This window comes from Triticum dicoccoides, chromosome 4B, assembly GCF_002162155.2.
Source record: "Triticum dicoccoides isolate Atlit2015 ecotype Zavitan chromosome 4B, WEW_v2.0, whole genome shotgun sequence".
Lineage (NCBI taxonomy): Eukaryota > Viridiplantae > Streptophyta > Magnoliopsida > Poales > Poaceae > Triticum > Triticum dicoccoides.
The window spans coordinates 607,843,886-607,906,235 of record NC_041387.1 but is presented as its reverse complement, the minus strand read 5'-3'; the positions used below and the strand labels follow the sequence as shown (position 1 = coordinate 607,906,235).

At 46.0% G+C, this 62,350-nt stretch overlaps 3 protein-coding genes and 3 non-coding genes across 6 annotated transcripts; 3 read left to right on the top strand and 3 right to left on the bottom strand.

Moving 5' to 3' along the window:
- The first annotated feature begins 30,341 nt into the window (after positions 1-30,341).
- LOC119292879 (NDR1/HIN1-like protein 13) lies at positions 30,342-31,118 on the top strand. Its single transcript, XM_037571554.1, has one exon. It carries the CDS (start codon positions 30,342-30,344, stop codon positions 31,116-31,118), a length of 777 nt encoding a protein of 258 aa, XP_037427451.1.
- A 13,839-nt stretch (positions 31,119-44,957) lies between these two features.
- Positions 44,958-45,030, bottom strand: TRNAR-ACG. The gene has a single exon. It is a non-coding gene; the product is annotated as a tRNA-Arg (tRNA).
- Positions 45,031-45,262: 232 nt separating this feature from the next.
- Positions 45,263-45,363, bottom strand: LOC119296431. The gene has a single exon (XR_005145204.1). It is a non-coding gene; the product is annotated as a U6 spliceosomal RNA (small nuclear RNA).
- Positions 45,364-47,535: 2,172 nt separating this feature from the next.
- LOC119291735 (mitochondrial arginine transporter BAC1-like) lies at positions 47,536-52,012 on the top strand. Its single transcript, XM_037570545.1, has 8 exons — positions 47,536-47,807; positions 49,269-49,358; positions 50,405-50,506; positions 50,606-50,710; positions 50,811-50,903; positions 50,974-51,174; positions 51,250-51,348; positions 51,439-52,012. Exons 1-8 carry the CDS (start codon positions 47,712-47,714, stop codon positions 51,571-51,573), a joined length of 921 nt encoding a protein of 306 aa, XP_037426442.1. The 5' UTR covers positions 47,536-47,711; the 3' UTR covers positions 51,574-52,012.
- Positions 52,013-52,429: 417 nt separating this feature from the next.
- Positions 52,430-54,943, bottom strand: LOC119291733 (ras-related protein RABH1b-like). Its single transcript, XM_037570544.1, has 6 exons — positions 54,559-54,943; positions 54,382-54,452; positions 53,730-53,818; positions 53,331-53,442; positions 53,125-53,215; positions 52,430-52,992 (listed from the first exon to the last, which is right to left on the bottom strand). Exons 1-6 carry the CDS (start codon positions 54,676-54,678, stop codon positions 52,831-52,833), a joined length of 645 nt encoding a protein of 214 aa, XP_037426441.1. The 5' UTR covers positions 54,679-54,943; the 3' UTR covers positions 52,430-52,830.
- TRNAD-GUC lies at positions 52,607-52,678 on the top strand. The gene has a single exon. It is a non-coding gene; the product is annotated as a tRNA-Asp (tRNA).
- Positions 54,944-62,350: the final 7,407 nt, after the last annotated feature.

Sequence of the window (62,350 nt, the reverse complement as noted above, 5' to 3'; positions counted from 1 at the left end):
GCCGCAGCCGCCGCCACCCCTCCCCACCCCGCCACCCGAACCGCAGCAGCAGCAGCAACCGCAGCCGCCGCCGTCGCCAAGCCACCGCTGCCTCCCGCCGCCACCGCCGCAGCCCTGCCACCTCGCGTCGTCCCGCCGTCCCGCCGGAGCCGAGACGAAGGTATTAACAGCCGCCGCCGCCGTGGTCTGTTTTTTTAAACCCGATCCGGTTTTTCGTTAGAAACCCTAGATTCGTTTTTTTTAAAATAGATCGAGTTTTTTTCCGGTTTATTTATTTAGCGAGCGTTCGCCCGTTCGTTCATTTTAACGAACAAATTCGCCTTTTAGTTTCAGTTAACGAATGTTTGTTCGTTAATCTGTTCATCAGTTTTTTTTTCTTTTTTATCGGACTTTTCCGCGATTATTTGTGATCGCGATTTCTGATCCGATTTTCGTTCTAGTATAACTTTTCGCTCGCTTATCGGAATCAGGCGATTCAAGTGCCTAGAGTTTTGTATCGAAACCCTCTTTCCGTTTCATCAACTCAAACAAGTTTTTGCTTCTGTAAAATTTGACGTAGGTTCAGATTAGTAAACAAAGCTTGTTTCTTTCGCCATTTGACTTCCGTTGCTTCGTTTGATTTGATTCTTTTTGCAAACCGGAGTTCTTAAGTTGAGCTTTCTGGTTAGATCTTTTATTTGAGTTTGACCTGTGCATTAGATGAGTACTTATTGTATGCTTATTTGTTTGCAATAGAGTACCCGGAGTGCGCCGCTTGCTACTTTGAATCTCTAGGTTTCGCGGATCATCAGCAAGGCAAGTAACACTTTGATCATACCTCTTTACTACCCAGTTTAATTGCATTAGATCAATCCTCAAACAATTGCATAATTAGGATCTGATCTTAACATGTGGATTTTGGGAAGTAGATGAGGTAGAACCTATTACCTATTTTATTATCAAACCCCTGGGAGTTACTTCGACGTTTGCTTATTATGCCATGCTATGCTAGTAGACGTGGATTGGGTGAGTGTATCCATGACAGATGTGAGAGTGTTAATTAATGGTTTATTTAAGGTGGCAACTTAAACACACATCTGGGTGGATTGAGGCACCTGGATATTCCAGCGATTGCCTGTTTTTCTTTATGGACCGCCACCCAGAATCAAAGGGATCATGAGATTATTCATGCTAGAAACTTCCGTGTGCAGCCACAAACTACTATGGGCTCTAGCATAGTTGACTAAGTCGTGCGAACTCTTACAGTGGTAGACTAGCAGATGTAGGGGATGTAGGTTGGTACTGTCTACCTGATCGTAAGGTGCTAGCGCTTCTGAAAGACTATGTCTCGGTCTTCCGTTTCTCAAACATCTTGTAGTGCGAGAATCCCAACAGAGGAGATCGAGTCTTGTGGGGAAAAGTGCGCAAACCTCTGCAGAGTGTATAAACTAATCATGGTTAGCCGCGTCCCCGGTTATGGACATCTTGAGTATCTAGTACTTGGATTATCATGTGAATCTCATCATGTTACTTTAATTAATATTGTTGGGTTTTAATGATGATGCTTAATTGGGATTGAGAATGTTGTCAACCATTCTCAATGTTTAACAACCACCATGATAGTTAAATAAAATTTATTCCTTTGTAGTAGGGAAAAATTGGCTTTATGCAAAACTGTAATCATAGAGCTTACCACCATCCATATATGCATGTAGTATAGCTTTATTCTTTCATTACTCTCTATGTGTTACATTGCCAGCATATTCCATGTGCTGACCCGTTTTCAAGCTGCAACATTCATGTTGCAGACTTTTCAGACGACGAGTAAGGTGCCTATTAGGTCATGGTTCTATACTCAGTGATGTCGTTGGAGTTGATGGACTCATCTATCTTCCAAGCCTTCCGCTGTTATCGTTATTAGATGGCCTTAAGCCATATTTATTGTAATAAGTTCTCTTTTGAGACATTCGATGTAATAAGTGTGTGATTGCTACTCTGTTATAAATCCTTCAAGTACTGTGTGTGTCAGCATTACTGATCCAGGGATGACACTAAAGCACAGAGATCAGACTGTTTGAGGTCTGGTCGCTACAATATATCATTGTAAAGTAGAGCTAGACTGCATGATTGGATTGTATAGAAGGATAAGAAGGCATTCAAGTAGGAGTAGATCCTATTGGTCCAAAGTAGGCATTCTTGTATCAATTAAAGTAGCTATCTTCATGAAATAAGCGCTAAGATTCTAGTTCAAAGATAGGAGCATTAAGCTCTAAATCCAGTCAGTCCCTAAAAACATCGAAGCGAACAATAGATCGGGAGTTCCGCCACCGCAAGCCTCTGTAGCCACCAAAAACCTCTCGGCAGCCCGTTCCGGCACCCTGCCGGAGGGGGGATCCCTCACCTGTGGCCATCTTCATCATCTCGGTGCTCTCCATGACAAGGAGGGAGTAGTTCACCCTCGGGGCTGAGGGTATGTACCAGTAGCTATGTGTTTGATCTCTCTCTCTCTCTCGTGTTCTCTCTATGGCACGATCTTGATGTATCGGAGCTTTGCTATTATAGTTGGATCTTATGATGTTTCTCCCCCTCTACTCTCTTGTAATGGATTGAGTTTTCCCTTTGAAGTTATCTTATCGGATTGAGTCTTTAAGGATTTGAGAACACTTGATGTATGTCTTGTCGTGCTTATCTATGGTGACAATGGGATATTCATGTGATCCACTTGATGTATGTTTTGGTGATCAACTTGCGGGTTCCGCCCATGAACCTATGCATAGGGGTTGGCACACGTTTTCGTCTTGACTCTCCGGTAGAAACTTTGGGGCACTCTTTGAAGTACTTTGTGTTGGTTGAATAGATGAATCTGAGATTGTGTGATGCATATCGTATAATCATGCCCACGGATACTTGAGGTGACAATGGAGTATCTAGGTGACATTAGGGTTTTGGTTGATTTGTGTCTTAAGGTGTTATTCTAGTATGAACTCTATGATAGATTGAATGGAAAGAATAGCTTCATGTTATTTTACTACGGACTCTTGAATTGATAGAACAGAAAGGATAACTTTGAGGTGGTTTCATACCCTACCATAATCTCTTCGTTTGCTCTCCACTATTAGTGGCTTTGGAGCGACTCTTTGTTGCATGTTGAGGGATAGTTATATGATCCAGTTATGTTATTATTGCTAAGAGAACTTGCACTAGTGAAAGTATGAACCCTATGCCTTGTTTCCTACCATTGCAATACCGTTACGATCACTTTTATCATTAGTTACCTTGCTGTTTTTATATTTTCAGATTACAAATACCTATATCTACCATCCATATTACACTTGTATCACCATCTCTTCGCCGAACTAGTGCACCTATACAATTTACCATTGTATTGTGAGTGTTGGGGACACAAGAGACTCTTTGTTATTTGGTTGCAGGGTTTTTTGAGAGAGGCATCTTCATCCTATGCCTCCCATGGATTGATAAACCTTAGGTCATCCACTTGAGGGAAATTTGCTACTGTCCTACGAACCTCTGCACTTGGAGGCCCAACAACATCTACAAGGAGAAGGTTGCGTAGTATACATCAAGCTCTTTTCTGGCGTCGTTGCCGGGGAGGTGAGTACTTGAAGGTATATCTTTAGATCTTGCAATCGAATCTTTTTGTTTCTTGTTTTATCACTAGTTTAGTTTATAAAAGAAAACTATAAAAAATGGAATTAAGTTTGCCTCATACGCTTCATCTTTTTAATATCTTTCGTGAGAATGCTGGAAAGGAAAATTGTGCTCAATTGCTAGAAGAAGAATGCATTAAAATGTTTGATGAGCATGATTGCAATGTTGTTAGTATGAATTCCCTGAATATCCATGATGCTAATGATATGCAAAGCCACAAGCTTGGGGAAGCTTTGTTTGATGAAGATGATATGTTTAGTCCCCCAAGTTTTAATGAGAATATTTATGATGAAAGCATGCCTCCTATTTATGATGATTATATTTATGAAAGTGGATTTGGAGAGGTCATGACTTTATTTAGTGATGAATCCACTATTTCGGAAGAGGTTCCAATTGATTATGAGAACAAAGTTATTATCTTTGATGATTATTGTGATGACTTGTATGCTATTAAGAATAAGGATAACCATGAAACTTGTCATCATGATTTTAGTTTTCAATTGGATTATGCCTCACATGATAATTATTTCGTTGAGTTTGCTCCCACTACTATTCATGAGAAGAAATTTGCTTATGTGGAAAGTAGTAAATTTTCTATGCTTGTAGATCATGGAAAGAATGCTTTATGTGCTGGTTATATTGTTGAATTCATTCATGATGCTACTGAAAATTATTATGAGGGAGGAACATATGCTTGTAGGAATTGCAATAATATCAAGTTTCCTCTCTTTGTGCTTAAAATCTTGAAGTTATGCTTGTTTAGCCTTCCTATGCTAATTGATTATTGTTACCATAAGTTGTTTGCTCACAAAATCCATATGCATAGGAAGTGGGTTAGGCTTAAATGTGCTAGTCATATGCCTCATGATGCTCCCTTTATGTTTCAATTCTTATCTTTTATGTGAGCATCATTGTCATCATCATGCCTAGCTAAAAGGCATTAAAGAAAAGCGCTTGTTGGGAGACAACCCAATATTTACCTTTACTGTTTTTGTGTGTTCACATGTTATACTGTAGTAATCATGTCTTATAGCTTTTTTTCAATAAAGTGCCAAGTAAGACCTTTAGGACAGCTTATGGTGATAGTTGTGTTGATCCTGATGAAAATCAGAAACTTTTGCATCCAGTAAATTAGTTTTGATAATTCACATGAACGTGATTATGATCTGATTCTTTTTGCTATTGATTGGTACACAAATTTCTAAGGACTTCCTAATTTGGTAGGATTTTTGGAGTTCCATAAGTATACGTTTGATACCGATTACTACAGACTGTTCTGTTTTTGACAGATTCTGTTTTCTATGTGTTGTTTGCTTATTTTGATCAATCTATGTGTAGTATCGGAGGGTATGAACCATAGAGAAGTTGGAATACAGTAGATATTACACCAATATGAATCTACAATGAGTTCATTACAGTACCTAAGTGGTGGTTTTATTTTCTTATACTAACGGAGCTTACGAGTTTTTTGTTGAGTTTTGTGTTGTGGAGTTTTCAAGTTTTAGGTAAAGATTCGATGGACTATGGAATAAGGAGTGGCAAGAACCTAAGCTTGGGGATGCCCAAGTCACCCCAAGATATTCAAGGATAACCAAAAGCCTAAGCTTGGGGATGCCCCGGAAGGCATCCCCTCTTTCGTCTTTGTTCATCGGTAACTTTACTTGGAGCTATATTTTTATTCACCACATGATATGTGTTTTGCTTCGAGCGTCATTTTATTTTTTTAGTATTTGCTTGATGTTATTCAGAATAATGTTTTCCATCTATATTTTCAATAAAAATGTCAATGATAGCCTTTACCATGCTTATTTTGCTAGTATACATGTTGCTGTTTGAAAACAGAAAGTTTACCGCTGTTGCAAACATTCCCTAGAAAAGTCGGAGAATGATATAATGTTGAAAAATTTTGCATACTGAGCTCTGATAAATCTTCTACAGTGTAGTATTTTTCTCATAATTTTTGGAGTTAGGTAAGTATCATGAATCTTGCATTCTTTACAGACTATACTGTTTTGGCAGATTGCTGTTATGGTTGCATTGTTTGCATATGTTTGTTTGTTTAATGATTCTATTTGAAGATAGAAGTATTAAATATGCAGAGGAATTTAGTATGCAATGTTGAATAATAATTTTAGTGATTTGTTACAGTAGAAAATGATAAGGTTTTTGCATTGGTTTATACTAACTTATCTCATGAGTTCTTGTTAAGTTTGGTGTGGATGAAGCCTTCGAGATTTAGGAAACCGAAATATAAAAGGAATTAAGGAGACACAAAAGCTCAAGCTTAGGGATGCCCAAGGCACCCCAATATAATATTTCAAGAAGTCTCAAGCATCTAAGCTTGGGGATGCCCCGGTAGGCATCCCACCTTTCTTCTTCAACAATTACCGGTTAGTATCGATTGAACCTAAGTTTTTGCTTCTTCACATGAGTTGTGCTATCCTTTCAATACCATTTTACTTTGTTTTGCTTGCTGTTTGAATAAAATACCAAGATCTGAAATTCTTAAATGAGAGAGAGTCTTCACATAGTTACATAATTATTTAACTACTCATTGATCTTCACTTATATATTTTTGGAGTAGTTTGTCATTGGTTGAATGAGTTGAATGTCGTAAATCTGAAATTTTATATGTTTCATTTGCTTATCCCATGGGGAGTAATGACTTCACATCTAAGAAGTAGAGGTTGTAAATTTATTGAAGGTTAGCAAGCATTGTATTGGTCACTTGAACAATTCATGAAAGAATATTGAAGGAAGAGAGATTTCACATATAAATATACTATCCTGGACATCTTTTATAATTGTGGGCACTCATTAAAGTATGACATGCTAAAGAGTTGATGTTGGACAAGGAAGACAACGTAATGGGTTATGTTTTCTCACATCTCAGTTAAAGTATATTGTCATGGATCGTCCAACATGTTGAGCTTGCCTTTCCCCCTCATGCTAGCCAAATTCCTTGCACCAAGTAGAGATACTACTTGTGCTTCCAATTATCCTTAAACCCAGTTTTGCCATGAGAGTCCACCATACCTACCTATGGATTGAGTAAGATCCTTCAAGTAAGTTGTCATGTTGCAAGCAATAAAAATTGCTCTCTAAATATGTATGACTTATTAGTGCGGAGAAAATAAGCTTTATACGATTGTGTGATATGGAAGCAATAAAAGTGACAGACTGCATAATAAAGGTTCATATCACAAGTGGCAATATAAAGTGATGTTCTTTTGCATTAAGATTTTGTGCATCCAACCCTAAAAGCACATAACAACCTCTGCTTCCCTCTGTGAAGGGCCTATCTTGTACTTTATGTCTTTTACTTTATGCAAGAGTCAAGGTGATCTTCACCTTTCCTTTTTTTCATTTTATCCTTTGGCAAGCACCTCGTGTTGGAAAGATCCTGATATATATATCCAATTGGATGTAAGTTAGCATGAACTATTATTGTTGACATCACCCAAAGGTGAATACGTTGGGAGGCAACACTATATGCCCCTATCTTTCTCAGTGTCCGATTAAAACTCCATAACCATTAGTATTGCGTGAGTGTTAGCAATTGTAGAAGACTATATGATAGTTGAATATGTGGAGTTTGCTAAATCAAAGCTCTGACATAGACCCTTCCTGAAAATAAGATGAATTGTAATTTTTTGATGACTAAGAATGAAGTTTGCTAGTTTTCAAGAAAGTTTATGGTCTATGCTTTAACATGTGAATAGCTTGTTACTTGATCTTGAGAAGTTTTATGAGATGAACTACTGTTATGACATATAATCATGCTAGAAAAGGTGATTGAAATTATCATTGATCAAACTTGTGCACATGCTAGCATTCAAACTTCATAAATTCTTCCTTTTATCATTTACCTACTCGAGGACGAGGAGGAATTAAGCTTGGGGATGCTGATACGTCTCCAAAGTATCTATAATTTATGAAGCATTCATGTTATTATATTATCTGTTTTGGATGTTTACGGGCTTTATTATACACTTCTATATTATTTTCGCGACTAACCTATTAACCGGAGGCCCAACCCATATTGTTGTTTTCTTGCCTATTTCAGTGTTTCGAAGAAAAGGAATATCAAACGGAGTCCAAGCGGAATGAAACCTTCGGGACCATTATTTTTGGAATGGAAGCGATCCAAGAGACTTGGAGTTGAAGTCAAGGAAGCTTCGAGGTGGGAACGAGGGTGGGGGGCGCCCCCCCCCCCTACTGGGCGCGCCCCCCTGTCTCATGGGCCCCTCGAGGCTCCCCCAACCGACTTCTTTCGCCTATATATTCCCATATACCCTAAAAACATCAAAGCGAACAATAAATCGGGAGTTCCGCCACCGCAAGCCTCTGTAGCAACCAAAAACCTCTCGGGAGCCTGTTTCGGCACCCTGCCGGAGGGGGGATCCCTCACCGGTGGTCATCTTCATCATCCTGGCGCTCTCCATGACGAGGAGGGAGTAGTTCACCCTCGGGGCTGAGGGTATGTACCAGTAGCTATGTGTTTGATCTCTCTCTCTCTTGTGTTCTCTCTATGGCACGATCTTGATGTATCGCGAGCTTTGCTATTATAGTTGGATCTTATGATGTTTCTCCCCCTCTACTCTCTTGTAATGGATTGAGTTTTCCCTTTGAAGTTATCTTATCGGATTGAGTCTTTAAGGATTTGAGAACACTTGATGTATGTCTTGCCGTGCTTATCTGTGGTGACAATGGGATATTCATGTGATCCACTTGATGTATGTTTTGGTCATCAACTTGCAGGTTCTGCCCATGAACCTATGCATAGGGGTTGGCACACGTTTTTGTCTTGACTCTTCGGTAGAAACTTTGGGGCACTCTTTGAAGTACTTTGTGTTGGTTGAATAGATGAATCTAAGATTGTGTGATGCATATCGTATAATCATGCCCATGGATACTTGAGGTGACAATGGAGTATCTAGGTGACATTAGGGTTTTGGTTGATTTGTGTCTTAAGGTGTATTCTAGTTGAACTCTATGATAGATTGAACGGAAAGAATAGCTTCATGTTATTTTACTACGGACTCTTGAATAGATAGAACAGAAAGGATAACTTTGAGGTGGTTTCGTACCCTACTATAATCTCTTCATTTGTTCTCCGCTATTAGTGGCTTTGGAGTGACTCTTTGTTGCATGTTGAGGGATGGTTAAATGATCCAGTTATGTTATTATTGTTGAGAGAACTTGCACTAGTGAAGGTATGAACCCTATGCCTTGTTTCCTACCATTGCAATACCGTTACGATCACTTTTATCATTACTTACCTTGTTGTCTTTATATTTTCAAATTACAAATACCTATATCTACCGTCCATATTGCACTTGTATCACCATCTCTTCGCCGAACTAGTGCACCTATACAATTTACCATTGTATTGGGTGTGTTGGGGACACAAGAGGCTCTTTATTATTTGGTTGCAGGGTTGTTTGAGAGAGACCATCTTCATCCTACGCCTCCCATGGATTGATAAACCTTAGGTCATCCACTTGAGGGAAATTTGCTACTGTCCTACAAACCTCTGCACTTGGAGGCCCAACAACGTCTACAAGGAGAAGGTTGCGTAGTAGACATCAACCACCCACCGTAACCGGGAACACCCCGATATTTTCCTCGCCCTCGCTTCTACCACGGTTTTTTCCGTCATGGACGGCCCAAAGAATGTCATCCGGCCCGCCCAGGACAAAAAGCCCATTTTCTGTCATGATTTTTTGTTATAGAAGTAGGATCCCACCACATCTATGATGATACCGGGTTTTGTCACAACTATCGTCATAGAAGTGTCATAAGTATGACAGGAAAAAAATTCGTTCAGCCCAAAATTTCACGGATGTGTCTTTTTTTTGTAGTGCATGGTATAGTTGGTACTCCTAGATCTGCTAGTTTCTTAGGTATTCCACCCTTAAAAGTATAATTAGCAAGCATGGTGGAAATTTCAGCTTCCGGTATCTTTCTTTTATTGGTAATAGTATCTTTCATGTATTTAGCATAAGGATTTACTTTAAGCATATCAGCTAAGCGCATACGTAAAAAGATAGGTCTAATCATTTCAGCAAAGCACTCAAAATCCTCATTATCCTTTTTCTTGGATGGCTTAGGAGGAAAGGGCATGGGTTTCTGAACCCATGGTTCTCTTTCTTTACCGTGCTCCCTAGCAACAAAGTCTCTCTTATCATAACGTTGATTCTTTGATTGTGGGTTATCAAGATCAATAGCAGGTTCAATCTCTACATCATTATTATTGCTAGGTTGAGCATCAACATGAACATTATCATTAACATTATCACTAGGTTCATGTTCATCACCAGATTGTGTTTCAGCATCAGAAATAGAAATAGTATTGGGATTCTTAGGTGTGTCTACAACAGGTTCACTAGAAGCATGCAAAGTCCTATCATTTTTCTTTTTCTTCTTTTTAGAAGGACTAGGTGCATCAACATTAGTTCTCTCAGAATCTTGCTCAATTCCCTTAGGGTGGCCCTCGGGATACAAAGGTTCCTGAGTCATTTTACTCATTCTAGTTGCTACTCTAACAGCAAAGTCATGTTTATTATTATTTAATTCATTGAGCAAATCATTTTGATCCTTAAGCACTTGTTCTACTTGAGTGGTAACTATAGAAGCATGTTTACTAATGAGTTTAAGTTCACCTTTAACTCTAGACATATAATCACTCAAGTGTCCAATCATATAAGCATTACTTTTCAATTGTCTACCAACATAAGCATTGAAATTTTCTTGTCTAGCCATAAAATCATCAAATTCATCCAAGCATTGGCTAGCAAACTTAGTAGACGAGATTTCAACTTTATCATATCTATAGAGAGAATTTACCTTTACTACCTGTGTCGGGTTATCAAGACCATGTATTTTTTCCATAGGTGGTATATTAAGGCCATGTATTTCTTCAACAGGAGGTAAATTCTTAACTTCTTCAGCTTTAATACCTTTTTCTTTCATAGATTTCTTTGCCTCTTGCATATCTTCAGGACTGAGAAATAGAACACCTCTTTTCTTCGAAGTTGGCTTCCGAATTGGTTCAGGAAGTGTCCAATTATTTTCATTTGTCAACATATTATTCAATAGTAATTCATCTTGATCGATTGTTCTTTCCCTAAAAACACAACCAGCACAACTATCCGGGTGGTCTCTAGAAGCATAAGTTAGTCCATTATAAAAGATATTCTTGAGAGGATGATCAGGCAAAGCATTAAGTAATCAGAGAAGCCTCCCCCAAGCTTGTGGGAGACTCTCTTCTTAAATTTGCACACAATTATATATTTCCCTTAAACCAGCTTGTTTCTTATGAGCAGGGAAATATTTAGCAGAGAAGTACTAAATCATATCCTCGGGACTACGCACACAACCAGGATCAAGAGAATTAAACCAAGTTTCAGCATCACCCTTTAATGAGAACGGGAATATCTTAAGGATACAGTAGTAGCGAGATTTCTCATCATTAGTGAACAGGGTGGCTATATCATTTAACTTAATAAGATGTGCCACAACAGTTTCAGATTAATGGCCATAAAAAGGATCAGATTCAACCAAAGTAATTATCTCAGGATCGACAGAGAAATCATAATCCTTATCAGTAACACAGATACGTGAAGTAGCAAAAGCGGGGTCATGTTTCATTCTAGCATTCAGAGACTTTTGTTTCAGCTTAGCTAATAATTTCTTAAGATCAGATCTATCATTGCAAGCAAGAAAATCTCTAACAGTTTCTTCATCCATAACATAACCCTCAGGCACAACAGGCAATTCATATCTAGGGGGAGAATTCTCATCATCATTTTCATCAATAATATCAGGTTCAATTATTTCATTCTCTCTAGCCCTAGCAAGTTGTTCATCACGAAATTCACCTAATGGCACAGTAGTATCAGGCATAGAAGTAGTTTCATCATAAGTATCATGCATAGTAGAAGTGGCATCATCAATAACATGCGACATATCAGCATTAATAGCAGAAGCAGGTTTAGGTGTCGCAAGCTTACTCATAACAGAAGGAGAATCAAGTGCAGAGCTAGATGACAGTTCCTTACCTCCCCTCGTAGTTAAGGGATAAATCTTAGTTCTTTCGTATTTCAAGTTCCTCATAGTGATCAGCAAATATAAATCCCAAGTGACTCAAAGAATAGAGCTATGCTCCCCGGTAACGGTGCCACAAAATAGTCTTGATAACCCACAAGTATAGGGGATCGCAACAGTTTCCAACGGTAGAGTATTCAACCCAAATTTATGGATTCGACACAAGGGGAGCCAAAGAATATTCTCAAGTATTAGCAGTTAAGTTGTCAATTCAACCACACCTAGATAACTTAATATTTGCAGCAAAGTATTTAGTAGCAAAGTAGTATGGAAGTAACGGTAACAGTAGCAAACGTAAAAGTAATAGTTTTGTAGTAATTGTAACAGCAGCAACGGTAAAGTAAATAAGCAAAGAGCAATATATGAAAAGCTCGTAGGCATTGGATCCATGATGGATAATTATGTCGTATGAGACTCCTCATGTAATAGTTATAACATAGGGTGACACAGAACTAGCTCCAGTTCATCAATGTAATGTAGGCATGTATTCCGAATATAGTCATACGTGCTTATGGAAAAGAACTTGCATGACATCTTTTGTCCTACCCTCCCGTGGCAGTGGGGTCCTAATGGAAACTAAGGGATATTAAGACCTCCTTTTACTAGAGTGCCGGACCAAAGCATTAACACTTAGTGAATACATGAACTCCTCAAACTACGGTCATCACCGGTAAGTATCCCGATTGTTATCACTTCGGGGTTAATGGATCATAACACATAATAGGTGACTATAGACTTGCAAGATAGGATCAAGAACTCACATATATTCATCAAAACATAATAGGTTCAGATCTGAAATCATGCCAATCGGGCCCTAGTGACAAGCATTAAGCATAGCAAAGTCATAGCAACATCAATCTCAGAACATAGTGGATACTAGGGATCAAACCCAAACAAAACTAACTTAATTACATGGTAAATCTCATCCAACCCATCACCGTCCAGCTAGCCTACGATGGAATTACTCACGCACGGCGGTGAGCATCATGAAATTGGTGATGGAGGATGGTTGATGATGACGACGGCGTCAGATTCCCCTCTCCGGAGCCCCGAACGGACTCCAGATTAGCCCTCCCGAGAGAGATTAGGGCTTGGCAGCGGCTCTGTATCGTAAAACGCAATGAATCTTTCTCCCTGATATCTTTCTCCGTGAACGTGAATATATGGAGTTGGAGTTGAGGTCGGTGTCGGTGTCAAAGCCGGCGGATCTCGGGTAGGGGGTCCCGGTCTGTGCGTCTAAGGCTAATGGTAACAGGAGGCAAGGGACACAATGTTTACCCAGGTTCGGGCCCTCTCGATGGAGGTAAAACCCTACTTCCTGCTTGATTGATCTTGATGATATGAGTATTACAAGAGTTGATCTACCACGAGATCGTAGAGGCTAAACTCTAAGAGCTAACCTATGATGATTAATTGTTGTCATCTCCCCTATACAGACTAAACCCTCTGGTTTATATAGACACCGGAGGGGGCTAGGGTTTGCACAGAGTCGATTACAAAGAAGGAAATCTAACATCCGGATCACCAAGCTTGTCTTCCACGCAAAGGAGAGTCCCATCCGGACACGGGGCGAAGTCTTGAGTCTTTGTATCTTCATAATCCAACAGTCCGGCCAAAGTATATAGTTCGGCTATCCGGATACCCCTTAATCCAGGACTCCCTCAGTAGCCCCTGAACCAGGCTTCAATGACGATGAGTCCGGCGCGTAGTTTGTCTTCGGCATTGCAAGGCGGGTTCCATCTCCGAATACTCCAAAGCAATTATTGAACACTTAAATCGTGTCCGGATCTGCAAGATGATCTTCACATACCGCCGTAGAGAGAACAATATTCCACAAATGTAATATGCTGATAATTTTTGTACGGCGCGCTCCTGCATCGTGGCCCGACCCAATACGAATCGGTTTTTCTCGGCCTGCCTCGATACGCATTGCGAGGCAGTTTTATTGGCGCATCTTGCCAAAGCAGAGATCGTGTTCCCATTATCGCGGGATCTTCTATCAACACGAGCGCGCGCAACCCCATGGCGCCTATTAGTATGACTCCGTGTTTTTGGCAAGTCCCAAGCGGTGACGCTGAGGATGCTTGATATTCACCCCCTTTATAAAGGAGCCGAGGCCTATCCCTCTTTTCCACCACCCTTGCACCTTTTCGCATCTCGAGTTCTAACACCCGGAGCCCCAGCTCGAGTACCTCGGATCCTCAATCAAGTCCGGATCCAACCTTCAAGGCCGGCCGGTGGCCTCCTCGGTCACAGAAGAGGACATTGCGAAGCTTAGGGAGGTCGGATATCTAACTGCCGACATCAAGCACAGGCTTCCTGCTCTAGGGCAGGTCATCCAACTCCCTAACCCAGCGAGAGCATTGTATTTGTTCCTCACTTCCTCCGCGGCTTAGGCTTCTCCCTTGATCCCTTTGTGAGAGGGCTCATGTTCTACTACGAGCTAGATTTTCATGATCTAGCTCTGGACGCCATACTTCAAATCTCGTCGTTCATCATTGTGTGTGAAGCCTTTCTCCACATCACTCTGCACTTCGGCTTATGGCTCAAGACCTTTAATGTGAAGCCGAAGATGATTGAGGGGCGACACGCGGAGTGCGGAGGTGCTGTAATAAGCAGGAACGCCGACGCTCCATGGCCAGAGGGCTCCTTCCCAGAGGTGTCCGATCTATGGCAGTGGATGTGGGTTTACGTCACGGCTCCCAGAGGCACAAAGTGTGTGGCTGCCCCCGACTTCCGTTTGGGTCCTCCTCCTCAACACGCGTCATGGACCAATGTAGGACGGGATTGGGGGCCTGCTAATGATGTACCAACACTGCAGAGCCGTATCCGAGAGCTTCTTGAGAGGGACATTAGCCTTGCCATCATAATTCAGGTAATGCTAATCCGATGGATGTTGCCGTGCAAACGCCGGCCTCTCCGGATGTGGAAGTTCAATCCGGAAGGTCCGCGGACTATTCTGCACTTCTTCGGCCTGATGCTCGAAGGGATGTGTAAGTTATTCTTCGAACCACAAGCAAAGTGTCCGGACACCACCGAGGATGCGGGCCTGAGCTGCAATTGCCCAGATACCCAAGTAAGTAACCCAGAAACCGAACACTTTGTTTATATTTTGTCATAACTTTATTCAGAAAATCCTCCGTGGCCAGGAATGGCTCAGCAAGGCGGAGAGAATCAGGTGTCCGGCGCCACTTCCCGAAGGCTCGCCTAGTCCCGCTATAGCCAAGATGCTTGGCCGTGTGTTAAGTAGAGTGCCTTCAGGGAAAGGTGAAGGGAAGGACAGAGAAGCAGAGCTTCACACATTGCACATGCAAACTGGGGGAATTGCTACCTTCCCAAAGGAGGATAGTCGGGGAGGAGAATCTAAGGTTTCCTCCCCTCGCGGGAAGAAGAGGGCCGCCTCCGAAGACCCAGAGACGGAGGCACCCCGGGAAGGGAAGAGAACCTCACCAAGGGGCCCTGCCCCGAAGGGCGTCTTCACCGCGCCATGCCCGCAAATGGGCCAGCCCTCAACCGAGTTGTAAGCTAATCGTAAATACCAAGATAGCGCCTCCTCCTCCGAGAACGTGACCAGGATCCATTTTCTTTTTTTTTTTGCAGTCCGGCTAGCAGATCTTCTCGACGGAGTTTGTCATCGGGGGATCTCCTTCCGAAGATGATGGAGAGTGAAACCCCACCAACCTCTCCACCTCATGGGGCTGGCGACCCCGAGGTGTCGTCACGGAGAAGTCCGGATTTGCCGAGGCCGAAAGCTAGCACTTCGGCCACCCTGAGCCCGGAGCATTCGGCTCCCACGGGGGGGGGGCGGTAAGGGAGATCCGCCACAGTTCGGAGGCCGGCCAGATGCGCTGACGGGCCTTCTGGAACGAGTTGCTCTCTCGGAGGATCACCGTTCATTAATGAGCACGGTGCTTGCAAAGATTTCATCCGCCACAAGCGGGTTGAATGAAGCTTTTACGAGTCTACTCGGAGGCTTTGAGGTATGTGACGAAAACACGTAATTCTTGGTTATGGCGCACGCGCTAGGTGTGCTCCATATGGATAGTAGCCTCTGAGACTCTAGGTGCCAGCCCAAGGCGGCAAACGGAGGATCACATCCTTGAGTAATGATCATACTGTGTTTATGCAAAGGTGGACAAGGATCTGGCAGCCAACCAGTCCATTGAAGTCACCGAACTAAGGCGACAGATTGGTGTCATTGATGCTGATATCACACTTGTGAACGAGCGGCTCAATGAGTCACAAGGTATGTGCTCTGTTTTCCTTATTTGTTATAGGGAGAAGCAAGAGGAGCATGTTGTTAACGTTGTATGCTTGGACTGTAGATGGGGCTTCTGCCATGGAAGCCCTGAGGGCGGAACTTGCCCTGGCCAAGGAACAAGCCCGGGCTAGCGATGCGGCTGCCCTAAAGGCGTCCGAAGAGTTGAGAGCCGAACAGGCTGCTCGTCGCCGAAGCAAAGACAAAGTAGCCGAGATGGCTGTGGAGCTAAAAAATGTTGCCGAACGGTATGAGCTTCTTGAAAAAGATAAGAAGGCTATTTTGACTGACCTGAAGAAGGCACTTGATGCGGCCAAGGAGACGCGGTCCGAAATTAGGGATGCGCGGGAGGAGCTTCGATAGGCCGCGGAAATCACGGCCGGAAACCCCTACTTGTTGCGGATGAAGTTTCTAGATTCGAAGTACGCTCTTCTTGATCATCGTTGGAGTCCGGTAGACGCGTATGCGGATTTGGCGAAGAGTACGGCTGATGCGGCCAAGTTTTTCGAGGATCAAAAAGATAATGAAGTGGAAAAGTTGTTCTGGTCGCAATTCGGTGCTCCAACGCGCACATTGCCGTTGAGTGAGAAGATAGCTGCTGTGGCCGAGCTCCATAGGCTGTCCGGACTTGTAATACGGTCTGTGATAGACCATCTATGGCCAAAGGGGCCCAAGCTAGACAATTATTTTGGTTTAGTGCAACAATTCCTTGGTGCCGTATCGTGGATTGATGCCATGAAGAGGTCGGCGTGCATAGAGGGTGCACGGATGGCCCTTGCCCGCGTTAAAGCATATTGGACAGATATGGAGGCCACCATCATTGCGACCCAGAATCCGGCGGGAAGCCAAGATCCGTCCGAGCACTACTTGGATCAGGTAGTAGAAGGCGCTCGCTTAATAGAGTCTCAGTGCTCGAAGAATGTCATGTTTGAGTGACAAATCTTATCATTGTAAAAACAATGTTATTTTAATTATGGAGGCTATGTTTATACTTTTTGCCCGAAAGTGTTATTGTGCCTCCTATGCGGCCGTTTTATGTATATATGCAATTTTGAAAGTTAGCAGTCGTTGGCTTCAGTCCCCACGCATATAATGCAGGGGTGTTCGTGAAAATATGCATAATCACACTTGATCCAACGTCTTGGTCCATTAAGGAGATGATCGCACGTCGAACGAGGCAGTCGGACTATATAGCTTTAACACTTTCACTTAGCCATAGGAGTTTGACGGTGGGGCTACTATGTAGCCCCTGGTACTTTTGCATGCATCCGAATATGGGTGCGTGTGTACATGACCGAGAAATGGTCCTTCGTTAATGCGGGGGAATCCTAAAGATTCTGAAAAGTCTTCGAGTGGTTGAATAGTCTCTTGCTACATCATGACAGTCAGTTTTCGGCTTTCTCTACTGAGGTGCTCATCCGGAATAACCAGGGCACAATCGCGGTAGTTCTCCTTTGGCCGCCTTAGCTGATAAGAACGGAACGTAAGGCGGCAAACCCAGGAGCCGGGCAAACCCAACATTTGACCCAAAGCCATGATTTGGAGTGATGCATATAAGGCCAAACTCGCGACGTCGAACACTCCCTAAGGTATTCGGACTTTATAACATATACTGGGCTGAGTAACGCCCTTTATTATGAACCCTGTATTTCCAGGTACGTGCATTAGTCTGTCATGGCTAAATGCCAATAACGGCAGTGTCCTCTATGGGTGTAGTGCCCACGGGATGTGTAAGCAACAAGAGACAATAAAGAAGGTTTACACAAGGGCTTAATCTGAAGAGAAACCTTTGAGCGGGGCCCTGCTGCACGTCTGCGCCTTTGTCTCCGTTGTGCCGTGTCCTGGGAGGGTGTCGCACGGATGGTGCCTGCAAAAGAGGAAAACTCGTGTAGAAGAGTATGACATAAGCGTGCGAAGAGTTGGCTATCATCAATGGATAGTAAAGGTGTAGGACAATGGCCTGTTAATAAGGTCAACCCGAGAGTTGGGCTTTAAAATCTATAGCCCCTGGTGTCCTCTATGGGATTACATGTGAGGCGCCCGGATCAGATTTATCTGGGATGCCGGACTCGTCTAACCGTGTCCGTGGTCTTAACGACCAATCATGCTTTCTGGTATTAGAGGCCGCTTAGATTCCGGTTGCTGGAGCCGTTGCGTACTCTTCCGTGTGTGAGGAACGTTCTGTGTTTCCGTTAACGGTGATGACACCACGTGGACCGAGCGTCTTGAGTTTAAGGTAGGCGTAGTGCGGCACTGCGTTGAAGCGGGCGAAGGCCGTTCTCCCAAGTAATGCATGATAACAGCTTTGGAGGGGCGATGGTGAAGAGTAGTTCTTCGCTTCTGGAGTTGCCTGGGGAGCCGAATGTTACCTCTAGTACGAGGGAGCCCCTGCAGTGGGCTGCAACACCTGGTATCACCCCTTCAAAGGTGGTATTACTTTGGCTAATTCTGGATGGATCTATCCCCATCCTGAGGATGGTGTCTTGGTATATTAGATTAAGACTACTGCCGCCGTCCATGAGGACCCTAGTGAGATGGTATCCGTTGATTATTGGGTCGAGCACCAAGGCAGCTTATCCTCCGTGCCGCATACTAGTTGGGTAGTCCCTGTGATCGAAGGTGATCGGGCAGGCCGACCAGTGGTTAAGTTTGGGGGCCACGGGCTCTATAGCATACATGTCTCTGAGCGCGCGTTCGCGCCTTATTGTGATTATGTGAGTCACGTGGATCATGTTTACTGTTTTTACTTCTGGTGGGAATTTTTTCTGTCCCTCAGTGTTCGGCTGGCGAGGCTCATCCTCGTCTTCACTTGGTGTTTCCCTTCCCCTGTGTTCGGCATTTAATTTTCCGGCCTGCTTAAAGACCCAGCATTCTCTATGAGTGTGGTTCGCAGGTTTCTGGGGGGTGCCATGGATTTGGCACAGTCTGTCCAGGACCTTATTCAGGCCGGATGGTCCTTCTTTGCTGCCTTTAAGTGGCTTATTTTGTTGACCGGGTCGGGAGCCCCTGAATCCGGCATTGACCATTGTATTGTCCGGACTTTCTTCCTTGTTTCGACGTTTGTTTTTATTGCGTTGTGGCTTCCCGTTGCCATCCCTGATTTTGGAAGTACTTGGGTCGCTGGTGCCTCGACGGGCCAACCAGCCGTCTTCACCCGCGCAAAAGCGGGTCATAAGGCTTGTTAGGGCTGCCATTGTCCTCGGCTTTTCTTGGCCAGGGTGTCTGGCGAGCCACTCGTCCCGGATATTGTGCTTGAAGGCCGCTAGGGCTCCGGCATCCGGACAGTCGACATTTGATTCTTCTTAGTGAGGAATCTGTTCCAAAGCTTGCGGGTGGACTCTCCGAGCTGTTGAATTGTGTGACTTAAATTGTCAGCGTCCGGAGGTCGGACATAGGTCCCTTGAAAATTGGCCCTAAAAGCGTCCTCGAGTTCCTCCCAACTTCCGATTGAATTTTTGGGGAGGCTTTTCAACCAGTGTCGAGCTGGTCCTTTCAACTTGAGGGGAAGGTATTTGATGGCATGGAGGTCGTCCCCATGAGCCATGTGGATATGCAGGATAAAATCCTCAATCCAGACCCCAGGGTCTATCGTTCCGCCATATGCCTCTATGTTTACAGGTTTAAAACCCTGTGGGAATTCGTGGTCCAATACCTCTTCGGTGAAGCACAAAGGGTGAGTGTAACACCCCGGATGTAACTTTCCATAATTGTAACTCCAACTCTTGGCATTTCCGGCTATGTGATATGTTATTTCCTCCGTAGTTGGGTTTTTGTCTTTTGTTTTGCATTTTGTTCATGCCATGCATCTCATCTCCTAGCATCATGCGCATTGCATCTGCATGTTTTCATAAAGCTTGCATTCATTCGTTGTTGCCGCGTTCCCCCCTTGCATTCGTTATCCCTTTCGAGACCAACCGTTCATTTGTTGTCCGACCATTTGAGCCTCTCTTCACAGCCACCGACCACCTTCGCAACCTAGTCTGAAAACTTCTCCCGGACCCGACCCGGGCTGTCATGACCGATGGGTCCGGATCATCCCCAAATGTCTACAAAACATCTCCATTTTCTTTATTGGACGTCCTAACATATATTTTCTCAGCCGTCCGATTACGATCGGAGGGTCATTCTAGCCCCTTCCTAAAATCCATTTGCTATATATAGACCCCCTAACTAACCTAGATAAACCACCTGATTTCTAGGGATCCTACCCTAGTGCCTCCACCATCTACATCGGGATCCTCCCTGATCCAAAGTCCTCCCTCGTTCATCACCAGCCAACCCAAATCTATCCCCTCCTCGATCCACCTCCCTGCCCGAGCTCCTCACCGCGCCACCGAAGCCCGAGCCGCCACCTCGCCGCCCTTCGTCCTCGCAACGCCCACGTCGAGCAAGAGGAGCTCGCTGCTCAAGCTCGAGCACGCACCCAAGACACATGGCGCCCCTCTCGTGCGCGCCTCCTCCTCCTGCTGCTCCATGCATCCCTTCCGTGGTGTGCAATGCACGAGGAGAGCCGAGCTCCTCCCGATCCAGAGCTCCGCCGTCTTCCTCGCGACCCCCGCCGCCTCGTCTCACCGCCGACGATCACCAGCACCTCCAGGTCACGCCGCCGGGCCTCCCTCGTGCCCTCTTCCTTTCCCTCTCCTTGTCTCACCTCTCTCTGTCTCTCTTTGCCAGGGACAGGAACCAGATGAGCCCGTGCGTCAGCCTTGGCCTCGTCACCGTGCTGCTCTGGCCTCCCATCCGCATCATCCCACGCCGGACCTCGTTGGTGAGACCCCACTGTCGCGCGTCCCCGTCTCTCTCTCTCTCTTGCCCTCTCTGACCTTCCTGCTCTCCCCTTCCCTGTTGAACAGGAAGGAGCAGCATCGCCCACATCCATGGCGCCCCTTGCCTCGTCTCGGTCCGGTGGATCCGGACGCCCAAGACCTCGCCGCCCCTGCTTCGCTGGCCTCCTCTGCTTCGCCTGCAAGCCCGCTTCCCCGCCGGTCCATCGCCGTTGCCAGCCATCGGCCTTGCCTCTGCTTCGAGCGACAGGACAGCGCCTCGCCCGCGTTGACTCCGTCCTCGGCCACGTCCCATGACCCAACGAGCGTGGGCCGCATCCCGCGCCAAGCCAAGCTAGATCTGGCATGCCCGGCCTCCTCCACCGACCGGCCCATGAGGCCTGGTGAGCCACCCAGTTCCTGTAGCTCCAGATTCGGCCCGTAGGTGTTTTTTCCCGCTCTGCGAATTTGTCCAATTATCCGGAGAGTGCAGATTTACAGAAAAACCCCTAAGCATCATGCATATAATAACTCATGAACCGTGAATCGGATTAAAATGATTTAAACATGTAAAATGCTTAGAATTTTGTGTGAATTAATAATATGCCACTTTAATCCATGTTTAAAATGTTTAAAATGTTGTTTGTTTAAATTTGCTCAAATGCCATGTTAAAATGATTTATTTCATAACTAAATAACCGTAGCTCGGTTTTAAATAAACTTTATATGTAAATGGGGTGGAAAAATGCCTAGTTTAACATGGTGCATTTTATTTTGCTGTTTAACAACATTAAAATTGTGTTTAGGTCAGAACAGTACCAAATTCGAAATATGCATATGGGGATTTTCCGGAATTGTGTTTGTTGTTCCGGCCTCATTTAAACTTGCCTAGATAGGTAGCTTAATTATGCTTCACCCCTTGCCATGTTTAACAACATTTAATATTGTTGAGTACCTAAACGGGAGTGAACGAAATAATCAAATGTGGTGTTTTGTCAATATGCAACTCGTTGCATATTGAGCTCCACTTAACTTGTAGTATTGTTTGTTGCACTTTGCCATGCCATGCCTTATTAAACCGGACATGCATCAATACTTGATTGTGCATCATGCCATGATTATGCTGGTGTGTTTACCATGTTGCCTGCTTATTTCCGGTGTTGCTTCTTCTTGATAGTTCCGGTAATGTTGCGATTGTGAGGATTCGTTCGACTACGCCCGTTCGTCTTCTTCATGGACTCGTTCTTCTTCCTAGCGGGATCTCAGGCAAGATGACCGCTACCCTGGATCTCACTACTATCATTTCTATGCTAGTTGCTTCGTTCTATCGCTTTGCCGCGCTACCTATCTCTTGTTGCTCAAGCCTCCCAAATTGCCATGTCAGCCTCTAACCTTTTTCACCCTTCCTAGCAAACCATTGCTTGGCTATGTTACCGCTTTTGCTCAGCCCCTCTTATAGTGTTGTTAGTTGCAGGTGAAGATGAAGATTGCTCCATGATGGACAAGATTATGTTGGGATATCACAATATCTCTTATTTAATTAATGCATCTATATACTTGGTAAAGGGTGGAAGGCTCGGCCTTATGCCTGGTGTTTTGTTCCACTCTTGCCGCCCTAGTTTCCGTCATACCGGTGTTATGTTCCTTGATTTTGCGTTCCTTACGCGGTTGGGTGATTTATGGGACCCCCTTGACAGTTCGCTTTGAGTAAAACTCCTCCAGCAAGGCCCAACCTTGGTTTTACCATTTGCCTCACCTAAGCCTTTTTCGCTTGGGTTTCCGGAGCCCGAGGGTCATCTTTATTTACCCCCTGGGCCAGTGCTCCTCTGAGTGTTGGTCCAAACTAGAGCACCGTGCGGGACCGTCCCTTGGCAACTTGGGTTATGTTGGTACTCGTACGCTTAGCTTATCCGGTGTGCCCTGAGAATGAGATATGTGTAGCTCATATCGGGATTTGTCGGCACATCCGGGCGGTCTTGCTGGTCTTGTTTTACCAATGTCGAAATGTCTTGTAAACCGGGATTCCGAGACTGATCGGGTCTTCCTGGGAGAAGGAATATCCTTCGTTGACCGTGAGAGCTTGTGATGGGCCAAGTTGGGACACCCCTGCAGGGTATAAACTTTCGAGAGTCGTGCCCGCGGTTATGTGGCAGATGGGAATTTGTTAATGTCCGGTTGTAGATAAATTGACACTTGACTTAATTAAAACGCATCAACCGCGTGTGTAACCGTGATGGTCTCTTTTTGGGCGAGTCCGAGAAGTGAACACGGTTTTGGGTTATGTTTGACGTAAGTAGGAGTTCAGGGTCACTTCTTGATCATTGCTAGCTTCACGAACGTTCCGTTGCTTCTCTTCTCGCTCTTATTTGCGTATGTTAGCCACCATATCATGTTTAGTCGTCGTTGCAACCTCACCACTTAACCCCTTCCTTTCCCATTAAGCTTTGCTAGTCTTGATACCCATGGTAATGGGATTGCTGAGTCCTTGTGGCTCACAGATTACTACAACAACAGTTGCAGGTACAGGTTATGCGATGATCATGACGCGAGAGTGATGCTTGCTTGTTTTGGAGTTCTTCTTCTGCTTCTTCTTTGATCAGGGGATAGGTTCCAGGTCGGCAGCCTGGGCTAGCAGGGTGGATGTCGTTTGAGTTTTTGTGTGTTTCATCCGTAGTCGGATGATGCTCTTGTGTATGATGTTGTTGTATTATTGTGGCATTGTATGCCTTTTGTATGTATCCCCAACTATTATGTAATGGTACGATGTAATGATATCAACCTTGCAAAATCGTCTCCAATATGCGCTTCTATCCTTGGTGGGACCTTCGAGTTCCTTTAGGATAGGGTCGCATATTGGGCGTGACAGTGAGCAGACCCTCTGTATCTGGACGTGTTGTGGCATGTCGTCGGCAGTTGTTGTGTTCGGTGTTGATTCCGAACTGGTATCCAATCAGTCTGATCATTTTGATGACCATAGTCCTGCGCCGGGGCGTGTCCTCTAGATCCATAGACGGACCTAGTTGCACCGGCCTTTTTATCTAGGGGCTCACGTAAATCGTGTGCAGCGTCAGTAGCTGCTCTATTATGGTTACAAAATGGTTGGTTCGGCCTACTGGCCGTATTTTTTGGTGGAACGGCTTCGTCATCGAATTCTGGTAGCAGCTTGCGCTTTGGATAGCTCTTTGTTTGGCGATCGTCGTCGTACTTTTCTTCAGTGTCTAGTACTTTATTCCATCTGCGATTGAGCTTTTCCTGTGCGGCTTTAAGCCTTTGCCTCTGCTTCTTTAGACTTCTCACAATGGACATAAGCCTTCTGTGGAGGTTATATCGTTCCAAATGTGTTTCCGGGATGATGAATGCGTCGTTGTCCGGGCTGTGCTCCTGTCCCGTGGTAGTTTGATGAGTTCGTCCCTCGGGATCACTGTGATCGGGCGTCTGCTCCGGGCTATGTTCGGCGTGACCTGGCTCATCCTGCTCCATCGCTAGGTCCATATGGTAGTTGTTGCCTTCGGGGTTGACTAGGGTGTCGATCTTTCTAGCGCTATTATCGTTGTTTTTACTGTGACTTGACTTAGAGCGGCGTCTGCACCGTTGTTTTGGCTTTTTCCGGGGGTTTTATCCTCCGTTCTGTCGCAGTCATCCTCCATAGGCGTATCCACCATGTATATATCATATGATGAGGTGGCAGTCCAGCGCCCCGTAGGTGGTGGTTCTGGATCGTCTCCTGCGCCGACATCCATACCGTCGGTGTCATCAGAGTCGAAGTCAAGCATGTCTGTTACATCGTCGACAGTGGCTATGAAGTGGTTGGTGGGTGGGCAATGAATTTCTTCGTCGCTTCTTCCCCCTTGGGCCGGAAATAGTTCGGCCAAGAGTCTCCTGACAAGGAGAGAGACTTTAATGAGTTCAGCGTGTCGCCAAGGGGCGAGTGCTGGAAGATATCCGCAGCGGCAAATTCCATTACTGGAGCCCAGCCAGAATCGGCGGGCTCGAGGACGCGCGGTCCGGGACCTACAGCCGGACACAAGTCCGGGGATCCGGAAACACATGCTTCCTTGGGGATGAAGTCCGTGTTTGGCTCTACCACCGATGAGTGTGCGGCTTTCGGGGCGGGGTCCACCCACCCGTCCTCGGATGACGCAATCTGCCCCGGATTTAGGTCCGGGGCTTCTACAGGCGCGATATCCCGAGTATTGTCTGACAGCAGGTCTAAGCCGTGCTCATCGTGACTATTCGGCGCTCCTGGCGTAGCCCCGAATCCGTCGAAGATCAAGTCTCCGTGGATATCGGATGTGTAGTTCAAGTTTCCGAACCTGACCTAATGGCCAGGGGCATAGCTGTCGATCTGCTCCAGATGGCCAAGCGAATTGGCACGTGGTGCAAAGCCGCCGCACAGGAAGATCTGTCTGGGGGGAAAAGTCTCACCCTGGACCGTGTTGTTGTTGATGATTGAAGCAGCCATCGAGCCTTGCAGGGACGACACAGAGGAACTCTCAATGAAAGCACCAATGCCGGTGTCAAAACCGGTGGATCTCGGGTAGGGGGTCCCGATCTGTGCGTCTAAGGCTAATGGTAACAGGAGGCAAGGGACACAATGTTTACCCAGGTTCGGGCCCTCTCGATGGAGGTAAAACCCTACTTCCTGCTTGATTGATCTTGATGATATGAGTATTACAAGAGTTGATCTACCACGAGATCGTAGAGGCTAAACTCTAAGAGCTAACCTATGATGATTATGATTGTTGTCATCTCCCCTATACAGACCAAACCCTCCGGTTTATATAGACACCGGAGGGGGATAGGGTTTACACAGAGTCGGTTACAAAGAAGGAAATCTAACATCCGGATCGCCAAGCTTGTCTTCCACGCAAAGGAGAGTCCCATCCGGACACGGGGCGGAAGTCTTGAGTCTTTGTATCTTCATAGTCCAACAGTCCAGCCAAAGTATATAGTCCGGATGTCCGGATACCCCTTAATCCAGGACTCCCTTAGTCGGTGGAGCTCCAGGGGGCCCACGAGGCAGGGGGCACGCCCTGGGGGGCGCCCCCCACCCTCGTGGACAGGGTGTGGGCCCCTGTTGTTGATTCTTTCACCAATATTTTTTATTAAATCCAAAAAGTTGCTCCGTGGATTTTCAGGTCATTTCGAGAACTTTTATTTCTGCACAAAAATAACACCATGGCAGTTCTGCTGAAAACAGCGTCAATCCAGGTTAGTTCCATTCAAATCATGCAAGTTAGAGTCCAAAACAAGGGCAAAAGTGTTTGGAAAAGTAGATATGATGGAGACGTATCAATAAGTAACATGTATATCAAATATACCTTTGTTCACTTTGCCATTCTTCTTATCCGCCAAATGTTTGGGGCAGTTTCGCTTCTAGTGACCATTTCCTTTGCAGTAGAAGCACTCAGTTTCAGGCTTGGGTCCATCTTGGGGCTTCTTCCCGGGAGTGACAACTTGCTTGCCATTCTACTTGAAGTTCCCTTTCTTTCCCTTTGCCCTTTTCTTGAAACTAGTGCTCTTGTTAATCATCAACACTTGATACTCTTTGATTTCTACCTTCATCGATTTTAGCATCACGAAGAGCTTGGGAATCGTTTTTGTCATCCCTTGCATACTATAGTTCATCACGAAGTTCGAGTAACTTGGTGATGGTGACTAGAGAACTCTGTCAATCACTATCTTATCTGGAAGATTAACTCCCACTTGATTCAAGCGATTGTAGTACCCAGACCTTCTGAGCACATGCTCACCAGCTGAGCTATTCTCCTCCATCTTTTAAGCAAAGTACTTGTCAGAGGTCTCATACCTCTCGACACGGGCATGAGTCTGAAATACCAATTTCAGCTCTTGGAACATCTCATATGCTCTGTGGCGTTCAAAATGTTTTTGAAGTACCGGTTCTAAGCCGTAAAGCATGGTGCACTAAACTATCATGCAGTCATCATATTGAGATAGCCAAATGTTCATAACGTCTGCATCTGCTCCTGCAATAGGTCAGTCACCTAGTGGTGCATCAAAGACATAATTCTTCAGTGCAGCAATGAGGATAAACCTCAGAACACGGACCCAGTCCGCATCATTGCTACTATCATCTTTCAACTTAGTTTTCTCTAGGAACATATAAAAAACATAGGCAAGCTACAACGCGAGCTATTGATCTACAACATAATTTGCAAAATACTATCAAGACTAAGTTCATGATAAATTAAAGTTCAATTAATCATATTACGTAAGAACTCCCACTTAGATGGACATCCCTCTAGTCATCTAAATGATCACGTGATCCATATCAACTAAACCATGTTCGATCATCACGTGAGATGGAGTAGTTTTCAATGGTGAACATCTCTGTGTTGATCATATCTACTATATGATTCATGCTCGACCTTTTGGTCTCCAGTGTTCTGAGACTATATCTGCATATGCTAGGCTCGTCAAGTTTAACCCGAGTATTCTGGGTGTGCCAAACTGGCTTGCACCCGTTGTATGTGAAGTAGGGCTTATCACACCCGATCATCACGTGGTGCCTCGGCACGACGAACTGTAGCAACGGTGCATACTCATGGAGAACACTTATACCTTGAAATTTAGTGAGGGATCATCTTATAATGCTACCACCATACTAAGCAAAATAATATGCATAAAAGATAAATATCACATGCAATCAAAACATGTGACATGATATGGCCATCATCATCTTGTGCCTTTGATCTCCATCTCCAAAGCACCATCATGATCTCCATCATTGTCGTCTCGCCCACTATTGCTTCTACGACTATCGCTACCGCTTAGTGATAAACTAAAGCAATTACATGGCGATTGCATTTCATACAATAAAGCGAAAACCATATGGCTCCTGCCAGTTGCCGATAACTTTGTTACAAAACATGATCATCTCATACAACAATTTATATCACATCATGTCTTGACCATATCACATCACAACAAGCCCTGCAAAAACAAGTTAGACGTCCTCTACTTTGTTGTTGTAAGTTTTAGGTGGCTACTACGGGCTTCTAGCAAGAACTGTTCTTACCTATGCATCAAAACCACAATGATTTTTCGTCAAGTGTGCAGTTTTAACCTTCAACAAGGATCGGCCGCGTAGTCAAACTCGATTCAACTAAAGTTGGAGAAACAGACACCCGCCAACCACCTATTTGCAAAGCACGTCGGTAGAATCAGTCTCATGAACGCGGTCATGTAATGTCGGTCCGGGCCGCTTCATCCAACAATACCGCCGAATCAAAGTAAGACGTTGGTGGTAAGCAGTATGACTATTATCGCCCACAACTCTTTGTGTTCTACTCGTGCATATATCATCTACGCATAGACCTAGCTCGGATGCCACTGTTGGGGAACGTAGTAATTCAAAAAAGTTCCTACGAACACGCAAGATCTATCTAGGAGATGCATAACAACGAGACGGGAGAGTGTGTCCACGTACCCTCGTAGACCGAAAGCGGAAGCTTTATGTTAACGCGGTTGATGTAGTCGAACCTCTTCATGATCCAACCGATCTAGCACCGAACGTACAGCACCTCCGAGTTCAGCACACGTTCAGATCGATGACGTCCCTCGAAGTCTTGATCCAGCAGAGGGTTGAGGGAGAGTTTCGTCAGCATGATGACGTGATGATGGTGTTGATGATGTGATCCGCGTAGGGCTTCGCCTAAGAACTATGATGATACTATCGGAGGAGTAAACGGTGGAGGGGGGCACCGCACACGGCTAAGACAATGTTGGGCCCTTGGGGTGCCCCCCTGCCCCCGTATATAAAGGAGGGAGGAGGAGGCCGGTCACCAGGGGCGCGCCAAGGGAGGGGGGAGTCCTACTAGGACTCCACTCCTAGTAGGATTCCCCACCCCCCTTGTTTCCTTCTTATGGAGGTGGAAAGGGGGAAGGAGAGGGAGTAGGAGAAGGAAAGGGGGGTGGTGCCCCCTTTCCCTAGTCCAATTGGGCCTCCTCCCTTGTGGGGGCGCACCAGCCCCTTGTGGGCTGGTTAGCCTCCCTCCCATGGCTCATGTGGCCCATATCTTCCACCGAGGGGTTCCGGTAACCCTTCCGGTACTCCGGTTTGTACCCGATACACTCCGGAACCCTTCCGGTGTCCGAATACCACCTTCCAGTATATCAATCTTTACCTCTCGACCATTTTGAGACTCCTCGTCTTGTCTGTCATCTCATCCGGGACTCCTAACAAACTTCGGTCATCAAAACACGTAACTCATAATACAAATCGTCATTGAACGTTAAGCGTGCGGACCCTATGGGTTCGAGAACTATGTAGACATGCATGATCGAGACACATCTTTGATCAATAACCAATAGCAGAACTCGGATGCTCATATTGGCTCCTATGTATTCTACGAAGATCTTTATCGGTCAAACCGCACAACAAAATACGTTGTTCCCTTTGTCATCGGTATGTTACTTGCCCGAGATTCGATCGTCGGTATCATCATACCTAGTTCAATCTCATTACCGGCAAGTCTCTTTACTCGTTCCGTAATGCTTCATCCCGTAACTAACTCATTAGTCACATTGCTTGCAAGGCTTATAGTGATGAGCATTACCGAGAGGGCCCAAAGATACCCTCCGATGCATGGAGTGACAAATCCTAATATCGATCTATGCCAACCCAACAAACATCTTCGGAGACACCTGTAGAGCATCTTTATAATCACCCAGTTACGTTGTGACGTTTGATAGCACACAAGGTGTTCCACTGGTATCGGGAGTTGCATAATCTCATAGTCAGAGGAACATGTATAAGTCATGAAGAAAGCAATAGCAATAAAACTTATCTATCATTATGTTAAGCTAACGGATGGGTCTTGTCCGTCACATCATTCTCTAATGATGTGATCCCGTTCATCAAATGACAACACATGTCTATGGTCAGGAAACATAACTATCTTTGATTAACGAGCTAGTCAAGTAGAGGCATACTAGGGACGCTTTATTTTGTCTATGTATTCACACATGTACTAAGTTTTCGGTTAATACAATTCTAGCATGAATAATAAATATTTATGATGATATAAGGAAATATAAATAACAACTTTATTATTGACTCTAGGGCATATTTTCTTCAGTGGGGCCAAGTGTACACACCTAATATATGTTATGAAGGAGTTTTGAAGATGGAGAAGATTCTGAACATTATCACTTGCAAGGTGTTGCATGAGATGAACTCTTTATTGGATGTACCATACACCAAAGAGGAGATTAAATGCGCAGTTTTCCATATGTCTCTTTTCTAGTATATGAAATTTAGCAAATCCGAAAAAAAAAATACAACCGTGGGGCGCGTGCATCCTAGCAGCTGCATCAGCAGAAGCAAGCTGGCCGGGTGCCGCGTGGTGCGCGTTGGCGGTTGCGACGAGCCTTGACCGGTGGTGCGTGCCACCCGCCAACAATAGGCATGTCGTCAAAACCGTGGCGCGCACGGGCGCTCCTCCTGGTTTCCCTCCAAATCGGGCCCTCCGCCCGCCTCATGCGACGTCCTCCGCCAGCTCCCTCCCGCCCCCTCGCACCTCGCCGTCCTCATTCCTTCCATGGCGGAGAGGGCGCTGCCGCCGCCCGTGCCCGAGCAGGCCTCCGCCGCCCTCGCCGCGCCGCGCCAGCTCAGGGCGCCGCCGCACCAGACCTACGTCGTCAAGGTCCAGAAGGACCAGATATACCGCGTGCCGCCCCCCGAGAACGCCTACCTCGCCGAGCGGTACCGTGCGGAGCGCGCCGGCGGCGGCAAGAGCGGCGGCGGCTCGTCGTGCTCGACTACCCTCCTGCTCACGCTCGGCCTGGCGGCCGCCGCGGTGCTGCTCCTGGGCGCCAGCGTCTGGCTCTCCGTCGTGGTGATGCGGCCGGCCCCGCCGAGCTTCTCCGTGAACAGGCTCTCCGCGCGCAACGCGTCGGCGCAGCGCCACGCGGAGGTGGACTACGACTTCTTCCTCACGGCGATCAACCCCAACAAGGTGACCGCGCTGTGGTACAAGGACGGGGGCACGGCCAGGCTGCTGCACCAGGGCACGGCCCTGGCCAAGGCTGCGGACGTGGGGACGCCCGAGGACGGCGGCGTGGACGCCAAGGACTTCAACGTGCTGCTGCACGGCGGCGGCCACGCGACACCCAAGGCGGTGGAGAAGGCGCTCAGGGGGTCGAAGAAAGAGGCCGTGGCGCTGGAGCTCGCCGTGGAGTTCCCCGTGCAGGTGCACGTGGGCGCACTCGCGTTCGCGGCCAAGAGGCTGGCCGTGGCGTGCGAGATCAGAACGGCGGGGCTAGGGAAGCACGTGCACATTTCGTCGCAGAAGTGCAGGAGCAGCTTCGGGAAGTGACCGACGCCGACCGCCGCGCGCCGCGGTGGCGCGCCGGCGCTTTGTGCATAGTGGGATCGAGGGCCGAACGGGCAGGGCACGGCGACGTGTCAAGTGTGGATGGTGGGATCGTACGTGTACGTCGCGTGTAAATGTGTCTTTTAGCTCGTGCTTGATGACTCTCGAGGCTCTTTGTGTGCAAATATGTGTAAGTTGTTACTAACCGGAATCTGGACTTGCTGGACTTGTGTATAATCATGGAAGATTGTTCACTCGTGATACATGTGTCCTAGAGGTGTACCATCCACTTCGGTTTCCTGCAATCCTCAAATCTAACCCATATGCTCGGGTTGTGCGGCACCCTTCGAACACAATCCATATATGGGGCGGATTTGTGGCTGCTTGGACGCGTCCGTCACGTCAGATTGATGGACGGACGCGAAAACATTTTGCTCCGTCGAGGGAGGTCACCGATTTGGTGGCTGCATTCATGGCGTGGGTCGGTGCGCCGTCCGAGGGGCCAAGAACCTGGCTATTTAACCCGAACGGCGAGGGCAAACCCTAGCCGCCACATCGCACCCCCTTTCCTTTCGTCTCCGCCACCATTGCTTCCCCATATGTGCCTCCTTACGCTCTGACCCTTGCTATCAGCCATGGTTTGGCAGAAGCCGGAGCGTTGGGCAGAGATAGCGGCCGAGTCTCTCGCATTGCGCCGGCATGAAGGGCATGGAGGAGCAGGCGCCGGGCATGGAGGAGGCGGAGGCGGAACAGTTGGAGGCGAAGCAAGCGGGTGTTGCCGCCCACGTGACGCTCGTCACCGATCTCGGCATCGTGGTCGAAAACCAAACCATCCTCGGTTCGCCCCAGTCCGAGCGGGAGCTGGCGGCGAACCACCACCTTATCCACCTGCGCTATGTGAGGCAGGAGCGGCTCTTCGCGGACGATGGCGAGAAGGAAACACCGGAGATCCGCCCTGCCGCCTGACCACGAGGTTGGCGGTTTCGACAAGAGGGTCATCTACATCTTGATGATGACAAGTAGAATTAGGGCAGATTGCTTTTTGAATATACCAGCTTGTTCGTTTCATACATGGAGTAGGTACGATGAAACAAACGTTGCACGAAGGTAGCATGAGAATGAGGATCTGCAAATGTGGGATGTGGTTGCAATCGTAGATAAACAAGGGGTGACCGGCTTCACGTCCGTGAACATATAGGGGGTCATATTTGATCAGGATGTACATAATTGTTTTTCTACTGCCCTGCCCAGTCCTGCCAAGTAGCAGGCCCGGGAGCCGGTAAAACGTCTCGAAGCAGGTGACCCAGCGTCGCCGTTCCTTTTTTTGCTCTGTGCGGAGGGCCTGTCTTCTTTGTTGAAGTACTACAATGTCGGATACATTGACAGAGGCATAAGAGTCAGCTATCGATCACCTTGGGTGACACACTTACTATTTGCAGATGACAGTTTGATCTTCATCAGCGCAAACACCCACAGTGCGGCGAGACTCAATGAGATTTTGAGAATATATGGTGAGGCTTCGGGACAGTGTGTGAATCGCGCAAAGAGCGCCATCTACTTCAGTTCGAATACACCGGCCCAGCTCAAGCATCATTTGAAAGCCATCCTCAACATCGACGTTGAGGCCTTTAGTGAGCGTTACTTGGGACTGCCTACGGCGGTCGGGCGCATCACGAGCGGGGCCTTCGATCATATTGGGGAGAGAGCTCGCGGACGGATACAAGGATGGTCCAAAAAATTACTTGCATGTGCAGGTCGTGAAACATTGCTGAAATCTGTAGTTCAAGCTATCCCCACATATTCGATGAGCACTTTCTTACTATCGAAAAAGGTTTGCAAGAGCCTGGCTTCACCAATGGCGAAATATTTTTGGAGCAGCTCAATTGACAAGAATGCATTGCATTGGGTCTCCTGGAATAATCTGGCGACACCAAAGTTCAAAGGAGGGATGGGTTTTCGGGACCCTCATCAGTTTAATCTTGCGCTACTTGGAAAGCATGGTTGGCGGTTTATGACCAACCCTAATTCTCTGTGTGCAAGGGTTCTTAAAGGTCGCTACTTCCCTGATACAGATTTTATGCAGGCCACGATGCCAAAGTCTGCATCTGCTACATGGCGAGCTATCATTGCAGGAAGGGAAGCTTTGCGTGCGGGTCTCATTAAGAGAGTCGGAGACGGGAACTCCATTGATGTGTGGTGAAAGGATCGATATGGTTGACTAGAGGGGGGGTGAATAGGCAACTAACAATTTTTAGACTTTTCTTTAACAAATTAAAACTTGCAATGAAATAGGTTGTCTAGATGTGCAACTACGTGGACAACCTATATGATGCAAAGACAATAAGCACACAAGAAAGCAATGGATATAACTCAAGTAAGCTTGCAAAAGTAAAGGGACAAGATAACCAAGAGTGGAGCCGGTGGAGACGAGGATGTGTTACCGAAGTTCCTTCCTTTTAAGGGGAAGTACGTCTCCGTTATAGCGGTGTGGAGGCACAATGCTCCCCAAGAAGCCACTAGGGCCACCGTAATCTCCTCACGCCCTCACACAATGCGAGATACCGTGATTCCACTATTGGAGCCCTTGAAGGCGGCAACCGGACCTTTACAAACAAGATTGGGGCTATCTCCACAACACTTGGAGGCTCCCAACAACACCACGAAGCTTCACCACAATGGAGTATGGCTTCGAGGTGACCTCAACCGTCTAGGGTGCTCAACACCCAAGAGTAACAAGATCCGCTAGGGATAAGTGGGGGGAATCAAATTTCTCTTGGTGGAAGTGTAGATCTGGGCCTTCTCAACCAATCCCGAGCAAACCAACAAGTTTGATTGGCTAGGGAGAGAGATCGGGCGAAAATGGAGCTTGGAGCAACAATGGAGCTTTGGGGGAAAGAGGTAGGTCAACTTTGAGGAACAAGACCCCTTTATATAGTGGGAGGAACAAACCAACCGTTATCCCACTCACCAGCCCCGCACAGAGCGGTACTACCGCTAGGGAAGGGCGGTACTACCGCTCCGGGCGGTACTACCGCTCGACCCAGCGGTACTGCCGCGCTGCCCGGGGCCCTGACCCCAGGGCGGTACTACCGCTCCGGGCGGTACTACCACTTCGACCCAGCGGTACTGCCGCGCTGCCCAGGGCCCTGACCCCAGGGCGGTACTACCGCTCGGGAAGAGCGGTACTACCGCTTAGGGTGGTACTACCACTCCTACTACCTCCCTTAGTGCCGCAAAACCCGACACGAAAAACTTCGTTCGAGAATCGAGGCGGAAGTAGCCCACACGCACAGCGGTACTACGGCCGAAAGTCCCAAGCGGTACTACCGCTCGGAGAGCGGTACTACCGCTGGGGAGCTTCGGCGGTACTACTACTATGGTCGCGGTACTACCGCTAGGGCAGAGCAAAGCATAGCAAGGGGAAAACGGCAGCTCCAGAGATGCGGAAGGAAAGACGACGGGGTGTGAAAAGGATGTGTACGTGTGATTCCACCCAAGTCTTACCAAAGCGGATCCCCTCTTGATAGTACGGTGACTCCTACGAAACTAGTCCACCAATAACGAAATGAAGGAGCTACACCGTCTTGAATTACAACACCGACGGGAGGAAATCGTCTCATGCCAATGGATGAATCTCTGAAAGAACTAAACGCACACGATTAGTCCGCACAAGCATTGTCATCAATCACCAAAACATATTGGGGATAAATATGCCCTTACAATCTCCCCCTTTTTGGTGGATTGATGACAATACGGGATTTGCGCAATATGATAGATATAGGATAAGCGCAAAAGCACAACCGTCCTAAAATGTAGAAGGGCTCCCCCTGGATGTGTGCTACCTAGAAAAGTGCTTTGGACTGCACGGCACAGATGCCAGGATCAATGCTCCCCCTACATTTAAGAGACCAACTACCTAAGCAAGATATGAGAGCAACATATATATAATAGGATAAGCATGGAACTCATAAGCTAGATAGACATAGATAATGATACGGAAAGGTAAGGTAGCATATGTCTCACACCATATGACTCGAGCTAAGGTCTTACTGACAGAACCAGAACTTAGGTCTCACAGACACAAACCAAAAAAAGCAACAAGCAAAAGCACAAGCACAAAAGACGGAAGACACAAAGCGCAAATCCCTAAACTCTCTCCCCCTTTGGCATCGAGACACCAAAAAGGAGAGGGAGTGCTGCTACGGCTCCAGGTGAAGGCAAACGAGGGACACCCATCAGATCTCAGAGGGATCATCTGCGCTACCATCGTCAGCCGGGAAGTGCTCAGCATCAGAATCAGTCCAAGGGCAGTGCTGCTGAATCCACTCCTCCTCCTCGGTAAGCTGATCCTCAGAACCACTAATCACAATAGCACCCATCTGACGCATGAGCTCCTTGTGGCGACCTCGGGCCTTCTTCTCAGCCACATGAGTCATGTACTGACCGTGAGACTCCATGCAAAACAGCTTCTTCACCTTGATCTTGAGCTTCTTGGCCCAAGAGGGCTCTGCCTCAGAGGGCATGTAGTCGTCATCTTCATCCTCAGCCTCAACCCCAATCTCCTCCTCAGTCTCCATGGCAGCAGCAGATGAAGGAACTCCAGTCCTAGGGGCCTGAGTGCCCCAGTTATCCTTCTTCCTCAGACGCTTGACATCATGAGAAACCAACTCTCCAATCTCCAGCACCACCTTGGGATAGACACGATCCCAGGCCTTCTCAATGAGCAGCATAATGAACGGACCATAAATCGGGCACTTGCGCTTGGAGATAGCAGAAACCAGCTCAGACCACATAACATGAGAGATATCCAAGGACTCTTCGGTGCTCCGCACCTTCTCCCGCTGACAAAAGAGAAGCATGTCCACGAGATAAGAGTGAACCTGGTCCAGATTCCCGATGCGAGGGAAAAGAGTCTCTCTGAAGATATGGTGAAGAATATCCAGATAGGCAGGCAGCTCATAGGTCTCCTTCTTCGTCTCAGGGTTGATCCTCAAAGTGCAGTAGGGCCACAGAGCTTGCTTGTGAGTGTCATTGGCGCGACGGTGGGGGCGAAAGCCGACAGAAGACTCAAGACCTAGATCTTCCACCCCAATCAACTACATGAAAGCTTTCCACTTGACTGACAGCAACTTGCCATTTGTCATCCAAGTCAGAGTCCTGTCCTCATCGGTCCCAAGGTGAACCGTGGCATAGAATTGGGCCACGATATCAGCATCATAGTCCTTGTTGAATTGCATGATCCCGAGAATGTTCAGCTGAGTGCACATCTGAAGAGCTTCACCAAAGTAGTCAGGATCGTTCTCCATATGCTCGGTGTCGATGGAGTGCACGTTGACATAGAGATTCTTCTTGGCTTTGAGAACATCAAAGTAGATGGCAAACTGGAACCTGTTCCAAAACGGACGGTTGACCAAAGTGGGATCTTGGTCGACCTCATACGGGTTGCGGCGGCGCCTTGCCCAGAACTCCTTGGGCGGCATTTCTGGCACGGTTTTGCTTGACTTTGGCTTGACCCCAGGCTTCTTCTGCAGTTGAGGAGGAGGTGGAGCACTAGAAGATCCTCTGGCAGGCTCAGTGGGCTCAGTGGTGCGGTAGCGCTTGGACGAGGCACGACCGGGGTTGACACGACGAGCCTGATGCTCAGGAACCTCATCACCTGGAACCACACACACAAACACGCAAACAACCAGAAAGAACGAGCATAAGCCACAAGCACGAACAAAGAGGATCACTGAGAGGTAGGAGTATGATGGAACCTGGTAGAAGGCGGTAGTACCATGACCCTTGAGCGGTAGTACCGCTCTGGAGAGAGCGGTAGTACCGCTCTGGGAGAGCGGTAGTACCGCTCGAGGCGGGGAAACAGCAGTTTCCTACTACCGTGGTCAGATCCGGTACTACCGTCCTACCAAATTCAAAAATACTCCAACCAAACACTAATCCAAACAGTCTAGAAGCACAAGTACCATCAGAAATGGCTATTGTGAAAGAGTTGATCGTTTTATGCATAATGGGGGGAGGGAAAGTTCATTGAGAGAACAACGCTCCCCCTATGTCCATGCCTACATCTAAGCTAGATACCAAGTTGAGTGGGGTGGAGTGTGCAAGGGTTCAAGTCACATTGCTCGAATCAATGATATTTAGCTCATGCCTTAACTCGCGAAATCTTGCTTCATCCAAGGGCTTCGTGAAAATATCTGCAAGGTTATCATGAGTGTTGACATACTTGAGCTCGATCTCTCCTCGCCTAATGTGATCCCGGATGAAATGATACCGAATCTCAATGTGCTTCGTCTTGAAGTGTTGCATCGGGTTGAGAGAAATCTTGATGGCACTTTTGTTGTCACACCAAAGAGGCACTTTGTCACAAATGACACCGTATTCCTTTAAAGTTTGCCTCATCCATAGGAGTTGTGCACAACAACTATCGGCCGCCACATATTCAGCTTCGGTGGATGAGAGAGATACACAACTTTGCTTTTTGGAAGACCAACTCACCAAAGAGCACCCAAGAAACCGGCACCCTCCGGAAGTGGACTTCCTATCCATTTTGTTCCCGCCCAATCGGAATTCGTAAATCCTTCAAGCTTGAAGTTTGCCCCTCTTGGGTACCATTAGCCAAAGTTTGGGGTATGAGCCAAATATCGAAAGATTCGCTTGACCGCCACATAGTGACTTTCCTTTGGTGCAGCTTGAAACCGTGCACACATCCCCACACTCAACATGATATCTGGTCTAGATGCACAAAGGTAAAGCAAGGAGCCAATCATGGAGCGATATACCTTTTGATCCACCGCTTTACCATTGGGATCAATGTCAAGTTGGCACTTGGTGGGCATTGGAGTAGAGGCCGGCTTGACATCACTTAACTTGAATCTCTTGAGCATGTCTTGAGTGTATTTGGCTTGGTTGATGAAGGTACCTTCTCTTCTTTGTTTGATATCAAAACCAAGGAAGAACTTCAACTCTCCCATCGAAGACATCTTGAACTTAGAGGTCATGAGAGCGGCAAATTCTTCATTGAAAGCTTTGTTAGGGGAACCAAAGATAATGTCATCAACATATAGTTGGCATACAAACAACTCCTCTTTGACCTTCTTAGTAAAAAGAGTGGGATCGATTAGCCCCACTTCAAATCCACGATCTTGTAACAACTCGGTAAGGTGGTCATACCACGCACGTGGGGCTTGTTTAAGGCCATAGAGCGCCTTATAAAGTTGATACACATGATCCGGGAAGAAGGGATCCTCAAACCCGGGGGGTTGCTTGACATAGACCAACTCATTAATAGGACCATTAAGAAAAGCACTTTTAACATCCATTTGTTGCAACTTAAAGTTGTGATGGGAAGCATAAGCAATCAACAAACGAATGGATTCAAGGCGAGCAACGGGAGCAAAGGTTTCACCATAGTCGATACCCTCGACTTGGGAGTAGCCTTGTGCTACCAATCTTGCCTTGTTGCGAATGATGTTCCCATGAGCATATTTCTTGTTCTTGAAGATCCACTTGGTTCCAATGATGTTATGGTTCCCGGAAGGCCTTGGAACCAATCTCCACACCTTGTTGTACTCGAAGTTGTTGAGTTCTTCATGCATGGCATTGAGCCAATCTGAGTCTTCGAGCGCCTCATAGACCTTATGGGGTTCAACACAAGAGACAAACGCATGATGTTCACAATAGTTTGCTAATTGTCTATGAGTGCTTACCCTCTTTCTTAGGCTTCCAACCACATTCTCCATGAGATGACCTTTGGTGGTGAGTTTGGAAGCAATCTTCGCGGCACGACGCTCCAATTCCTCCTCGGATGTCGAAGGAGGAGGGTTCACTTGATCATCTTGAGCGTCGTCATGAGCTTGTTCTTGATCTTGAGCTTGCTCATGATCTTGAACTTGCTCGAGGGGAAGAACTTGACCTTGGGCATCATGTGGAGATTCACCACCATCTTTTAATTGATCTTGCCCTTGGTCTTGTTCCCTAGGTTGAGGGCCTTCACTTTGTTCTTCGGAAGCGTGTGGGTCTTGAGAAGGTGAAGGCTCCACCGAGGTGGAGCATTGTCCTTCTCCTTCGGCCACAAGGGGTTCCTCAATGGGTAGGATATGACCAATACCCATTCTTCTTATGGCTTGGGGAGGAATTTCATCACCTACATCACAAGTACCACTTTGCTCCACTTGGGAGCCATTATTTTCATCAAACTATATGTTACACGTCTCCTCAATGAGTCCGTTGGACTTGTTGAGAACACGGTAAGCATGAGAGTTTGTAGCATAACCAACAAATATGCCCTCATGAGCTCTAGCCTCAAATTTAGACAAACTAACACCTTTCTTGAGAATGAAACACTTACACCCGAACACCCGGAAGTACTTGAGATTGGGCTTGTTCCCGGTGAGTATCTCATACGGAGTCTTGTTCAAGCCTTTGCGGAGATAGAGACGATTGGATGCATGACAAGCTGTGTTGATGGCTTCGGCCCAAAAGTTGTATGGAGACTTGAACTCCGCCATCATGGTCCTTGCCGCATCCATCAACGTCCGGTTCTTCCTCTCCGCAACACCATTTTGTTGAGGGGTATATGGTGCAGAATATTGATGCTTGATCCCTTCATCACTAAGAAACTCATCCAAGGTGTAGTTCTTGAACTCGGTGCCGTTGTCACTTCTTATTGTCAGAATCTTTGCATTTTGACGTTGAGCTTCATTTGCAAAGTCGATGACGGTTTGTTGAGTCTCACTCTTCCTCTTGAAGAAGTATACCCAAGTGTATCTTGAAAAATCATCCACAATCACCAAGCAATACTTTCTACCCCCAAGACTGTCAAAGGATGGAGGCCCGAAGAGGTCCATGTGCAGGAGCTCCAAGGGTCTCTTCGAGTAGATCATTGTCGTGGGAGGGTGAGCCGTCTCATGAAGCTTTCCTTCGATGCAAGCACTGCAAACACGATCTTTGGCAAAACTAACATTTGTTAGTCCATGAACATGGTCCCCCTTGAGAAGACTTTGCAAAGATCTCATATTGACGTGGGCTAAACGGCGATGCCAAAGCCATCCCACATCAACTTTAGCCATTAGGCATGTCGCGATCTTAGTGGGTTGCTCCGAAAAGTTAATCACATAGAGACCGTTCTCGACATGCCCAACAAAGGCTACTTTAAGAGTCTTGCTCCACAAGAGGGCCACAGTATCAATATCAAAGAAGGTGGCAAAGCCCATGAGTGCGAGTTGACGAACGGAAAGTAAATTGAACACAAGGGACTTAACAAGCATGACTTTCTCGATCGTTAGATCATGAGAAATGACAACCTTGCCAAGACCCAATACCTTAGAATGTGAGGCATCACCCCATTCGACATTGGTGGGCATAGACGGGATCTTGTGCACGTCCACCACCAAGCCTTGCTTCCGGTCATATGATTTGTTTCTCCACTATCGAGCAACCATGATCCCCCACCGGAAGCAAACACCTACAAGAGATCAATGCTTGGTTTTAGGTACCCATTGAGTAATGGGTCCTTTGATGTTAGTAACAAGGGTCTTAGGAACCCAAATAGACCATTCAATGTACTCATAAGGAGAACCAACAAATTTAGCATAAACATGCCCATCACTAGCACGACACAACACATAAGATGGGTTAAAGTCATCGGCTTTGTTGGGAGAGATGGCTTTGCGCCCTTTGGCATCACCACTCTTCCCATTGTTCTTATTCTCCTTAGGAGCACCTTCTCCCTCCCTCACAAAGGTTTGCGTGAGCGGAGGAGGTCGATCGGTCTTGCTCTTCTTCTCCTTGTTCTTCTTCTTGTTCTTGGACTTGGGTGAGAACCCAACTCCCTCCTTGCCCACAACTTCCTTTTGATTGCTCAAAAGGTCATTTAGGTTCTTATCGCCTTGTATGCATGACACAAGACCTTTCTCGAGTTGTTCCTTCAACTTGGCATTCTCCTCCACAAGATGCACATGCTCACAACAAGGGTTAGTAGCATTTGCATTATCAATTAAGACCATGTGAGGAAATGTGGCCTTTTCCTTGGTTAGCTTAACTTGGAGTTGAGCATGAGACTCCTTGAGGGTAGCATGAGCACCTTTCAAGACCTTGTGGGCCTTGTCAAGTACATCAAACTCCTCCGTGAGTCTGACATGATCAACCCCAAGTTTAGCCTTCTCGGAAGCTAGAACACGAGACACCACAAGAGCATGATCAAGATCTTTCTTTAGTTTAGCATGACCATCGTTGTGTGACTCCTCAAGAGCCAAAACGCTCTTCCTCAAGAGCATTAGAGAGATCCGATATCTCATCGGCATAGTCACGACTATGACTTTCCATCTTAGAGATGGTTTCTTCGTGAGCCTCGATCATGTCATTGGCTTCACCAAGTTGTTCCAAGAGAGCAACAAAGTGCTTCTTGGATTTGCCCTTGAGCTTACTCATGAAGGACTCAAATTCATTGATCTCCTCATTAGACCCCTTACCATTATCAAAGTCATCCATTGAAGGAGGGTTAGGAATAATGGTGGTTTTGATGTTGGAGGTTACCTTGTTGGTGGCCTTAGCCATGAGGCACTTGGCGGTGATGTTCTCGTTAGGTGCATCGAAGAGAGACACCCGGGGAGTTGTGACAATGGCAACGGATGCCATACCATTGTTTCACCATCTTCATCATCATCGTCATCCTCACAGTATTCTTCTTAAACCACCAACCCGCGAGACGGAGTCTTCTTGGTGAAGTTGTTCTTGTTTGGGAAGGACTTGGCTTTGTCTTTTCGGATGAACTTGCCACCATTGTCTTCCCGCTTCTCGTAGGGACAATCCGCAACGAAATGGCTAACATTGCCACAGTTGAAACAGGTTCTAACTCGTTGCTTCCCCTTGAGGCCACTCGAGTTGTTCTTGTTGAAGTTGGGTCTTGTATTCTTCTTACTCCAAAACTGTCTTGAGGCAAGAGCCATGTGCTCATGATAATCATACTTCGTGTCCTCGGGGTTGCTCTCCTCATCTTCCTCTTCTTCTTCTTCTTCCACACTAACCTTGGCTTTCAAGGCAAGATTGGGCTTCTTTGCCCTTTGGGAACGGAGCACCGCATTGTCGGCGGTCTTGTCCAAGATGCTCATTGCAACAAACTCATCCAACACTTCACCAGAGGTCATGGAGTGGAAGTCCGGTCTTTGGCGAATGACGGAGGACATGGCCTTGTTGTAGGACATCATGGCCTTGAGGAACTTGCGCTTGATCTAGTTGTCATCCGTGTCCTTGCTCCCATGATCTCGGAGTGCGACCGCGAGTTTGGTCACTCTTCGAAAGAGCTCACGAGGTTCTTCATCCTCTTTCATTGCAAACTCATCGGCTTCATCTTGCACCACTTCATAGTTGGAGCGTTGAATGCTAGCACTTCCTCGATAGAGACGCTCGACACATTTCCATGCTTCTTTAGCCATGGCATGAGGTCGAAGATGAGGGAGATCTTCGGGAAGGATTGCATCTTGGATGATGAAGAGAGCAATTTCGTTGAATTGATTGTCCACTTCTTCTCGAGGGGTGAAGTTGCTTGGATCATGAGGATAGAAACCTTCTTCAATAATTCTCCAAAGGTTAGTGTTCACATGTTTTAAGTGACACTTGAAGCGATAGAGCCAAGCATCAAAATCTTCATTTTTCACATATTTAGGAGGAGGGCCGGCATGATTCAAATGAGTAGAGGGGATCGGTCCTCTATACACTGGTGGTTCCACATTGGCAAAAATGCCGGTGCCATTTCTACCACTAGTAGACGGACTCTTTTCACTGTTAGCTTCCCCCTTGTCGGAGGTAGCATCCGTCACCTTGTTAGTGGGATCACCCACTTTCATCGGCGAGGTAGATAGTTTAAGTCCGTCTAAGAAATCAGAAAACATGCTTTTAACCTCGGCCGTCATGGAGGTTTTCAATGTGTCTAAAGCCACATTGAATTCCTCACGAGAGACCGAGGCTCCCCCTTCGGCCGTGGACGAGATGGGATTCACACCAGAGTGCTCCTCCGCACCGTCGTGGGTGTCAACCATACTCTTCGGACGGGAAAGTCCTTAATAAAGAGACGAGGCTCTGATACCAATTGAAAGGATCGATATGGTTGACTAGAGGGGGGGTGAATAGGCAACTAACAATTTTTAGACTTTTCTTTAACAAATTAAAACTTGCAATGAAATAGGTTGTCTAGATGTGCAACTACGTGGACAACATATATGATGCAAAGACAATAAGCACACAAGCAAGCAATGGATATAACTCAAGTAAGCTTGCAAAAGTAAAGGGACAAGATAACCAAGAGTGGAGCCGGTGGAGACGAGGATGTGTTACCGAATTTCCTTCCTTTTAAGGGGAAGTACGTCTCCGTTAGAGCGGTGTGGAGGCACAATGCTCCCCAAGAAGCCACTAGGGCCACCGTAATCTCCTCACACCCTCACACAATGCGAGATGTCGTGATTCCACTATTGGAGCCCTTGAAGGCGACAACCGGACCTTTACAAACAAGATTGGGGCTATCTCCACAACACTTGGAGGCTCCCAACAAGATCACGAAGCTTCACCATAATGGAGTATGGCTTCGAGGTGACCTCAACCGTCTAGGGTGCTCAACACCCAAGAGTAACAAGATCCGCTAGGGATAAGTGGGGAGAATCAAATTTCTCTTGGTGGAAGTGTAGATCTGGGCCTTCTCAACCAATCCCGAGCAAATCAACAAGTTTGATTGGCTAGGGAGAGAGATCGGGCGAAAATGGAGCTTGGAGCAACAATGAAGCTTTGGGGGAAAGAGGTAGGTCAACTTTGGGGAAGAAGACCCCTTTATATAGTGGGAGGAACAAACCAACCGTTACCCCACTCACCAGCCCCGCACAGAGCGGTACTACCGCTAGGGAAGGGCGGTACTACCGCTCCGGGCGGTACTACCGCTCGACCCAGCGGTACTGCCGCGCTGCCCGGGGCCCTGACCCCAGGGCGGTACTACCGCTAGGGAAGAGCGGTACTACCGCTCCGGGCGGTACTACCGCTTCGACCCAGCGGTACTGCCGCGCTGCCCAGGGCCCTGGCCCCAGGGCGGTCCTACCGCTCCTACAACCTCCCTTAGTGCCGCAAAACCCGACACGAAAAACTTCGTTCGAGAATCGAGGCGGAAGTAGCCCACACGCACAGCGGTACTACGGCCGAAAGTCCCAAGCGGTACTACCGCTGGGGAGCTTCAGCGGTACTACCGCTGTGGTCGCGGTACTACCGCTAGGGTAGAGCAAAGCATAGCAAGGGGAAAACGGCAGCTCCAGAGATGCGGAAGGAAAGATGACGGATGTGAAAAGGATGTGTACGTGTGAAACGGCAGCTCCGAATAACAGTCCCGCGAACATGCGTGCGCGGGCGCGGCAGGCGATGGCCCGCGGGGTTTGTCACGCCGCCGGTGTCTGTACGTGAAAGCAGCGGAAGGCCCCGGCGGTCCTGTCGCCGCGCCATTGGCTGCCTGCCCTGCCCTCGTCTACTCCCTGGTCATCCGGAGTGCTAGTTTGACGACGCCGGTCGTTGACAGGTGCTGATGAGTCACATCCATGTTCCTCTCTCGGCACCGGCAAGCCGGCGTGGACTGTGGACCGGAGAACGGGAGAAGTAATTCTCGAAACCATCAAACCAGTGCTTCGCAAGGCTAGCTGCTATGGGAGAGAGACTCGGCGATGCAGTGGGTAGAACAAAAGGTTTCTCGGAGGAGCTTCGAAGTACGCTCGGTAGGTTTTTTTTATTTTATAGAGATATAAGAATGTGACTCTCAAAACAAAAATATAAGAATGTGCAAAAGAAAAACGAAAAATAAACAAGAGAGGACAAAAACGACTCCGCTGGGGATCGAACCCAGAATCTCTGGTTTCGTAGACCAGCGCCTTATCCATTGGGCCACGGAGTCCTTGCTGTAGTTTCATTCGGTTCCCATTTGAGGTTCTTTAATGTCACAACTTCGGCTCCTAATGACACGACTCAATCGTCCTGCAGAAAACGCAGCGAAGCATAACGGCGTAATTTGTTGAAAACTGACGTTCAAGTTACTTAGACTAAAAAAAGAAGACTATCCATGACTCTAAGTTGGTGGCATACCTGAAAAATATAAGATCATATTCTTTTGAAATACAGTACCAATACATATTTTTACGTATGTTTTTTTTGTGCGTGTCATCCTTGCGGAGGGCCATGCTAATCTTCTCTGTCTCGTTCCAATTTTATCGGATGTCCCCGAAGGGACATACGTATGTGGACGTACTCCCTACCATTATGAGCACTTTTCAGTTTTGTTACGTGGCTTGTAACTTGTCCTTTATTATATGAATGAGACACGTTTTACCGTGCCAATAAAAAGACCGAGTAGATAGATCTTTGAGATTGATAAAGTTTTCACATGCATTTCCTAATTGATGGGCACATTTATTTGTGACATCATAATACTAAAAGAATAGCGTCAGACAATCTGAAATACATCTAGAAAAATGGAGCACCTAGTCCTGCAGATTTTGAGATTGACAAAATCACCATGGACACCTCGTAGTCGACGTGCACACTATACCAAGAATACCGTGGGAAAGTCAGAACATATCTTTAAAAAAATACAAGCACATTTGCCAAATCTCATAATTGAATTCGAGTGAACAATTTTGACCGGGAGAAACCTAACCATCTTACCTATGATCAGTTCACATACACATGATCACGTTACAACAAGAGAGTGCATGATGTTTCTTTTTCTTTCCGAACCAGCAACATCCTCCGTCTATTATCAAGATACCATTCTATACACCCAACATTGTGTTGATGGCATGACCTTTATGGTCAATTTAATATATATTATACCCACATATATCTAGTCTAACATTTATTTGAAAGAAGTGTGGCAGGGGATGCCCCTGCAATGATTTTTGTTTTTGTTTTTGAAAGAATAAAAATTCAGATTCACATCTATGAGGACTTGAGGATAGGTGGCTAGCTCGTACATCCACTCCCCTATGCAAGTAAGGTAGGATCTAACGCATTTGTTGCTAATGGCTAATGGTGATGGTGATTTGAACAATGGGCAAATGATTGGGGGGAGGGGGTTGATATACAGGGAACAAAATGCTTGTTGTAAAGTAGCCAACATGTAAAGTGGTTCTTTTTTAATGATGCAACTGGTTCTACTTTGTACACCCAGAGTACATGACCTAGCCGTGCGGCCCCTCTAGACGTCCCTAGGGGCCTAGCTCTGGCAGGCAATATTCTCCTTTGATGTTTTACGAATATATTTTTATGTTGTTTTCCCTCTGAAATTTTATACCTGCACAATAGCAAATACTCCCTCTGTCCGGAAATACTTGTCGGAGAAATGAATGAAAATGGATGTATCTAGAACTAAATTGCATCTAGATACATCGATTCCTCCGACAAGAATTTTTGGACGGAGGGAGTACCGTATTGTGATTTTGCTCGAAAAAAATCACCAGTCTTGTTAGTTTTCATTCACTTATGGCAAGTCTAGAAGGCAAAAGCTAAGCAAAAATAGATACATTTAGAACATATCGCAACACAAACCGCAGTAACAAACAAGAAATTGTTGTGGTATGGTATAAAAGCATGAACAAACAGATGTAAACTGTACACATCAGTTAGTCATATTCATTCAAATAACAAAAAGGTAATTGTTGCATGTACAGAAGCAAGGCTGGATAGATCATGCATGAGCCATGTTGTCAACGAGGCGAATGAACTTCTGAAAGGATACCGGGAACTTTATTGTCTAATACTCCCTCCGTCCCAAAATAGATGACCCAACTTTATACTAACTTTGTACCAAAGTTAGTACAAAGTTGGGTCATCTATTTTGGAACGGATGGAGTATTAACCATTCACAAAACAATGTTGTAGATTTGTTAGCTAATATGTTGCGAGTGGATAACCTAATCGACTTGTGGTTACCAGATGCCCGTAGTGCCATAGTATGCCTATTGGCTACTGATTATAACCTTGCTCTTTTTTAATAAAGTTCCCTAATTTCATTAAAAAAGAACTAGGTAAGAAGGACGACACTACATGATCAAGCCGGATTGAAAGAACCGTCATAAGGCAATCATCTAACTTGGTGGCGACACTGATTCATGTCGAGAATGTAGGCGGCATGGGAGATGGTGGGATGGAGGGGGAGGTGAGGATGCTAGATGGCGGCTTCGTAGGACCTTTTGTTTTAGAACAAGGTTTATGGGACTTTGCATTTTTTTTAAGGCAGTGTTTTTTTTAGTAACAGGCAGTGGTTGTTTTTGACGTATAAAACCGCTCAAGAAGCCCAAAAATCTAATCCTACCCGTTGTTTCATTCGGCCCAGACTAGTCTGAAGTGGGCCATAACATCCGCCCCCGATAGCCCATCGACATTCCCTTTCTCTCTGCTCTCTCACCGAACGCCTGCTCAAACAGAAACGAAAAAACACTGCCCAAGTTGCTCGGCGGCTCGGCGCTTTTCTTTTCCCCTCGAGCGCCGGCGCCGGCGTGCGGCCGGAAACCTCCGTTGCTCCCGCTTCGACGTTTTCCTATTCAGCGCCGCACGACCGCCCGCGGTGCTTCCTCTGGGATGGATGGCTTAGGCGACGCCGCCAAGGAATACATCGCTGGATCGGCTGCAGGCGTCGCCCAGGTAGTCGTCGGCCACCCTTTCGACACCGTGAAGGTAATTCTCTTTCCTCTTTTCCCCGATTCCTTTTCCATCCATCTCTTGCTGATTGGTGCGCCTCGCTCGCCGGGTAATTTGATCTGCTGTGCTCCAGTGCTTTGGTTTTGTTTTTGTATGCTACGCTATGCCTGCAGTGTTGCTGTTCGATCAAATGCCTGTTAGGGAAAAGGCTTTGTAATGATAAACCTTTGTAATGATAAACGGAAACACAAGTGAAGTTGGACACCGACACAACTTCTAAGACCAGAATTGGACCCCATTACATAGGTAAACAACCAGTGACGAAGAACTTGAGGAATTCGAGCTTATTGGTTCATAAGCCAAATCGAGCCCCAAGTAAAGCTCCTCAAACGGGCCTAAAATTGCTGTGGCTAAGAATTTAAATGAGAGGGGGTATTGACAGGTAGATTATGATTGCTGTTGTTACTAGTTGCTGCTACAAGATTGCAAGTGCAATGTTTGGTATTACTTGCTTGAGAATACTTTCTCATCATTCCCTTTATCTGTCTGTTATGATCGTTCTGATGATGAAGTATGGAGAAATACCTGTAGGTAGTTTGGTTGATATTACCGGCTTTTGAGTGTGCTTAGAAATATCTGGTATTCGTATCAGTCGTGTTCAGTTCCAAATTCAGCTGGCTGTACTTGCCGTCTTTTAATTCGACCAGGCATGCATTACTGCATTGATTCAGGACATGCCAAGCTTTTTATCTTCTTTGAGTTTGGATTTTTTTTTTTGGATGTTTGCACAGGTGCTACCTAATAAAACACTTCATCCAAAAATGATCATATGCGTAGGATCTTATTGTCTCATTGTCTTGACTTAATTCTAGGATTTTCTGCTTCACAATTAAACTCTTTGGGGTCCTGACCAGTTGTTCATTAACTCATACCGTCATGCAGTAGTGTGTTTTTCTAATGATGGCGTTGGAGATTTTTGAGGCATACTAAGCAATGTTACATTTGTAGTTTCCAAACAAGGCATTGCTCCCTACAGAAATCATGGTTGCCCTAAGGTCCATGTTCCAGGTGTTTGTGTCACTTTATGATTACATACAGGTCTGGCTGCCAATGGTATGCGAGGTGATACTGGCAAACTGGGAAACTAATTGCATTTCTTTTGTTGTAATTAGGATACTCCGCAAAAGTACTTGTTTATGCCAGTGTATGAGAATGCCCAGAATATAATTTTGTTTTCCTGTGCATATACTAAGCAAAACTCTGCAGTCTGGATGGAACTAGGGATGCAGGGCGGCGCCCGATCCGCCCCGCTCCGTAGTCAAAACAGGTTCATCTTAGTTATAGCAAATTTTTAGTGATGCGGTTCAGTTTGAACTAACTTCCCACTTTGGCCGGCTTATGCGTGACGCCGCCCTGCATCCCTAGATGGAATATATGTTAACCATTTTCTTTATATTTCCCCCCATGTGAATTCAAGATAACTTTGTTCATCAATAGGTCAAATTGCAAGCTCACAACACCACGGCTCATGGAAAGGTCTACAAGAATGCATTCCACTGCACTAGTAGGATACTGGTTGAGGAAGGAGTAAGCCCCTTCTTTTGTATGTCTCACTTTAGATTTAGTTTATACTCAGTATTACTCAATTAATTGAGTGTGTTTCTTTTATAAAAAGCACCTGGTGTTTTTCTAGTCCTACATATACATGTTCTGTTCCTTAGACCTAGAGAACAAAATGAAACTGGCAACTTTTTTCAGTTAACAGTTCATGCTAGGAAAATTGCCTGGACTGCATTGTGTATTCATCTGACTATTATCAATTGAAAGTATGATTTTATGGAGACTCATTTAATATAGTCCTCTAATACATAACTAGTTTATGAAGCTAAGGAAATTACAAACAAATCAACTATCTTATGACAGCATTTTCATTGCATCTTTCTACTAGTTAGAACAATTTCTTAAAGGATGAGCCGTCATCATTCATCTTGTTAACGGATCAAATTACCATTTTTCTCTGGAGTTAATGCTAGGCACAATTTTAGAACCTACAGGTATTTTTTTGAGCAAAAGAGGGTTTCCCCTCCGATTTCATTTATAGAAACCAAAGTTGTTCAGCTAAACATCATCCAGTTCGAAACAAGAATAGAAACCAAACCACCACATCCCGAAGGGGGGTAGGGGGGGGGGGTGACATCTAACTGCAAATATATATTACAGACTTGGCCACGAGAGGCGAAACCTAAATAAGTTTTTTAAAAGACTGCAGACATAGTAGAACCTGCTACGCGAAAGAAGGTAGGAGAAGAGCTATCTTCAAACAACAGCTTCATCCATCTAGTCTTGGGATGCCCGATCTCCATCCTTGAGCCGCGCGGTACACTTCACTTGCCACCTATTCTATTAGCTTTGCCCCCAACGTCAGCATTTTTGCCTCTGGTTCCTTTATCTGCAAAATAGCCCAATCCAAGATCCAGTTGCAAATCAGTTTCACCAACAGTCGCAAATCAAAATTTTAGAACCTACAGGTATTAAACGGAAAACTGCAATAGATTAGTCCATCCATTTTTGATAGGATACAGTTTTATCAACATATTACTGGAAGTTCATTGCATGATTATTTTCCATGACAGATAAGAGGGTTGTATAAAGGCGCATCATCTTCATTTATTGGTATAGCACTTGAAAGCTCCCTTTTTTTTGGCACATATGCACAAGCAAAACAATTACTACAGGTATTTTTTTCCTTTGGTATACCAATTGCAGTTGGAATGCAAATGCTTCCGTCAAGGCCTTATCTTAGTTATTAAATTAGCCTGTTCATTTTAATTTAGGGAAAGTCTGAGGATTGTAAGCCGCGGCTACAGGTAATTATTCCTTCTGCTGCCTGCAGTGGAGCCCTGATCAGCTGCATCCTTGCTCCGACTGAGCTGACCAAGGTCAGTCCTGCATCAATCTCTCTTTTTTACAGTTGTTAGCGAGTACACCGGAGGCATGATTCAGGTGACATTCGATGATGTAATCTCAAGAAATCTCCAGTGCAGAATGCAAGTTCAAGGGAAGGATGTGATGTATGCGACCCGGTACTCCAGCCCTCTAGATTGTGCTGTGAAAACACTGCAGCGTGAAGGGGTGAGCTTAATGGCCTTCTGCAAGTTCTTCTACGTTTTGTCTAGTCTAAGGATCTGTTATTATGTTACAGGTTAGGGGTATATTTCGTGGTGGTTTAGCAACATTGTACAGAGAGGCAATTGGCAATGCTGTCTTCTTCTGCACTTATGAGTACAGCCGATATTGGATGCACAACTATATAGATTCTCCGCAATTTTCTAGCAACAGTGGCTTAGTTGTGGCAAAAGATATCGGGATAGGAATCATGAGTGGCGGCCTTAGTGGGATGGCTGTAAGTATATCATAATCTTTTAAGTTTATTGTAAGATACGTTTTTCTTCAATTTGACTAGTATTTCACTCTGCAGTTCTGGACAGCTACCCTGCCACTGGATGTTGCCAAAACGATTATTCAGACAGATCATAACCCTCAGTCGAGCCGAAATCCATTTCGGGTCTTAAACATGGTACATGCCCTGCGATGGTTCACAATCTTGTGTTTTCATTAGGTATATTGCCTTTGCTTGATCATGGCAGCCATGCCTGAAATGCTGCAGGTCTATAGGAGAGCTGGTCTGGCTGGATGTTATGCTGGTCTTGGGCCAACACTAGCAAGAGCATTCCCTGCCAATGCGGCAGCGATTGTTGCCTGGGAGTACAGTGCTAAGATTCTTGGTATAAGGCGTGAGTAATGCGAGAGATACGATGCTTGTGGCGATATTTACCTGCTTCATTCCCCCCCAAAAGTCAATAAGAAAGTCAGGAAACTTATCGTTTTTCCTGGACTGGATGGTATTTATCACGATGGCAGCAAAAAAGGGCAAAGTGGCTCTAGTTTGTGCAGACATGAGTCTGATCGCGGAGGTTATTGGGGAATGAAGCAATTTGCCATGTTTTCATGATTAATTGCTCTCACTTTGCTCGCTGTCTGTTACTACTACGGAAATCATTTTATGGTTTACGAGTTTGGGTTTTCTTTGAGAAGTATATGGTTAGTGTTCTTTGATTGGAATAAACGTTGGGGTTTTCATAAGAAGTACGTGTCTGGTTAGTGTTCTATGATTGAAAGAAAAGTATTATTGTTCGTTCAATCTAAACTATTTATTGAGAGCCTCACTGGGTAGGGTTGATAGTCTTGGTGAAGAGAGGGGCCGATCATGAAGTGACTGTCGTTGTAAACAGATCTCACAACAGGCTGAAGTAGGCATGACCGCATGAGCGACTATTGTTCTGTGCTCATATGTAGTCATACTTTTTGCGCATACCATTTGCAAATTGCAAGTGCATTATAAGTCAAAAGTCACTCATCAAATGCACCCACTTCTGATTATGTCACCGTGCTTGATTAGCGGTCGCCTTGGTAAATCAAAAGTCAAAAGTCACTCATCAAATGCCTCACCGACTCACCATCCAGAACGGACGACATGAATCTACGCTCGTGAATCATGCTGCCATACTTGGACATAATAGTACGTCACTGAATTTTTGCTTTTGCAGTTAATCAGGCTGTTAATCCTAGACTAAAGCTGAATAAATCTAGGATCAGGCTGGCGTTTTCTCTCTTGTAGTTCTGTGAAAAGAAGAGTACATCATCGGATCATCCATTCATCTAGCTCACACAATGGAGGTGAATTGTGCAAGGCAGAAACATGGCAGCACCGAAGGCACACGAGTAACTAAGCATCTTCCCCGATTAGTAAGCAGCATTCCGCCAATCGTCACCAAGTCGTTGTAGTATAGTGGTAAGTATTCCCGCCTGTCACGCGGGTGACCCGGGTTCGATCCCCGGCAACGGCGAATTTTTTGTTTCTTGCCACGCCTAGCAATTTTTGCATTTCTGTCCGCAATCTGTTTTGGTCAAAATTACATTCTTGCAGCAGCCCTGCGATGTACCACTGCAATCCTGCAAGGGATGCACAAATCTCTCCTCTAATAAAAGAACACAAAACTCAGCAAGAGCATCCTCCTGCTTTCTGCTCCTGCTGCCCAGGCGCGCCTGAGCCTGCTGGCCCGGAGGCAGGCCTGAGGTTGATGTCCACCATGTCCTCCTGCTTGGCCGACGGGAGAGCGTCCATCCCAGGCAGGGACGCGGCGATCGTGCGGAACAGCGCCTGCAGTCAGTGTTCCAGGTTCCGCGGTCAGATGTTTTGCTTGAGAAATGTGGAGCTGCAGATTGCCTCTGCTTGCCCAAGCGAAGTGAAAATGAATTCTTCTACATTAGATATAAAAGAAGCTGAGAGAACCTTGATGTTGAAGCCGGCCTTCGCGCTGGTCTCCATGAACAAGGCGCCGTGCTCCTTGGCCTTGGCTTCCCCTTCGTCCGTGGGCACTTGCCTGGAGGCGGCAACATTCATTCAGGTGAACAAACGGAAGAAAATGAATCGCCAAGGTTGGTGCGATGTGGCTTTCTCCACAGAGATTCAGGGATATGTATGTATAGTGTACGTACCTCTGGTCAACGAGGTCTGTTTTGTTTCCGACGAGCACGATCAGCACATCTTTGCCTCTCGCCGTGTTCACTTCGTCGATCCACTTCGATGTATGCAGAAACGATTGCGTGTCTGCAGAAAACAATGGTGGTATGAGGCTGTCAGTGTACGAGGGTGATACATGTTGGTGTGCTTTCTTCATATCATCAGATGCAGCTCCGTGGTTGAATATGTCACTGTAACTAAGTACCCTCAACTGAAATAGTTCAAACTGATTCATCTATATGTCTGCTCAGATTTCATGCGTCAGTAGCAAACAGTTTCAAAAATAAATTTCAGATTGGAAAACTACTTTCTAGTGCAGTGCAAATTAGCTACATATTCTGCTGGCGAGTATTTTGTAGAAACAGGTAACTTGCCTGTTACGTCGTAGACGATGACCGCGACCGAAGAGTCTCTGATGTAGCTTGGAATCAGGCTCCGGAACCTCTCCTGCCCAGCCGTGTCCCTGCACATTTTCACAGTTACAAACAACTATGTCACCCTTGGAGATTTTCACATTTGACATGTGCAAGCATGTTTCCGGCATCTCAAGTCCTCAGGAAAAGGCAAAAATATTACTGGTATCTCGTATGTGTTGTTTTCGCAATGTGCCAGGCATAATTTCAGGACTTGCGGTTCAGGTTTCTCTAAAAGAAACAGTTAAGAACTACACCCTTTGTTCCTAAATATAAGACGATTTTGCACTTCAAACCTAAATATAAGATGCTTTTGCACTTCAATTGAATTGCAAAAGCGTCTTATATTTAGGAACAAAAGTAGTACTATTATAAAATTATCTAGATTTTTGAAAAAGACGACTTCGACCAAACAAGGAACTGCATAGAGCTGTCTTACACTTTCCAAATCCAAATAACTTTTTCTACAAACTGATTCTTCGTAAAAAAAAGTAAGCAAAACAGATTTTGTAAAAAACCCGCTAAAAACTTGTTTTCTATAAATCCATTACTAGTACTTGCTATCCAAACAACGCCTAAAGGAGGCTACCAAAAGGAAACTAGTATTGCATACCATAGCTGCAGGCGAACCGTGCGGTCCTCGAGGTACATGGTCTTGGAGAGGAAATCGATCCCGATGGTCGCCTGCACACAGAGCCACAGCAGACGGTCAGAATTCATTTGCCAATCGTACGAGGTTGGGGCGATCAATCGATCGGGAGCTTTGCAAATTAACCGAAGAGGAAGAGACCTGGTAGGTGGCGTCGAACTTGTCGTACATGAAGCGGGTGATGATGGCGGTCTTGCCCACCGCCTGGTCGCCGAGGAACACCAGCTTGTACTTGGCCAGCGCCGACACCACCGGCGCCATGGCTAGCTTGCTTGCTTGGCCCGGAGCTAGCTAGTCGGGCGATCTCTTCTGCTCCGAGTTGGATGCTCCCTGGAGTGATTTGGATCGAGTCGTGGAGGCGCGTGCTCGATCGGGTTTGGACGCGTGAAACCAGTGGAAAGGGGACGGAAGAAGAAGAAGAAGGTTTGCTTTGAACGGAGAAGGGGAGGAGGCGACTTTGGACGTTTCCAAAGCCAGCTGCGGATGGAGTCCCGTGTGTTGACGGGCCATCCATGCAAATACTACTTCAAAGTTTCTGTTCTTCTCTTGTAACTTTTTCTTCCTTGGCCACGAAGCACTTTCCCTGCTTGGAACTCGCATATTAATTCTGCAGGGAATGCTACTAGTTGTTCAGTTTGTTGGACATAAATCCAAGTTAAGAAGTAGAGTACGTAATTGGTGCGTTCCAAAAGGGGGCGACCTAACTGCAACAAACGTTTGCAGTCTTGTCGAGAGATGTCGACTCATTTGCCACGTGTTGTTATCATCGATGTCTTGTTCTTCTTTTGAAACATCACCTCCTCTGCTTTCTTAAACGGGAATTGCGCATGTTTGCCATGACAACAGCCTGCTTTTGTCCAGATGGCAAAGCTCGGTGGCCCAGCCAGTGTTAGGGTACATGAGGGTCAGGCTAGTCGATGGAAAAAACACGTTCGGTGCGACGATGTAGGGTGTGTTTGGTAGGGTGTATGAAGAATGCATGAGAGCAAAAGTTCCTTTCTCGACCCATTTTTGGGTGTTTGATACAGTGTATGAAGGGTGCATGAGTCCACACTAATTTAACACAAATACACAAGGAGTATGCATGAAGAGAGGTGCTGAGATGAGAATGCAATCAAACACACCCGTGATGGTTCTCTGCTCCGAGGCTGTAACGACGCAGCTAGGTTTGTGTTAGTCTAAATTTGTCTACCGTGGCTAAAAGATAAAAATAAATATCAATAATTTCATCGGAAGGTAACTTTAGCTGCAAATGCCCTTTCAATATGTATTATCGTGCAATGCCAAGCGAGTCGCCTACCTTTCTATTACAAAAAAATTACGGAACTAAAGTCATCCAACTATACATGACACCAGCAACATTTGGCAGGTTGTACAACAAATAGCCATAAAAAAATCACACGAACATTTAGATTGTGCTGCCACCATCGCTGATTTAGTGCACGTTCTACTAAATCGGCAACAATTAATATGGCGGAGTGTGTAATGTTTTTTAAAAATTGCACGAACATTTTTAATAGTTCAAAACCATTTAAAAAAATATGTGGACATGTTTTTACATTGTATAATTGTTTAAAAAAATGTCATTATCATATTTTTTAAATGCATGATTGTTTTTGTAAATCTCACAAGCATTTTTCTAAATTTATGCAACCATTTTTTTACATTGGATGAACATTTCGTAAAATGTCAAAAACATATTTTTGAGACGTGTGAAGATTTTCAAGTGTCACTAATATTTTTCTGAATGATATGAGCATTTTCAAAAAGTTGAATGAGTAGTTTTTTAAAAATTGCAATGGATGTTTCATAAGATAAAAGATAAGAAAAACCAACAGGACTTTTTTAGGGGTCAAAAAAACCAACAGGACTTGCGCTAGCAAGCCAACGCTCCTTTGCACTGGCCCGGCCCATTTAGGAAGCGCGAGAGGTGAACAGATTCTTTCGGTTCGGGTGTTAGAAATAAATGGGCTTGTCCCATTAATAACAATTTTTGAAATCTCAAAGTGGCCCATGTGTAAAATAGCAAGTGATGGCTCTAAAGTTTAGTCTCGCCAAAAGTTGAGGAGGTGTGAATCCTCTTTATATAGTGGGTTTTCTCCACCACTCTAAGTGGTGTGTGGAGGAAAGAAATAGGTGACCACATGTGCTCGCTCGCCTCGCCTGGTCAGGTTGGGCTTTGGTCGGGGCCGGGGCGCAAGCCACATGCACTTGAATGGTCTGCCGAAATCCGGTCTTTTGCCTTACATGGATGCAACTTCCTCTTGTCATTCCCCCACAAAAAAACCTTCCTTTTGTCGTTTCATTTTTAATGTCTTGGCAAAAAAGTTCATTATTTCTTGTCTGGTAACTATACAAATTTGAATCCAAGTCGGTTTGAGATCGTGTTTGCGACATGATACCGTCTTTGGTTCTATTATATATACTGCTGCCGGCCACAGTCAAAGACACATCAAAAACACCTAGGATTTTGCCTCATCTCGCAACTTGCGCCGCTGCAGTGTACTCCATCCCGAACACCGCCATGCACCGGCGTGCGGGAGAGCAAGTCTCCAAAACCATCCGTCCTTGCGATCTTGCACTGGAAAGAGAAAAAAAATTAGGTTTTTGGGAAGCGATCCGGGCGACTGCTCAAGTTCGTTATCACGGGTCAATTTCCGTCCAAGTAAGGCGGTGTTACTCATTGTCGTCTCCATCGTTGTTGCCAACATCATCATCAACAACGTCACCCCCCCCCCAGCAGCCAACAAACGATACGTCCATCCATCATGATTCGTTAATGTCTCTATCTATTTTCTGTTTCATGTGCGATGCTACTCTTTTTTTGAGCAACAAAACTAGGCTTTATTCAGAAATTGGTATTGCTACCGGTATTACAGCAGTATCATGTGATTGCCCCAACCAAATGTAGCGGCCATGATCTAACTTTACAGCATGCCTAGTTAGTTTATGAGGCTCGAAATTCGAGGCTCAAAATTCAAACTTAAAACAGCAAGAAATAAAAGAAGATTGCCATGAAATAATCTCTTTTACAACTGCACCGTAACTCCCACCTGACTTCTCGTTGATGTGTTTCACCACCTCTTGACAGTCAGACGCAATAACGATTTTCTGGAGCCCCAGATCTTCCGCTAACGATAGTCCCTCTCTGCATGCCATAGCTTCCAAAGTAGGTGGATCAACCAGACCTCTAGTCACAAGCACCGAGGACCCCAGGTAATGTCCGTCGTTCGTCCTGCAAACTACAGCAGCGGCACCAACTCCACGGAAAACAGCAGCGTCAACATTGATTTTAGCATGATCACCTGTGGCTGGAATCCATCTCCACCGTGCAGCAGTACCTGGGGTGTTCATTCGGGGCCTTAATGGATTCTTTTCCTCCTCCAACTCTGATAAGAAGTGAGTAATGAACATGTAAGTGGATAACGGGCTGTGATGCAACCCTTCATGTATCAGTTTCTGCCTCGCCCACCATATTGCCCATCTGCTACCTTGGTGAACTTGTCGTGTGGTAGTTGTTCGATCATAGTGAATAACCATTTCTTTGCATCATTTTCAGTGTTGCTCCGCAAAACATCAATAAGTTCCTGATCCACCAATGACCAGACGCACCGGGCAGCAGTGCACTCAATCAAGCTATGCTTCCAGGAATCCGTAGTTCCGCAAACGGCACACGAGCTACTTGTGGTCATGTTCCGATGCATTCTGACATCCTCCGTTGGGATAGATTGACGTGCAAGTCTCCACAAAAAAAACCTGATTTTAGCCGGGACCATGGTTTTCCATAGCCGCTTCCAGGCCGAGTTCTCCTCCTGGCGATTAGACGCTCCTGGTCGTGACTCCAGCCAATCTTCTTGCCTTCTCTTAGTTTCAACAATCATACGATAACAGGACCATACGCTGAATACACCAGATTTCTCAAACATCCAAGACCAGTAGTCCTCCACAATCCTCTGACAAATCGGGATTTGAAAAATTGCTTGTGCATCAAAAGGGAGGAAAACTTGCTTCACTAACTCCATATTCCAGCATGCATTACCTGAATCAATGAGCTCAGCTACCAACTGAGGCGGATCAGGGACTCTAGCAACTAACGGCCTCATAAATTCAGGCCGAGGGATCCAATTTGTGTTCCATATCTCCATCGATGATCCATCACCGATTCTCCTGATTAGACCCTGTTTCATGATATCCCTCCCTTCCAAAATAGATCTCCAAATCTGAGATGGATGACTCCCAATAGTGGCTTCTAGTATCGAGCAGTTTGGAAAATACATTGCTTTTAAAATACGAGCGCTAAGTGACTCTGGGGAGACCAAGATTCTCCATGCTTGCCGAGCCAGTAGAGCCAAATTAAAAAGCTCGAAGTCACGGAACCCCAGCCCACCCATATATCTCGGCATTGTCATGCTATCCCACGACACCCAATAGGGTTTCCTCTTCCCTTGCTCGCTTCCCCACCAAAAGGCTCGTAATGCTGAGGTTAACTTGTCACATAACCCTCTTGGCAGTTTGAAACATGACATCGAAAAGACCGGGATGGCTTGTGCTACGAACTTGATGAGCACATCCTTCCCTGCAGCCGATAGGGTTTTCTCCATCCAACCTCTGATTTTGTTCCATAAACGATCAATAAGGTACTTGAACGCTCCGTTTTTAGATGAGCCCACATCCGTTGGAAGCCCCAAGTATTTCTCGCTAAGTTGCTCATTGGGAACTTGCAAGATTTGTTTTACCTGTTCTCGAACTGGTCCTGGACATCCCTTACTGAAAAAGCAAGATGATTTTTCCCGGTTCACTCTCTGGCCCGAAGCCCTAGCATAGGTTTCCAATAACAGAGACACTTCTTCCGCCCCCTCCGAATTTGCTTTAAAAAACAGCAGGCTGTCATCTGCAAACAACAAGTGGTTTATCGGCGGAGCCGTTGAAGCCACTTTGATTCCTCCTAGATTAGATGACTAAACTCGAGATTTTAAGAGGCACGAAAGGCCCTCTGCTGCCAGCAAAAACAAATAGGGTGAAATAGGAACCCCTTGGCGGATACCACGCGAAGGGTTGAACTCTTCTAATTTTTCTCCATTAAACATGACTGAGAAGGAGACAGATGAGACCATCCCCATGACAATATCAACCCAGTTCTGACTGAACCCAAGCTTCAACATGATAGCTCTTAGGTAGTCCCACTCAACACGGTCATATGCCTTCATCATATCCAGTTTCAGTGCGCAAGACCTGTGGATCTGAGCTTTATTTCTCTTCATAAAATGAAGACATTCGTAAGCTGCAATGATATTGTCAGTAATCAATCTACCCGGAACAAAGGCCGACTGCTCCTCTGAGATGATCTCCGGCAATATTAGCTTCAAGCGATTAGCTATCACTTTTGATGCAACCTTATATAGTACATTACACAAACTAATTGGCCGGAATTGTGTAAGCAAGGTAGGGTTTTTTACCTTCGGAATTAGAACTAGCACTGTATTGTTGATATCCTTAGCACTCTCTTTGCCCAAGACAATACCTAGAACCACTCGGGCTACCTCTTCACCGCAGATCTCCCAATGATGTTGAAAAAAGTGAGCAGGAAATCCGTCGGGGCTAGGAGCCTTTGTCGGTGCCATTTGAAATAGCGCGGTTTTAACCTCTTCAGTCGTGTACGGTGCATTCAACTGTTCATTCATCTGGACAGTTACCTTTACTGGTATTGTATTCAGCACCTCCTCCATGTCATGTACCCCTTCCGACGTGTAAAGATTACCATAGAAAGAGTTGACCATATCTTTCATAGTTTGTATGTCCTCCGTCGAATTGCCATCCTCTTGTACCAGCAACTTAATCAGATTTTTCCTCCTACGCATACTTGCCCGGAGATGAAAAAAGCGGGTATTCTTATCTCCCGCCCGTAGCCAGTCAACTCTAGCCCGCTGCCTCCACATTAATTCTTCTCTGTGATATAGCTCAATTAGATTTTCCTTGATCTTGAGCTCTTTGTGAGAAGGACCGACCCTCCCTGGCACACCTTGCAAGATCTCCAGCTTGCGCTTTAGGGTTCGGATTTGCTTACGAACGCTTCCGAACGTAGACTTGTCCCATGCAGAAAGTGACAAGGCCAACGCCGCCAACTTTTCTTTGATTTCCGCGACAAAGCTGCATGCAGGCACTCCCCCCCCCAATCATTAGCTACCTTTGAGTGCAATTGGTCATGCGATTCCCACATTGTCTCGTACCGAAAAACATGTTGGCGTTGTCTCACCCAAGCCTCGCCATGCGGGTGTAGAATAATTGGTACGTGATCCGATGAACCTGCCGTCAGGTGGTCTACTCGAGCCCTTGGAAACTGCGCAGTCCAAGCACTGCAGGCGAGTGCTCTATCCAGCCGGACACGAGTATATGAGCCTCCTGCAACCTTATGCTCAAAAGTCCAAGGAATACCTGTATACCCTAGATCAAGCAAAGCATAATCATCAACAACTGATCTGAAAGAAGCAATCTGACTTTGACTTCTCTGTCCCACTCCATCATGCTCTCCTGCATGCAGTACTTCATTAAAATCGCCTATCAGGAGCCATGGTAAAGGAGACATTCCTGCTACACTTCGGATAGTATCCCACGTATTTTGCCTTGACGCCACCTGTGCTTCTCCATAGACACAAGTTAGCCTCCAAGGATTTGGACCTGATTCATCAATTAGTGCATCAATGTGATACCGAGAGTAACCATCAACTTTCAACTTTATTTCATTATTTCAAAACACGCCTAAACCTCCACTTCTACTAGCACTGCTTACAGCAAAACTATTATCATAACCAAAAGAAGATTTCAAATTCTCGACACAAACACTGTCTAGTTGAGTTTCCACTATACAAAGTACTGTCGGGGTAAACTGCTTTGCAAGGTCGCAAAGCTCACGAACTGTCGCAGGTCTACCCACCCCACGACAGTTCCAACACAATATACTCATTGTGCCCCGCGGAGGCCGCTCTGGGTCTCCGTGATGGGCGCTTCCTTGGTCTTGTCGGTGAGGTTTTTCTTTGGCAAACCCTTATCCGTATTGGCGACTTTTGCTCTCTTCTGCTCTTGTCGCGATGTAGGGCTTGGAGGGACTACTAGAGGTCCCGTCGGCATAAGTGCAGCTGACGCCCCCTTTGCAAAGTTTATGTCTCCTGTATTGCCCACCAGCGATCTCTTCCTAGCTGCATCAGCCTCCTCCATGAGAGCATCCTCATCCTCTTCACCTGCATACTGCTGTGGCTGCTGGGGCATACCTCTGCCAGTGCCAAAACCAGCTTCGCCCCTTGCTGCACCACGACCTAAGCCGCCTCTGCGAGCTCGACCTTCTCCCGGACCCTTTCCAACACCACGGAACCAGCTTGCTCGCAACTCCTTGAAAACCAGGGCCTTTGGAGGATGAATCCCGTCCCCATGCTCCTTGAATTGGTGACCGAGATGGCCACACACTACACACTAGTTAGGAAGGCGTTCATACTTCACTAGAAAAATCTGTCGCTTGTTTTCTTTGACAATTGATGTAGCGTTCTTCAGGGGCTTATTGACATCGATCTTGACTCGAACCCTGTAAAAGTTTCCTTCAAAGTCGTGAGGCCTCTTGACGCGATGCTACTGTGCATGTTTTCTTGTGCCTCTTGCATGATATTTTCTGTGTTAGTACACGCCGCAAATGGGGGCGGCTATACCTTGCTTCAAGCGAGTCCGATAGAAGACTCGCCTGAACGTAGGTGCTAGATGGGCTGGCCCAGGCGTCCGGGGGCTCACAAGTCACAACCTCGTTTTATCATGGTTTTGTTTTTTGTTTTCTTTTTTTATACATCCAAATATTCTAAATGAATATATTACAAAAACACTTATATTGGAAAAAATATGTTAACCAAGCATTTGAAAATATTTAAATGCATATAGAGAAAATGTTTCTCAT

Coding starts and splice junctions, on each gene's coding strand:
- LOC119292879 (XM_037571554.1), top strand. CDS start 30,342: ATGGCGGAGAGGGCGCTGCCGCCGCCCGTGCCCGAGCAGGCCTCCGCC.
- LOC119291735 (XM_037570545.1), top strand. CDS start 47,712: ATGGATGGCTTAGGCGACGCCGCCAAGGAATACATCGCTGGATCGGCT. Junction 50,904..50,973: donor AAACACTGCAGCGTGAAGGG/GTGAGCTTAATG, acceptor ATTATGTTACAG/GTTAGGGGTATATTTCGTGG. Junction 51,175..51,249: donor GCGGCCTTAGTGGGATGGCT/GTAAGTATATCA, acceptor TTCACTCTGCAG/TTCTGGACAGCTACCCTGCC.
- LOC119291733 (XM_037570544.1), bottom strand. CDS start 54,678: ATGGCGCCGGTGGTGTCGGCGCTGGCCAAGTACAAGCTGGTGTTCCTC. Junction 53,819..54,381: donor ACGGTTCGCCTGCAGCTATG/GTATGCAATACT, acceptor GAAAATGTGCAG/GGACACGGCTGGGCAGGAGA. Junction 52,993..53,124: donor AGGCCGGCTTCAACATCAAG/GTTCTCTCAGCT, acceptor CACTGACTGCAG/GCGCTGTTCCGCACGATCGC.